Genomic DNA, 70446 nt, shown 5'->3' on the forward strand with positions numbered 1-70446 from the left:
ATATTAATTGCGGTCCTTAAATTACTACCGTGACTTTACCTCCGAACAGAAAGGTTCCAAAGATGAAGAGAATGACGTGCGGCAGATTGTTATCGAGGATGTTGAAGCGGGATCTTCTAAAATGCCAGGACTTGCTGTTTTCAGATGGTCCAAAGTCCAAGCTGGTCCTATTCGCCAGGTCGCCGCCTCTGCCAACAGTGTGCCACGGCAGGCCACGCGTTAGGTTGAACAACATGGCCATGATTGCCTCTCTTTTTTAATGGCTCCCTGTCCGGCAGTTCACGAAGAGCCTCGCGCTCCGAATGCCACGCACGTTTGAACGGGAGACAAAACTGCGCATGCGGCTTGGGACGCGAACGCGCGCCAATTTCGTTCTCACGTGATCTCGAACCCCACACGCGACTTCATCAGAGGCGTCTCCTTACTTGTTATCTGTGGTGTTCACCCTTTCTCCCTCCCTTCCTTGTGTAAATCGGTGGTTCTCTTCCTCACTCCCCTCTGTATTCGTCGTTTTCTCCCTCTCTGTTCCTGTGTCTATGGTTCACTGTCTGTGATTCTCCCTTTCTGTCCTCGTCTTAATCCTGTCACTGTGGGTATGGTTTGCCCTCTGTATCTGAGCGTGTCTCTCTCTCTGCTCCTGAACAACAGAGTTCTTCCAGTGCCCTGGCCAACATTATTCCTAAATCAGTACCACCAAAGTCATTTACCTCATTTGCAGTTCATGGGACCCTGCTGTACACAATTTACTTGACACTTTACCTAAAAACAACAGTACCCTTCGAAAAAAGGCAATTCACTGGATTTGAAATGCTTTGAGACATTCTGAGGATATGAAAGACTATAAAAATGCAAATTCTTACTGTAACATAGAAGAATTGTTTACAGCTATTTCAAACTTCATACACTGCACGTTGTTACATCCCTACTGCATTGAAACCAAGATTCATTACACTTTTTCCTACTATAATCATTTTCCCCAGATCCTTAAAAGTGGAGCCCCACATCTCCCTCGGTATTCCCTTCCTCCTATAATCTACCGGCTTTTAAATCCCAAATTTGGCATCATCTAAATACTACTGCCTGATTTACTTCATCAGATGTTTCGCGTGAACTGTGAGTTTAGATGTTTAATAATTTAAAAATACACAATCCCAGGAACGAGAGAAAAGATAATTGTGAGGTTTGTAAACCTTGATTTGCTTCAGAAATTGATGGTTTGTGCTTCAGCTCTGGAAGTAACTAGTGACAGGAAACAAAGTGGTTTTAAATCCAATCTATTACCATGGTTAAAAGTATTGAAATCGCAGGCGTTTCGATCTGTAAGACCGTTCACTCGTCATAAAGGAGGGAGTAAAGATATATTTTTGATACCTAATTTTGAAAAAGGTATGAATGTTCGCATTTTACTAATTATATAATTTAGAAATTAATCCTGTCATGCACGGAAAATCTAAAATAAAGTTCTTAAAAGGATTTTTAAAATGTTTTCTAAATATATGTACCTATAGACACAGCGTGTTTGATTTGAGCTGAGAGATGTCAGTTGGTCGCCAGTGTACAGCAGGCAATTTACGCTTTGTGCAGCCATCCTTTGGGACAGTGTACTCATCAAATGTAATTATGTGCTTCGTGTCTATCTGCAGACAAATTACCTAAAAGTATACTTTATTTAATTGGTGCAATTTTGGTTCTAATGGGGTGACATACAGAGGAAATGGAGCTCGTGACGCGGGAGGGAGATTGGTGATGCGACTGGCTTCCCATATAAAAGTACACAGCCCACTCGGTTCTCTCCAACAACTTCTGTGCTATGGCAGCTGTTGCTCCAGTCAATAGGCAAACGTATTAGTTCAGCAACTCTCGGGGCTTCCGTCACATAACAAAAAAAATTATATCAAACCATCGCTTTCAAAAGAAAGCATACTACGACCAAAACAAGGTAAGATCACAATAGTCTTAAAAAAATTATTTACTCTTATTACATTAAAATGTTACGTTTTTTTTCTCTGTAATGTTTCTTCAGGAATTCTGTTATTTTATTCTCTTTCCCCCTCCCCTCCACTTTCAGATGCCGAGCTCTGCCAGCCTCCTGTGTGCGTTTCTAATCTTGAGTGCCGCCGTCTCCCACTCTTTTGGGCTAGTCCTCTCGGTGAGTTCTTTCTGAAGTTTCTCGTCTCCTTTTTTTTAAGATGCTCCTTCTTTTTATTTCATTGAATTCAGCGAAGGTGTCTGTAACCCTGCACCTAGCGCTGCTAATTTAGCGCCCGCTCCCTTCCCTATATGAAATGAGGATTGTTCAAAGAATACCAAGAAACCTGTCCCTAAGGAAACACTTACAGGCGGTTATTTGAATTATTAAAGAGTTAGAAAGAAACGGGATTGCTGATAATGTGAAATCAAAACCGAAAGTATTGCAAATGCTTGGCAGATTTCTCAACATCTTAAAAGGGACAGGTTAGCACCCAAAATATTAACCTATTATGGAGAGTCTGATTCAGGATCTCTACTGGAAACAGCCTGTTTATTAAATAAAGGGTTTGTTGACCCTTCACCATTCAAAATGTTAACTTGTCTTTTCTTTCTAATGCAACTGATGCTGTCTATTTATTTCTGAATTTGAGTATAGTAACTATAAATATAGGGCATAATGCAATATAATATATTTTACTATGAAATGTTAGTATTTGATATATAACTTGTATATGATAGTTATATTGGGGAAATTTTAACTGGGAATATGATTCAGGTGGGTAGGAAATGGATGAGTGCCAAATGTACCTGACATCAGCATTGAGGTTCAGGCGATTTTTAACTGCATGCTGCCGATCAGCTGCCTGCCCAAAACAGGCGAAAAGAGGCAGGAGGCCACTGGCCAGCATCAAAAGAAGGTTCACCGGCATGAAAGTAAGTCATGGGGAACAGGTTTTAAGAAGGTCTCGCAGGAGGGAAGAGAGGAGGCCCAGGCCAAGGATGGCCTAAACTTTCCATGTGGGGTCCAGAGAAGCATTCCTGTGCCTCCTGGCCCAGCAAGGAAAGTAAAAAAAAACTTATCATAAATGGCCTCTTCTGGCCCCAGATCCTCTTCTGTCTTCATCTGGCAGGAAATTCTCAGCTCAGGTTAGAGTTAAAATTACAGCCATGGCCCATGACATCATCGGACCATGATCTGCATATTTAAAGACTGACCCGTCGGCACAAAGCAGGCGGGAAATCAGTGGGTAAGTCACCAGGGTATTTTAACTGAACATCTGCCTGGTTTCTGCCAGATGCAAAGGGTTAAAATTGCCCCCTATAATTTTTTTTCTCTGCTGAAGGTAAGGACTCTTGCTGTAGTGCAGTTTAATGGTTGCTGGTTACCCTCCAGTACCTCACCTAAGTGGTTATTATTCAAATATGAACTGATCTTTTCACCAACATTATAACTGTTACTTTGTTGTTTATTTATTTGGACCCATATATATCCAAATGATGTCAGCTTGGATTTTGCACTACATCTTTTACTGTATGTTCCACAGTATCTCCTACCAATTTTTTTTCTCCTGTTCAAAATTATAGTTGGAAATTATTTGCGTTCAGTCCTCAGTTTAGAAATAAAACATTTTAAACGGCTCGCTGTTTTCTTTTATTTGTTCTGTCATTAGTTATAAATGAGATCCAGCAAACAATGGAAGCTTTATGGATATTTGAACTTTGTGATGAATAGCATGTCATCAAAACATTATACATTTTGGTCCTGTGCTGTGCCCTGTTTTACATTCAACCTTTTTAAAGAGGTTAAGTAGTTTTCTTGAAGCTTCCCTGCTTGCAGTAGCTGCTGTTTGTGTTTTGAAATCATGATAGATTTGGTGTTTATTATTTGGATACACTGCATTTTTCCTCCCACCAAGCTACCTAAAAAGGTAATATTCAGATATCTCTCCAACAGGCAAAAGAGAAAAGAGGCTGGACACTAAACAGTGCAGGATACCTACTAGGACCACGTGAGTACTGTTTGTGCAAATGGTAAATTATGTTTGTTTGTGAAATTTTCAATCCTTCATCCCCACTCCTGAGCTGTAATGTGTCCTATCAATGAAATATTTCAGCAATTTTTCAAACTGAGACACATGTGGCCTGTCTACACTGGAACTTGATGACGAATAGATCAAAATGTGCTTGACTCCTAACCTGCTGTTGCCTCCTGCCCAACTCCAAACCTGCTGATGCTTCCTACTGATTCCCTCCTGCCTGACTCTCCCAGACTGTTGCTAGCTCCTGCAGGTTTGAACCAATTTCTAAACCAGCAGGAACATCCAGATACAAAGGAAGAATCTGTAGCCCATAAACCTGTTTTAATGTTGAAACATTATTGAATATGATAAAAATGCAGGGTAATAGGAAAGGAAAGAAGAAACCAGATTGAGAAAGTCCTCTATGATCTCATATATTCCACTTGTTAGTGTTTTTTAATCCTTGAAAATTTTATTGTGCATTTCCTGATCCCAATTGTCATACCATAATTAAAAGGCAACTCTAAGTACACAAAGTCTGTAGACGACTTGAGGGTTTATGCAAGATTAGTCTGTCTCCACAACTCTGTCTTTCCCAGTCTGAAATGGAACACAATTTATCTATTTTCAAGCAAACATTGTAGACCAACATTGTCCAATTTTTGGGCTGGAGGGGGAATGTCTTCTGTTTATGTATATTTTATCTTGTGTAATATGTGCAGATATCTGTATGTCATGGAAATAATACATGCATTGCAATTACTGTGTAATAGAGATTTCAAATGTACAAACTTAGGTAGAGTTTGCATTTGCAATGAGAAGGAAAAACCATTAATTAGGTGTCTGTCTGAGTTGTGTCAAACAGAATTTCATAGGCCTTGTCTTTAGCATGGATTCTTCTGAAGTAGATTATGAACTGACAATTTATGGAAGTGGCAGCATTATGGGAGTGGGAAGAATAGGAGAAGATTATGGTCAGCACAGAAATAATGATCGTCAAAGAGGACAAGAAGATAGGAATCTGAAGGGAGAAAAGCACAAAGGGTTGGTGTGCAAGTAAGCCAGAACAGGAATCGTTAGCACAAAGAATGTGACTGGGTCAGTAACTAACAGAAATAAAGCAAATTAGATTCATGTAGGAGAAAAATAATAAATGAAATGGGACATTTGGGATAACAGACCAGAGGTAAGAATTGACTTAAAATGAGAGTCAAGAAACACGTATAGTATCATTCACTATTTTAGTTTTCTGTTCAGATCAGTGGAGTACTCTCTTACATTAAACCTGACCTGTCACCAGGCCTGTATGAAGTAGTACACACCATAAAATATGAGTGTAAACTTTTATATACAAAAATGTTGGAAAATCCACAGATTAAACAGTCAAAATTCCATTTTTTTCTGGGGGACAACACCTAGAAATGGTCCTGTCACTCCTAGAAATAAATCTTGTATCATCATGTCACACATGTGCCAGGCAATAATCATCTCCAACAAGAGAGCCTAACCACTTCCCCTTGACATTCAATAGCATTACCATCGCTGAATCTACCACCATCAACATCCTGGGGTCACCATTGACCAGGAACCCAACTGGACCAGCCACATAAATGCCGTGGCTAATAGAGCAGGTCAGAGGCTGGGTATTCTGCGGCAAATTGCTCACTTCCTGACTCCCCAAAGCCCCTCCACCACCTACAAGGCACGAGTCAGGAGCATGATGGAATACTCTTCACTTGCCTGGATGGGTGCAGCTACAACAACACTCTGGAGGCTCAACTCTATCCAGGACAAAACAGTCCACTTGATCGTAATTCCATCCACCAGCTTAAACATCCCCTGACATACCATAGCAGCAGTGTGTACTATCTACAGGAGGCACTGCAGCAAATAACCAAGGATTCTTTGGCAAATCCACCACCGACAAGGGCAGCAGGTTCATGGGAACACTATCCCCTCCAAGTCACACATATCCCAATCCAGAGGAATATTGCTGAACCTTCGTCGTTGGGTCAAAATCCAGGAACTGTCTACTTAACGGCATTGTGGGAGTACCTTCACCACATGAACAGAGTGGTTCAAGAAAAAGGCCCAACACCACCTTCTCGAGGGCAGCTGGAGATGGGCAATAAATGCTGGCCATCGCAGTAATGCCCATATCCTGAGAATTATTATTTTTTTAAATCAGTGCTGTCTAGATACAGTATCCATAACTAGTGTGACACAAGAGGCTACGACTATTTTAATGGGGTCCTGCCTGGAAAAAAAAACTCATCTCAATTTTAACCCCCTCCTTTTTACTGCTGCCTTTGTTAAAACTATCCTCCTCTTCTGAAAGCTTTCAGGTGGCATCCTCTAGTACCTTCCCCAAAATCCACATTTGTGCACTTTCCAGCAGGAGGCACTAGATAATGGTCAGGAGCGGGAACCTCAAACATTTTTCTCTCTGTGACCGAGGTCACTGAAGATAATTGTAGCGCCCCTACATCTGCCCTGGCTGTCATCGGCTCGTTCAGCTGATCCAACCTGCGACCTTCCTGCTTTTGTACGGCTCAGTTCCATCTTGGTAGCAACCTACCAACTGAGCCGTTGAGGCAGTTAGACTTATGATTTTTAATAAGAATGTAGCAGTGGTTATACTGTTGGAATCAGAGACTGCAATCTGAATCGTTACTAGCTGTCTCAAAGTCGACAACAAAGCACTCCCTCAATATCTCACTGCAGTTTACAAACAAACACTTTTTTCAGTATGTTATTGAGATTATATTTTAAGTGAATGGCTATTCTTTCACAGTAGTTATTCAAACTAGTTGACACACCTATCACCAACCTGTTCCAGAATGTGTACCGATTAGAAAAAAGCTGATGGTTACCTCTGTACCGCTGGGTTAGGGAACAGACAAAATGGCTAGAATTCTTGCTACTGATTTCTATCCAGACTCCTGCTGGAAACTGTGCATTGGTAGATGTCTGATGAAGGCCTGGCTGTGATGTCCTCCATAATCGAACAACCTACCAAAATGCATTGTCTATGTTCAGCCATAAAAAAAATGGACATTTGGACGTGGTAAAGGAGGGCTTCTGATGCTTGAGGAACCATATTCCAGCAGGAGTCACTGCCTTAAAGAAATGAAAGCAGGAAAGATTGGCAAAAAAACTCTACATGTTCTATTATCCTAATGACCTAAATGCAGCTGGTACACAGGCTGAATGGAGACGATGGATATCAAGCAGTTAACTATAGTAACTGATTTAATCTGGCTTACTTGATCTGGAATTAAAGCACTAATTCTCTAGGAAAATTTAATAGCCCCAAACATTTGGAATTCTTAACTTTGTTGACCAGTTTTGGTGTTGCAGATGTACTAAAAGATTTTACATGAATATAAGTTCTCAATGTTGCATTTGGTAACTGTCCTCCTCACAGATGCCATGGACAATCATCAATCCTTAAGCGAAAAACATGGTCTTGCTGGTAAACGTGAACTGCAGTTTGAAGATGAAATTAAACCTGGTAAGAAAAATTGTTCCTCTTTGACCAATTCTACTTCCCTAGGAAGTCCTAACAAATACATTTTGGAGCAAGAGAGAAACAGAACAGACCCAAATATCCTATTTCACACTTGGATGGAAGTAATCAAACAGATGGGGAGGAACAGGAAGTAGTAAATAAAGTAGATTCATCCATGAAAATGTTTGTGTGCTGAATGATACCCCAATCCAAATAAACCAAATAATCTGTTCCCTTTGTGAAAAGAGCTGCCTGTAGGAAGTGTTAGATTGGATAAAGTGTCTAACACATCTGATAATTGAGTATTGCAGGAATGATTAGAGTGGTGAATTGATACTGACACAGCAATGCTGCTCTTTTAAGATACAATATTGAATGTGTAGGGGGTTGTCTACACTGAAACTGACACATCAACCTAACTTAGGAACATTTGTTGTGATGGAATATAAATTGCAAACCTTTTCTATGCTCTATTATTGCACTTTACTGAACAAAAAAATTCCAGACAAAACATTTCTGGACTAACCATAAATCTTAATGTGCATTTTCTAGCTAACTGGTTACAAACCCTCGCTGATGAAAGTGCTGCTCGTATAGCCATCGAATTTCTTACGTACTTGCACCTAAAAGGTAAGAACTTTTGATATTGGAAGCACATTACTACAGATGTGCATGATATCACAGCAAACCATGCTGTTGCTTATTTGCTGTTTTATTTTTCCTTTTTAACCTGGTCGTTGACCTGATGGATGGTATGTACAGATTGTCATTATTATACAGACTATTAAAGCTGTTCCTAGTATGTCATGTTAAATATGCTCCTGGTTCAGTTAACACTTCACAGATGCTTTTTGCCTTCCTGTAATTTTGTAAACAAATGGTATTCAAATGAGTGTATGTGTATAAGAGTGTGATGGAAATTTTAAAAAACTGATTGGGGTATTTAACAGGAGGTATGTGGATTCCATAGAAGATGGGCAAGATTGGCAGTTCCATTAATTGTTTGAGCTGGGGGAATTGGTGAATGATTAGGTCGTAGTTGGCATTGAAGACTAGATTAGATACTGGATGAGTAAGATAATTATGGCAATGGATTGCATATGAGGTAAAAGCAAGATTAATGGCTGGCTACCAAAATGTGCTAAATTGGTTAGAGTTGGCTAAGGTCTAGATGAGAGGCTCCCAATAGGCAAGTGGCTGGATGACTGCATTGGATCTAAATGGAACTAACTGGGATTGGTGACTTGGTAAGGAGTGTCGATCTAATTGATTGTGGATATAAGTAGGTGAGATGGGTTTCAGAATAGATACAAATTGGTTGGTTGAAATTGACTGGGTGTAAAATGATGATACTAGTGATTCATTGGTGCTGATCACGTCATTAGAATCATGAATTTTAAAAAATAGTATTTTGGTTGGATGTGAGATTTGTGATTAGATGCAAAGTGGGTGATATTAGATCTACAAGATAAGTAAGATTGACTAGATTGGATATAAAATGAGTAAGATTGAGTACTTGAGTTGGGTAAGATTAGCGGATGAGACCATTTGGCCCATTTGAGGGTGAGGCCTTTTGTACTGTAATTCACTCATCTTAGTATCTAACTGTATTTAGAATGTGTCCAATGTCTAACTTTATTACCTTGCCTGGCAGATTATTCCAAACATTCATCACCTTTGGACCAAAGAATGTTTTTCTAATACCTGTTCTAAATTTACTCTTTTCTATTTTTGTCTTGTGGTCCTGCTGGTCTGCTCTATACCTTCTGCAATATATGTTTATGCCTTTTGCATATATCAATGCATTAAATACAAAGTGGCATCTGATGCCTTAAGCAATCGCATCCACTTAAGTAATTTCTACAATCACCACAGCTGCAAACTGCATTTCCTGTGTTTTAAGGATTTGTTTTCCGTGCAATAAAAATGATTGAATGTTGGACATGTTTGTCGGTTAGGTTATGTCAAGCTAATGGATTAGATTGAATGTATTGAAAGCAACGACTGTGACATAGTTGATGTGAGACTGATAAATGGATATGTTGTAAAATAAAATTGGTGTTAGACTAGACCTATGGTGACTCGGTATCTATTAGAATTGATTGTATTGGGTATTTGGTAGATGAAATTAGTGTCTATCGGTCAGGATACAATGTAGGCAAGATTGATGACTAAACTTATTACAAAATGTATAATATGGGGATTGAATGAGATGGGTTTAAGGCTGGATATGAGGTGGGTGAAGTGAGACTGGTATCTGACTATGTATTGAGAAAAAATGGTATCAGATTAGAAGTGTGTTGGGTGAGATTGGTGACCTGAGTTAATGTGAAAAATCAGTGACTAGATATGAATTAGATAAGATTAACATCTGGATTGCATACAATTCTAAAAGATTGTGACAGATTGAATTGGACGTAGTGTGGCTGGGATTAGTCTTTGGCTTGGATATGGGATGTGTAATTTTTTTATTATGGAATGGATTTGGAGCCAGTGAGAGTGGTAATTTTAGTGACATTAGGAGCTGAATTGGTTGAGAAGTGCAATGATGCTGCCTTATTGCTACAGGTAAGCATTATTTTCTCTCCCTTTTTCCTCTTTCTCATGAAGGAAATCTTTATTTTCCTGGATTCTGAGGGTAATCTCTCATCTCTTCGGGATTGTGCATGAATGTCAGGTGGGGGAGGAAGGACTTAAAAAATGTTTGTTTGGGTGGGGTTTGTCTGCTATCCAAAAGATTGCGTCTGGAGATATTAAGTCCCCAGGAGAATATTGACACCTTTTCGATAGTTGTGGCCACCAAGTTATACCACAGATTTTTTTTTATGAAAGTTGACCTGAGAAAAATATTTGAATAGTAGAAATTGGAGAACTGATTGACAGTGAGTTAATCCTTTTGAGCTTTCACCTCTGAGATCAGTTTGAATCCAGTTCCATTTTCTTTGTCTGTTAGTTGTTAGGGTCCTTTTGTGAAATGTGTTAAGATAGCCTCAAACCAGTTGCTTGTGGGCATAGGTCAACAATTTAAAAAAATCTCCACAATTCAGTACTAACTCACAATAACTTTAAGCTCACTCAGAAGAAAAATAACTGGTACAGGTGATGCTGTAGAGATTGCTTTTTAAATATTGGGCAGAGTAAAGGTAGTATTGTTCTAAATCGAACTACAGAAATACTCGTTCAAACTACAACAAGCCTTACCAGGGTACTTGATGCTGATTCTGGGTGTTGGAAATGGAAAATGTTCAATTTCCCACCATTAACCACTCAGAGTGCAAAAACACCACACAAAAATAAGACCCTTAAAGTGGAAACTGCTCTCTCTTTGCTGCATCTATAAAACATTGGCCCATGTTCCCTGAGCTTGACCCTAATGAACACTATTCTTTGTTTCAGAGATTGGTGCATTTGACAACCTGCCATCATTGTTATCGTCTGAAGTTGGCCAACCATAACTTGTTAGAGTAACCTTTCTGGAATGCGAACAGCACAGGATTAGCGACTGCAACCTCCATGGTGAACAAATTAAAGATTATTGATGACAGGATAAATTGCAATTAGATGGTTGAATATTTCAATCAATTTCCAACACTTTTGTTGACTTAGTATTGAGATCAATACTTCTTGTGAAATTCTTCAAATTTCCACACTGAAGAAAATGTGTTAACAAATAAAATTAGCAGCTGCAACAAGTGCATTTCACAGCTTGGTATTTCTTTCATGTGTGAGTCTAATCTTCCTCTGCAACTACAATACTGAAGTAACTATCAGGAGTCCATCAGGAACAAGCTATTACCCTGATGACTCTAGTGATTCCATATGTACCTCCAGCCCTGAGAAGAGCTACCAACTGGCTCTTTCCATACCTCGAGACATCAAGGATTTGTCGTAATACTCTATACAACTAATTTATCCTAAATGGGCCTTCCAATACAGTAGTTATATAATTGTTATTAGCATAACTAAGATCAAAGTGCCACGTATAGAGTAGCACAACAAAAACACAACAATTAGATGAAACTAAATGACATTGCATAAAGAGGCATGTGATCTCTTTAAATTGACACATTGATTAATCTGTCTGAGAGTGACAAAAAAATTTATCTATCTTGCTGAAGGGCTAATCAAATGTCTCCACCAATAGTGTACAGACAAAATTTGTAGCTGATGATCTTAATGGAGATGTGGTCTCTGATCTGCTTCTCCAAACAGCCTTTCTTTGTTATCCCTACCCCCGCCCCCCCCCCCCTACCCAGAACCAATCAAGACGAAATGAATGTTCAGTTGTGAGAGTGAAGAATATGTCTGAAAACAAGTCAACAACTTGCATTTATATAGTGCCTTTTAATGTAGTAAAACATCCTAAAACACCAAGCTTCATAGAAATATTAGGATTAGGACAGATGACAAGGAGGTAGGTTTTAAGGAATGTCTTAAAGGAGGAGAGAGATAGAGTGGTGGAAAGGTTTACGGAGGGAATTCCAGAGCTTGGGGCCTTGGCAGCTGAAGGCATAGCCGCCAATGGTGGAGCGAAGAAAATCAGGGATACGCAAAAGGCAAGAATTAGAGGCGCGCAGAGATCTGAGGGTTGTAGGGCTGGAGGAGGTTACAGAAATAGGGAAGGGCGAACAAATGCAGTGTTAAATTGCCTTAAGCACACTCTTAAGTACCTGCAATAATTAGATCTAATGATCAACAATGTCCCTTGCTCTAAGCACAGCAGGTGCACTGAAATATTTTTTAAATCCATCTTCCCCTCACCCCACACCCCCCCCCACCACCTCCAGCTGCATATTTCTCATTTTAAAGACCGCTTCAGTTTTTTATCGCACAAAAATAAATCTAGTTTCTTAATCCCCTGAAACCTGAAATTATTCTGACTACTCTTCTCTGAACCTATTCTAATGTATTTATATACTTTTTTTGAGTAGGGTGACCAAATTGCTTGCCTCCTGGCAACTGATAGCAGGGGGGAGGGAGGCCTCTTGGAATGTAGCAGCACTGCAGTAGCAGTAAGAGGAGGTAGTAGTGACACTGGATAGGATAAAAATAGATAAAGAGGAGGTACTTAAAAGATTGGCAGTACTCAAAATAGAAAAGTCACCTGCACCAAAGGGGATGCATCCTAGGTGACTGAGGGAAGTAAGGGCGGAAATTGTGGAAGCTCTGGCCACAATCTTCCTTTATAGATATGGGGATGGTATCGGAGGATTGTAGATGTCACATCCCTGCTCAAAAAAAAAGGAGAGGGATAAACCCAGCAATTACAGCCTAATGTCGGTGGTGGGGAAACTTTTAGACACAATAATCCAGGACAAAATTAATTGGCACTTGGAAAACTATGGGCTAATAAATGAAAGTCAGCATGGATTTGTGAAAGAAAAATTGTGTTTAACTAACTTGATTGAGTTTTTTGATGAAGGAACACAGAGGATTGATGTGTATATGGATTTTCAAAAGGCATTTGATAAAGTGCCACATAATAGACTTGTTAGCAAAATTAAAGGCCATGGGATTAAAGGGACAGTAGCAGTCTGGACACAAAATTGGCTAAGGGACAGAAAGCAGAGTGTAGTGATGGTTGCTTTTCAGACTGGAGAGAAGTATACAGTGGTGTTCCCCAGGGGCCAGTATTAGGACTGCTGCTCTTTATAATATATATTAATGATCTGGACTTGGGTATAGAGGGTATAATTTCAAAGTTTGCAGGTGACACGAAACTCCAGAATGTAGCAAACAATGCAGAGGATAGTAACAGACTTCAGGAGGACATAGACAGACTGGTGAAATGGACAGACACATGGCAGATGAAATTTAACACAGAGAAGTATGAAGTGATACATTTTGGTAGGAAGAATGAGGAGAGGTAATATAAACTAAATGGTACAATTTTAAAGGGGGTGCATGAACAGAGAGACCTGGGGGTGTACATACACAAATCTTTGAAGGTGGCAGGACAAGTTGAGAATGCTATTGAAAAAGCATATGGGGTCCTGTGCTTTATTAATAGTGGCATAGAGTACAAAAGCAAGGAAGTTATGCTAAAACTTTATGAAATACTGGTTAGGCCTCAGCTGGAGTATTGTGTTCAATTCTAGGCACCACACTTTAGGAAGGATGTCAAGGCCTTGCAACGGTGCAAAAGAGATTTACTAGAAGATACCAGGAATGAGGGACTTCAGTTATGTGAAGAGATTAAAGAAGCTGGGATTGTTCTCCTTAGAACAGAGCAGGTTAAGGGGGGATTTGATAGAAGTGTTCAAAATCATGAAGGGATTTGATAGAGTAAATGAGGAGAAACTGTTTCCAATGGCAGAAGGGTCGGTAACCAGAGGACACAGATTTAAGGTGGTAGGTAAAAGGCCTGAGGCGACATGAGGAAACATGTTTTTTAACTTTTAAAAGGAAACTGGATAAATACTTAAGGGGAAAAATTTACAGGACTATGGGGAAAGAGCAGGAGAATGGGACTAATTAGATTGCTCTTTCAAAGAGCCGGGCACAGGCACGATGGCCTGAATGGCCTCTTCCAGTGTTGTACCTACTATGATACTAAGAGGGAGAGCTCACGTCTGGCAGCATGGGTGGCTACCAGGGTCAGGCAGAATTTCAGAGGGCGTCCTGGGGTCCGGCAGCACTGGGGAGAGGTCCATGGTCTGCCAGAAAGGGAGGAGGACATTTCTCACAGTAAATTAAATGATGTGCTGTTTAATAATGAGTGGAATATTCTACTAATGCATTATTCAGCTGCTAAGATGGAGCTGTGTTTAAGTTAGCCTCCTCTTGTAAGTCTGGGTTGTTCAAGCTTTTGGTCCTCATGAGCCACTTAGGTGTTTGCAAAGGTGCCTCAAATAAAGTTTATTTCAATATCTCCATTGATTTGCATATATCTCAAGTTGATGATACTAATAGATCTTGCAGTTCTGGTTTAGGATTCATCCATAGGCAACTGCACTTCCCAAAGGGAGCTTGGCAGTGTTTAAAGGTATATACCTCAATGCAAAGAGTATAGTGACTAAGGCAGATGAGCATAGGGCACAGATAGACACATGGAAGTACGATATCTTAGCTATTACTGAAACATGGCTTAAACAGGGGCAGGAATGGCAGCTCAATGCTCCTGGTTACAGGGTTTTCAGACAAGATAGAGAAGGGGATTAAAAAAGGAGGGGGTGGCAATTTTGGTTAAAGAAACAATTACAGCTGTGAGAAGAGATGATGTGTTAGAAGGATAATCAATTGAGGCCATATGGGTTGAGCTAAGGAACAAAAAAAGGGGCAGTCACACTACTGGGAGTGTACTATAGTTCCCCAAACAGTCAGGGGTAGATAGAAGAGCAAATAAGTTGGCAAATTTCTGAGAAATGCAAAAACAGTGATTATAATTCAGTTAGTTTTAGCATTGTTATGGAAAAGGACAAAGATAGAACAGGAGTTAAAGTTCTCAATTGGGAAAAGCCAATTTTACTAAGCTAAGAAGTGATTTAGCAAAAGTGGAATGGAAATAGCTGCAATGTCAGAGCAGTGGGAGGCATTCATGGGGAAGATTCAAGGGGTGCAGAGTAAACATGTTCCCACAAAGAAAAAGGGTGAGGCTGCTAAATCTAGAGCCCCCTGGATGTCAAGGAGCATACAGGGTATGATAAGGCAGAAAAGGAAAGCTTATGTCAGATACTGAGAACTCAATACTACAGAAAGCCTAGAGGAGTATAAAAAGAGCAGGGGTGAAATTAAAAAGGAAATTAGGAAAGCAAAGAGAGGGCATGAAAAAATATTGGTAAGTAAAATCAAGGAAAACCCAAAGATGTTTTATAAATACATTAAGAGCAAGAGGATAACTAAGGAAAGAGTAGAGCCTATTAGAGACCAAAAAGGTAACCTATGTGTGGAGGTGGAAGATGCTGTTATGGTTCTTAATGAATACTTTGCGTTTGTCCTCACAAACGAGAGGGACGATGCAGACATTGTAGTTAAGGAGGAGGAGTGTGAAATATTGGATGGGATAAACTTAGGAAGAGAGGAAGTATTAAGGGGAATAGCATCTTTGAAAATAGATAAATCACCAGGACCAGATGAAATGTATCTCAGGCTGTTAAAAGAAGCAAGGAAGGAAATAGTGGAGGTTCTGACCATCATTTTCCAATCCTCACTGGATACAGGCATGGTGCCGGAGGATTGGAGGACTGCTAACATTGTACCATTGTTTGAAAAGGGAGCGAGGGATAGACCGAGTAATTACAGGCCTGTCAGTCTAACCTCGGTGGTAGGCAATTTATTGGAATCAATTCTGAGGGACAGGATAAACCCTCACTTAAAAAGGCACGGAGTAATCAAGGACTGGATTTGTTAAGGGAAGGTTGTGTCTGACTAACTTGATTGAAATTTTTGAGGAGGTAACAAGGAGGATCGATGAGGGTGGTGCATTCGATGTAGTCTACATAGATTTTATCAAGGCTTTTGACAAGGTTCCACATGGCAGACTGGTCAAAAAAATACAAGCTCATGGGATCCAAGAGCAAGTGGCAAGTTGGATCCAAAATTGGCTCAGTGGCAGGAAGCAAAGGGTAATAGTCGACGAGTGCTTTTGTGACTGGAAGGCTGTTTCCAGTGGGGTTCCGCAGGGCTCAGTACTAGGTCCCTTGCTTTTTGTGATATATATTAATGATTTGGACTTAAATGTAGGGAGCATGATTAAGAAGTTTGCAGATGATACAAAAATTGGCCATGTGGTTGATCGTGAGGAGGAAAGCTGTAGACTGCAGGAAGATATCAATAGACTGGTCAGGTGGGCAGAAAAGTGGCAAATGGAATTCAATCTGGAGAAGTGTGAGGTAATACATTTGGGGAGGGCAAACAAGGCAAGGGAGTACACGATAAATGGGAGGATACTGAAAAGTGTAGAGGAAGTGAAGGACCTTGGAGTGCATGTCCACAGATCCCTAAAGGTAGCAGGACAGGTAGATAAAGTGGTTAAGAAGGCATATGGAATACTTTCCTTTAATAGCCGAGGCATAGGATATAAGAGCAGGGAAGTTATGCTGGAACTGTATAAAACACTAGTTAGGCCACAGCTTGAGTACTGTGTACAGTTCTGGTCACCACATTACAGGAAGGATGTAATTGCACTAGAGAGGGCACAGAGGAGATTTACAGAGGATATTGCCATGACTGGAGAATTTTAGCTATGAGGAAAGATTGGATAGGCTGGGGTTGTTCTCTTTGGAACAGAGGAGGCTGAGGGGTGATTTAATTGAGGTCTATAAAATTATGAGGGGCCTAGATCGAGTGGATAGGAAGGACCTATTTCCCTTAGCAGAGAGGTCAATAACCAGGGGGCATAGATTTAAAGCGATTGGTAGAAGGATTAGAGGGGAGCTGAGGAAATTTTTTTTTCATCCAGAGGGTGGTAGGGGTCTAGAATTCACTGTCTGAAAGGGTGGTAGAGGCAGAAACCCTCAACTCATTTAAAAAGTACCTGGTTGTGCACCTGAAGTGCCATGACCTACAGACCAAGTGCTGGAAAGTGGGATTAGGCTGGGAGGCTCATTTTCAGCCTTCGTGGACACGATGGGCCGAATGGCCTCCTGCAGTGCTGTAAATTTTCTATGATTCTATGATTTCCAGGCCCACAAAATTCAAACAGAACAAATCATCAAATAAAAAATCTAAGCACAAATAGGACTATGTGTCTGGACTTCGAGGACAGGATTATTAGGAATCAGGGCCATTGTTTGGAAACTCTGTTTTAAGCCACAAAGTCTAATTGCTATAAATAAACACAGTCTGAGGTCATTCAGAGTTAAATGGTTGTATGATGAGGGAACTTTGCAGTTTGGAATAAGGTGGTCAGTTTTGGGTTGTAACGCAGAAGCACCCAGCATTTTAAGATTGCTTTCATCTGTAACATCGTGTGATTGGGTGTACCAAATGCACTATTTAAATATATTAAAAGATCAATGGATGCGTAAATGTAGATAGATACAGGAGTGTTATAATAGATGCTGCTGTAAAACATTCCCTGATATCAGCCAGTAAAATAGATCCAGATATTCCTCCTAGGTCAGCTACATAACATAATATCCAGGGCCAGCTCAAGGCGAATCCTGCAGTTGCACGGGTCTTAAAACACCAAGTTGATCTTTTTAATCTAGTTAAGTTGCTAAGTGAACACTGACCAACTATTCAGAAGCCTGGGGAATGACAAAGCAAGCTATACAGTACATAGATCCTCTATTCATGAGCACAGGGAGCAAAAGGACAACTTATCAATCAGTTGTTCAGGAGTTGGAGAGATAAAGGAGCATTTTATCCACATGTATGCTGACGACACCCAGCTCTATCCTCTTTAAAATTGTACCATTTAGTGTATATTGCCTCTCTTCTTTCTTCCTACCAAAATGAATCACTTCACACTTCTCGGTGTTAAATTTCATCTGCCATGTGTCTGCCCATTTCTAATTTTTTTTGCTAATGGTCATGAAAATAGGAATTTCCATCCTAGGGGGCAGTAAATAGAGAGAAAGAAGAGTAACAGAGGCAGAGGTAGAAAATAAGTGAGTGATACTTCTATTGACCTCATCAAAACCTAGATTCAGATAATGCACCATTCAGAACTTGGCGAGATTGATGAATGGGGTGAGTAGTTCTTGTTTGCATAAAACTAGGAATGCCTGAAGAACAGTAATTAATTGAATAGGAAAATGTACCAGATAGTAATATTTTACATAAATTTCTGAAATTTCCAAAGGGACATAGTGGGGGTCATTTTAACCTAAATCGCTGGGCAAGAAACAGGTGGGTTTCCACCGGATGGTTTATATTAACATTATCCCTATATGCCCTGGAAACACTTCAATGACAGTCCACCTCTTCAGTACTTAACCAGCACAAACGGGGGAGGGGGGGAAGGGTAGGGAAAAAGAGGGACTCAGAACAACCCTTGCAGTGGACCTCGTAAATCAGCCCTGGCAGTATGACTTCTGGCTAAGCATTTGGTACACAAGCAGGAGGCAACTGTCACTATGGGACATGACAGCTCACTGACAATTTTTTTTTAAATTGTCTTCTCATCACCATCTTTTCCTTATTCTTTCTCTTTCCTACTTCAATCACTTCCCCATATCTATCCCCTCTTCCCTTCTCCTTTCTTCTTCCATCTGTCCCCTTATTTCTATTCCACCTCTATTCAATTCTGGCTTCTCAACTTCATCTCTTTACTCAATCTTTGCCCTTGACTCATGCATGTTCTGGTCCATCCTGTCGTTTCCTCTCCCTATTTTCCTCCATCTTATGTCTCTTTTTCATTCTTTCCTTTTCTCTCTATTTCATCCTCACTGTCTACCTCTCCACTCTCTTCCTCTCTCTTCTAACTTTTCTCCCGTTGACCTTCTCCACGCCAATCGGCCAAACCCCCTTGGATTGACCATAGGACGTAGCATTGTGACGACATCAGCGATGAGGTCGACCGCGTTGTCAAGAGTCACTCCGTTGAAGATGGCACAAAGATTGGGAGCAAGAGTGATGAGCGTCGGCAGGACTTTGGCCACAGCCAGCAAGGCGCATGGACACAAGGGAGCAGGTAAAAAAAAACCCAGCACCAAGCGATCAATAATCACCGCAGTAAAACTGAAATTATATCAAATACGTATATTCACAAACGCACGGAGAGAAGGGAACGGACACTGACCATCGCAGAGCGTGAGCCAGACACGAGCTGCAGTTATATTTGAAAAAAGTAACCGTTAGCGGGAGCGGGTCGTGCTGCAATCAGCGCGCCAAGATTTGTTTAGAGAACCGTGATAGGGAGAGGGGAAAGAGAGATACAGACTGTAACTGGAGTGACATCTGAGATCACTAAAATGACCTGCCAACTCATTTATATACTTGGCGCTGTATCTGAGTGATGTACATTTTAATCAAAATGATTTTTTTACCCATTTCATATAAGTGACATTTGGTAGGTCTGCTCATTGAAACAACATTGTAAAATGTAATCATCTGCATGATCTTGACACTGACCGTCATGAAGAAAGACCAGATACACAAGAGGTGAAGATATACATGGGATGCAGGGACATAAGAGAAAGTGAACACAAATGCAGACTTAGGAAGAGATTACGGTAGTCTACCTGATATGTCACACAATTTCCCTTTTCGTTTCTCTCTTTCAACTTGAATTCCTGATATGTGCTATAGATAACATCTTCCATACAATAACTGATCTTTGTTCTGCCTCTGAGTCAAAAGGTTGTGGGTTCAAGACCCATTCCAGAGACTGGAGCACAAAATCTATGCTGACATTCTAGTGCAGTACTGAGGGAGTGCTGCACACTCTGAGGTGCCGTCTTTCGGATGAGACGTTTCAGATGAGGCACCGTCGGTCCTCTCAGGTGGACGTAAATGATCCCATGGCACTATTCGAAGAAAAGCAGGGGCGTTCTCCCCAATGTCTTGACCAATATTTATCCCTCAACCAACATCACTAAAACAGATTATCTGGCCATTACCACATTGCTGTTTGTGGGAGCTTACTGTACACAAATTGGCTGCTGTGTTTCCATGTTGTTCCATGTGGGAGTTTGCTGCACATTTCCTACATTACAACAGTGGCTACACTTCAAAAGTACAGTACTTCATTGGCTGTAAAGCACTTTGTGACTTCCTGAGCTCATGAAAGGTGCTATATAAATGCAAGTTCTTTCTTTCTTTTGCTAGGTGGCTGACAAAGCAGCTGATTTTTTTCAACACTCCTGTGGTCAAAGAAAGACTTGCATTTAAGTATCTCAAAGGACTTCACATACAATGAACTTAGCCCCCTCACAAAGATACCACCCCTTCAAATTTAGAGTTTAATTTTAAATAGAGTGACCAGAAGTTTGTAATGTTTAAACGAGGCATCAAGCATCTGTTTTTATACTTGTGGCTTAGAATGTGAAAGCTTAGTTATTAATCAATATCAATGGAGATACCAGAATTCCTGCCCTCCTCTATTAACTCCTAGATTTTGCAAATGGTCAGCCCTAATAATAGTTCTTTCCAGAGGGTAAACCAGCCAGAGTTTGGATCTTAGGGTTGGAAAGTGCTGCTTTGCCATTAAGAGGGGCATGTCTGAATTTGTGTGGATTCTGCTGGTGTCTTTCGCGATTACATAGAATCCATATGCTGCCAGGTGATTCTAAATAGCACCCGCTATTATCCAGTCCGACCCATTGAGCTGCTTGTGTGGTTTCTCTTCTGTTACTCTGCTGAAGAAAATAACATTGCATTATTCTGCTTCACCTAGGAAACAAAGTGGCATTTTTACCCTATTTGTAACAGCAGCTCGGATTATCAAAATAATACCTTTTTTTCAGCATCACCCCACACTGGCCAGGTAAAACAAAACATGGCTACCAACAACAGTAGCGTTTCCCTTTTCTCGGGTTGCCATCTCAAATAGCTCATCCAATGCAGTGGCTAGCTTTGTAATAGAATACTGTGCCAATTTGATCTTGAATGAAATACATCAGCTGATTCTTAGCATTTCGGGATTTGACATAGAAACACTATCACAATTTTTAAGCCCCTCGAGCAACAAGAATTTTAATGTTTGTTTAAAAATTAGGTAACATGCTCAATGATAAACAAACCTGTTCAGAGGCTTTTTTAACTGCTTCTTTGTGAAAGTACTTAGGATATAAGGCTCTTAACTTTTATGCGTTCTTCCATCCCTCTTTGTTTTGTGCAGAACTATAAAGGGGGTCAATTATCTTTCAGTTGCAGCAGAATCCACATCTGAAATGTTAATATTTCTCTTTCCGTATTGTTACCGATCTATGTATTTCCAACTTTTTCTGTTTTTAATTTAAGGATTTTGATGTCCCTCAATTTGATCAATTTTAAATTAGTGTGCTGCATCTTCTTCCAGAATATGACCTTCTCTGCCATTTATTTTTCTCTCTGTTTTGTCCTGTCCTTTGAGCCAATCTCATTTCTACATCTCCTCCTACTGTAGACTTGTCTCCATTTCTCTTCTGCAGTCCCCCAGATCTGATCTCGCCTCTGTTTCCCTCTACTAATCCTGAGTTAATCTACAGCACTCAGATAATGCTTTCAACATTAAGGGATCTGATACAGAAACTCAGCTGCTTACCCAATGGTTGCTTTGCTTGTTTTTTTCTTAAAGATCTTGTTCTCGCTACAGAAATAGGTAATTGAGAATATTTGCAGAAAAGGATCTTATCCAGTCGTGAGGGGCTTCACTTTATGCGAGGTGCATTTAGCAGAGAAGGCCTTTACTGCAGATATTACCAGTCCTGTAGAGGAGAGGTCTTAATATGGACTGTTGCCAATCTGGCAGAGATGAACCTCACTGTGAGCAAGCATCAATCCTGCAGTGTGGGCTCTTGGGAGGGAAGAGTGCTTGTTTTATTATTTCTACAATAGTGGGTCAGTAAAATATCCATGAAAAATCATAATGTTCTCTGTGTTGCTATTTGCTTTTCAGTTTTACCTGGCAAGATCACCATGTTTCCTATGTTAATGAGATTTTAGCTTGATTTTGGTCAATAATGCTGTTTAATAAGTATGAGGCTTAGCATTTCCAGCTACAGATTATTGCGAAGAGAATATCTGGTGCCTAGATTGCAAATTACTTTTAATTTTTTTTAAGCAAAGTGTATTATCGCAAGTAAAAAAAGGCACCTAGATGAAAGGTGGTTAACATACTAAATGGAAGTTGTTTTCTTCATAAACTAAACAATAAACAACAAAGGTATTAAGGGATATGGGCCAAAGGCAGGTATATGGAGTTAGATCACAGATCAGCCAAGATCTTATCAAATGGCGGAGCAGGCACGAGGGGCTGAATGGCCTACTCCTGTTCCTATGTTCCTAATAAGCAATTTGTTAGCTTGACTAGGTAATCAAAAAGCATCTCACACCCATTGTATTGTTAAAGTCCTGTGTTCCCTGTCTATCTGATTAGAAGAGAAAGGGACATAAGCAGAAGGTCTTTTTGAAACAGGAAGGCTGCAAGGCAGTCAGGCCTTTAAGCAGAGAGTTGGAAAAAGTTTTAGGTAGGCTAGGAAAGTCAGAAATGCCAGGGGAACAGTTAGAAGATCAGTCAAGTAAGATGATCCACTGATGTGAGGAAGTGTGGTGTGTTCTGTATTTTGCATTATTACATGAAGATAAGTTACTGATTGAACTAAGTGAAGCTGATCATAACTCATGCTGTGTTTGTTCACTTGCTGTGAAATAAAGCATCTTAATGACTCATGTCAGATCTCGCCTCACAATTGTTTGCTTGGTCCACCTTTGGAGAGATTGATGAAGGGTTTCATTGTTACATCCCCAGGTCATGCTATTAAAGAAGCAAATATAATGGCAGTATGTGTCAGCACCCACAAATGTAAGAAACTCAAATTGCTTAAGCAAACCAATCACTCCACTATACCTGAGAAGGTACCTAAGGCAGACCCAAGTTCATAAGTCATTTTTGTAGTTGGTACTGTGGGGACACATTGCATTTGAGAGAACGTGCTGTGCAAGTACTGAAATGTGACCTAGTTTGAATCAACTGTGCTTCTAGTTTTTCATCACATGGTGGCAGTAGAAGCTTGAGAATCTATGACACTGAACGTGGAAATGGTTATGCTGGAAGTGGTAGACTAACCTGTCAAAGTTGGGACTTCCTCTAGGTATTTTATATCAATCTCTGCCAAGAATCCTTGTCCCTGTCGGTCCATGTCTACGTAGCCTATTGAGCATAGAATATCCTTTTCATCATTCAATTAAAGAATTCTTTCAATGATCTGTAATATAATAACATTTACTCATTGTATCAGAATAAAATTCAGTATTTGATTCTTGTCTGTGCAGCTGGCATATTCAAATGTGAAATCCCTGAAAATCAATATCTTTGGACTTGCTCATTTCCAAGCAGCAATGGAATTGAGATTTTAAATGAAATATCACCTTTTGGAGACTCCAGATAAAATTTTGGAATGAGCATTATACATGCTTTAGTGATGAAATCTCTTCCTCCATCTAATAAAAACAAATATAGAAGATATCCCTCATTTTTCTTTGACAACTGGGTGATTTGTTTTAAAAATCCATTTTTGTCTAATTACACCTCTTTGAAGCAGCTTGGAATGTTTTTCTATGTTAAATATGCTATATAAATGCAAGTTGTTATAAAGTAGTTTAGTTAGTTCTGCTTTTAAACAATGATTCCCATGTGCATTAATGTCTTACATATACCTGAATGATGCTGAAGATGAGCAGAAGATTGTTAAAATACTAAACAATTACTTCCTTGAGTATTCACTGGGGAAGACTCGCAGAACATGTCTTCCCTAAATAGTTATAGTCCAAGCAGAATTGACTTCAAAATAAATGCAATGCAAGTCCTAAACAGGCTGAAAGGGGCTCAAAACAAATAAATCACATGGGTTAGATGGTACTTATACTTAAGTACTGAGAGGGAGAGAGTCGAGATTTGTGAGACTTTGACAATTATTATGAGGGAGTCGAATACTGGATAGGTCCCAATAGGTTAGAAACAGGCTCACATGCTGACAAAACAGACCCAAGCAACTACGGACCCATTAGTATTATATCAATACTATGTAAAATAATGGAATTAATTGGGAGTAAATTGAAGATTATCTGTATAATCCAGTAAACTGCAGTCAACACTGATTCAGAAGGTGAAGATACTGCCTGACCAACCTCCTTGACTTTTTTTGAGGAAGCAACATTCCAAGTAGGTTGTGGGAAGCCCTACAACATAGTGTGTCTTTGACAAAAAGTATTTAACAAAGTTTTGCACAAAAGGTAATTATTTTAATGAGATTCAAGGTAAAACTTGGAAACGGATGAGAAATTGGCTCAAGGATAGGAAGCAGTGGGCACTTATTAGAAGAATTATGTGAGGTGGAAGAGAGGTGCTGAGTGTTTTGCCTGGCAATTGATGTTGAGGCCCCTATTGTTTCTAATTTACATAAACCTTTTATCCAAAAGCTAAATGCAAACTGTTCAAATTCACAGACAAAAATAGAGAGAGCAGTTGAATCTGAAGAGGCAATTTGAAAAGTACAAAATTAGACAGACAAAATTTGTAAGTGAGCAGCATAATTTCAGATGGACAAGTGGAAAGTACTGTAAATAAGAAAATATTAGCGATATAATTACTCTGGAAGTTGAAAGGGAAATTTGGTAGCCGTGTGGTGTTGCACCACTGGACACAGATCAAAAGGAATAGAAAGTCCAGCCACTTCTGGGGCCATGTGACAAACAGATTGATTTCTCTACATTGCAGTGTTTATGGAAGCTTGAATATAATGTCGGATGCTCCTGCTCCTCCTGGTTCTACAAGGGAAGTTTTTAAAAAACAACTTTGCTTTATGTGCCTCTTCTGGCCCCGATCCTCTTCCCCACTAGGTTGGCCTGGCGGGAAATTCACTGCGGATTACTAGAACATGTTGCCGCCTTCCAAATCTGTGCCCATTCCCCCTCAACTCCAAATTTGAATCTCACCAATCAGATTCCTGCTGCACTGTTGGAGGTGCTGTCTTTTGGAGGAAACATTAAATCAAGGCCCCATCTGCCCTCTCAGGTAGACGTAAAAGATCCTACTACACTATTTGAAGATGAGCAAGGGAGTTCTCCCGGTGTAATAGAATCATAGATTCTTACTGCACAGAAGGAAGCTGATCGGCCCATCGTGCCTGTGCCGGCTCTTTGAAAGAGCTATCCAATTAGTCCCACTCTCCATCTTTTTTGCCAGAGCCCTGCAATTTTCTCCCGAAGTATTTATTCAATTCCTTTTTTAAAGTTGCTATTGAATCTGCTCCCACCGCCCTTTCAGCCAGTTCATTCCAGATCATAACAACTCATTGCGTAAAAATATGTCTCCTTATCTCCCCTCTGGTTCTTTTGCCAATTATCTTAAATATGTGTCATCTGGTTACCGACTCTCCTGCCAGTGGAAGCAGTTTCCCCCTATTTACTCTATCGAAACACCTCATAATTTTGAACAGCTCTATTAAATCTCCCCTTAACCTTCTCTGCTCTAAGAAGAACAATTCCAGCTTCTCTAGTCTCTCTACATAAAAGAAGTCCCTCATCCCTGGTACCATTCTAGTAAATCTCTTCTGCACCCTCACCAAGGTCTTGACATTCTTCCTAAAGTGTGGTGCCCAGAATTGGACACAATACTCCAGCTGAGGCCTAACCAGTGATTTATAAAAGTTTAGCATAACTTCCTTGCTTCTGTTCTCTATGCCTCTATAAAGCCAAAGATCCCATATGCTTTCATCAACCCTCTCCGTTACTTCATCAAAGAACTCAATCAAGTTAGTCAAACAAGATTTTCCTTTAACAAATCTGTGCTGACTTTCATTTATTAGCCCATACTTTTCCAAGTGCCAATTAATTTTGTCCGGGATTATTATCTCAAAGTTTCCCCACCACCGATGTTGGGTTGACTGGCCTGTAATTGTCGAGTTTATTCCTCCCCCTTTTTGGAACAGGGATGTGATATTTGCAATCCTCCAGTCCTCTGGCACCACCCCATATCTAAGGAGGAATAGAAGATTGTGGCCAGACCCTCCGCAATTTCTACCCTTACTTCCCTCAGTAACCTACGATGCATCCCAACTGGACCGGGTGACTTTTCTACTTTGAGTAGTGCCAACCTTTTAAGTACCTCTTTAACTATTTTTAGTTAATACCTGGTAGCCAGAAATATTAAGTACCCAATCCTCTCCTTCTTTGAGCCTGGTCTCTGTTATTGCCACTATATCATAGTCCCATGAGGAGACTTGCGACTGCAGCTCACCAACCCTATTTATCTCTCAGCATCTACCCTGTTAAGCCCTCTTTGAATCTTATATTGATAAGATTACATGTAAGATTCTGAGAGGGTGACAGGGTAGATGCGGAGAAACTGTTTTCCCCTGCTGGAGAGTCTAGAACTAGGGGGCATACTCTCAGGATATGGTGTCAGCCATTTAGGATTGAGATGAGGAGAAATTTCTTCACTCAAAAGGTTCTGAATCTTTTGAATTCTCTACCCCAGAGGGCTGTGGATGCTCAATCGTTGTGTATATTCAAAGCTGAGATCGATAGATTTTTGGACACTAAGGGAATCAAGGGATATGGGGATCGAGCGGGAAAGTGGAGTTGAGGTCGAAGATCAGCCATGATCTTATTGAATGGTGAAGCAGGCTCTAGGGGCCATATGGTCTATTCCTGCTCCTATTTCTTACGTTCTTATGCTATGTGCATTCATGCACATGCACTCCAAACTCACTTTAGATTGCCTCGCATTTGACCCCTGTTTGATCCTGTTTCTGAACTATTCTTTACTCTAGTGCTATTTGTCTCTCCCAGTCCTCTGTTAATCTTGTTTCTCCTTTCTGATGTTTCATTCTGATGCCCATCCCCTGCCAAATTAGTTTAAACTCTCCCCCCACTGCGCTAGTTAACCTCTTTGCTAGGACTTTGGTCCCAGCTCTGTTGAGGTGCAACTTGTCCGGCTTGTACAGGTCCCTCCTGCCCCAGAACTGGTCCCAATGCCCCAGGAATCTGTAGCCATCCCTCCTGCACCATTTCTCCAGCCACGCATTAACCTCTCTTATTCTACTATTTCTATACTCATTAGCACGTGGCACTGGGAGTGTTCCAAAGATTACCATCTTTGAGGTTTTCTTTTTAACTTCCTCCCTAACTCCTGAAACTCTGACCACAGGACCTCAACTCTTTTCCTTCCAATGTCATTGGTTCCCACATGGACCATGACTTCTGGCTGTTCCCCTCCCACCCACCACCCCCCCCCCCCCCCCAAAAAAATGTCCTGCATCCTCCCAGTGATATCCTTTACCCTGGCACCAGGGAGGCAACACACCATACGGCACTCATGTTGGTGGTTGCAAAAACGCCTGTCTATCCCCCTGACTATCGAATCATCTACTCCAACTGCATTTCTACACTTTCTTGAGCCTCTCTGTGTAGTTCAGTCTCCCATGGGTGCCATGGATTTGCTTCCAGCTGCACTCACGTGAGGTGTCATCACCCTCACTGGTAATCAACACTGAGTGCCATATTCCCAGGGGATTCCTGCAGTACCTGCCTGTTCCTCCTAGTCTGCCTGGTAGTCACCGACACCCTCTCCTCCTGAACTCTTCATAGTGCGGGGTGACCACTTCTTGAAACGTGCTAGCCATGAAACTTTCAGCTTCCCGTATGTACTGTAGTGAGGCCAGCTGCCCCTCAAGCTCAAAAATTCTGAGCTCAAGCAGTTGGTGGCACTTACTGCACACAAGGTGTTCTGGAGTTCCCACATGGGACAGGATATGCATGCGATGGACCCCAGCTATCCTGCCATGTTAGCTAACAGATATTTAAAACTGTTCTTTTAGCTTTAAGACTATTTAACTGTTTAGCTAACAATAAAACACCGAAAGTCTAACTACTAAAAAAAACACTAACCAATCAACAAAATACTTATCTGTACTTTACCCCCGCCGCTCCTGCTTGTGTTGTTAAATCACTTTTTGATTTTTTTTTCTGTCTGTTTCAGACTCACCACTCATGCCACTTAATGGTCTCTCTCAGGTCCCATTCTTCTGCTGCTTTATGGTCTCTTTCAGGTCCTGTTCTCACGCCGCTTTATGGTCTCTTTCAGGTCCCGCTCTCGTCCTGCTTTATAGTGTCTTTCAGGTCCTGCTCTCGTCCTGCTTTATAGTGTCTTTCAGGTCCCGCTCTCGTCCTACTTTATAGTGTCTTTCAGGTCCCGCTCTCGTCCTACTTTATAGTGTCTTTCAGGTCCCGCTCTCGTCCTACTTTATAGTGTCTTTCAGGTCCCGCTCTCGTCCTGCTTTATAGTGTCTTTCAGGTCCCGCTCTCGTCCTGCTTTATAGTGTCTTTCAGGTCCCGCTCTCGTCCTACTTTATAGTGTCTTTCAGGTCCCGCTCTCGTCCTGCTTTATAGTGTCTTTCAGGTCCCGCTCTCGTCCTACTTTATGGTCTCTATGTCCTGATCAATATTTATCCCTCAACCAACAACTAAAAACAGATATGAACATTTATTTAATTGTTTTTGTAGGACCTTGCTTATTCTCATGCTCTGCCTAGGTGCTTGAGGACCAGGGATGCCGAGATACTTGGGTGCACTCTGGGAACTTGAGCCTATGGGATCTGACATGCTGCTGCTGATCCTGTTGCAAGCTGCATCTCCATTTTTGGCCTGTTTCTGACTCCATGGTCAGACAGCTGAGGAGACTAACAGGAAGGCATTTGAAGTGAAAGCAGCATCTTGAGGTCAGACACCTATCTCTACCCCTTGAATTATCCACTCAACTTTTGTAACTTCCACCCACCTCGCTCCACTGTCACTCACTTTACCCTAGACCCTCCACCCAATCAGTCCCTCCCTCCAAAACCAAGTGGCCAGAAGCTACTTCACTCAGTTTCTCTCCTACCATAACCCTCATCCATTTCCCTCAAAGGATTTTGTTTGCTTTCAAAATTGAACTTTAAAAAAAATGAAATTAGGACATGGGAAGATAGTCCGAGTGTTGCTCTCTTTCTCTTCTGTCTCAGATGTGTCAGTAATTGGAATGCCAACAAAACAAGTGATAATTAAAAGCTTTCCATTTGCATCAAAATCTAAAATTAAAAAAAAAACAAATGAACTGAAATTAGGGTGAGAAAAGACATTTTTTCTCTTTCTCCGCTTAATACACTTTTTGAAGTTTATTTAACACAAAACAAAAGCTTTTTGTCACTTCCACCCAAAAAATCAGTCTAAGAAAACACTTTACCTGCATAAACATTTTGAAATGATTCTTCTAGTTTCAAATAATTTTGAAAGATAACTGAGCTAGAAGCTGACTAAATGATATTGGGAAATCGGATAGACAGCACATTCTCAGACCGAACAATCTGCTTTCAGCTAACAGAGTAACCAGTCTGGGCAAAAATATCAAGTCCAAACCAGGCTTCAGCTAAGGGTTTACATTTTAACACTGAATCTCTTGAGTATTATGTTGATAAAGCAGGTTTCAATGCACTGTTGAGCTATGTAAGAATTTTAATATGTTATAGATTATTAGCTGATTTCTTGTTGGGTTATTTGTGGTAAGGTAGATTGTACTCTGTCTCCTAAGGACAGGAATGGTATACCTTGTAATGCATCTGTTAAAAAAAAAAGTGATGTCCACGTGTTGAAGTTCCATTTTTCATATATTAAGTATATATAAATATATGGAATAAAAGTTAATAGAAAATAGTCACTGACTTTAGATTTAAAAATGTAGCTTATTTTGATGTATATCACTCTTCAAAAAAATAAACACTGTTCTGTCTGTTTGTGAGTGGTTTTATGATCAACACTTATGTTGATCATGTCATTTCCGATTCAATAACTACACTTTCTGTTCATTTCTTTATGTCACACTTGATAATATTTGCTGCCCAGTGATAGTAGCCGCTCCCACTCCCACTGTGGTTGTATTAAGCTAAGTGATGCAGTTCCAACTGCATTTGTGCAGTGATGTGAATGTAGAGCTATAGTTATATTGGATGTTTGTATAACGAAGTGCTGGAAGTTAGAGCTTTACGTACACAAGCAAACACAGTTGAGCACCAGTTACTTCAAGATTTTTAGTGATCAAGAAGAATTGATGGAAAATTGATGTTACAGCAGATAGCCAGAATTGTTTTTTTTAAAGTTTAAAAAGCCGGCTCCCCAACTGGTCTGAAGGACTCTGAGAATATCAACACCAAGCATACAGTATATAATTGGTTCATCCTGTGCTGCAATAAACTCTAGATGGTTTTAGCTGTATTGTCACTATTGCACACCACCAACATTACACATGTATTCTCTTTGGTCTACACCTGATGGTTTCTCTGTCTCTATTCTTCAGGTCGTTTGTGGAAGTCAGTGAGTTTAGTAATTGCTCTACCAGGAGTTGCTGTCTGCATGCTGAATGTTTATCTAAAGAAACCGCAAGAACCTGCTGAGTTTGTGCCTTATACCCATCTCCGCATCCGCTCCAAGGTATAAGGCTAAGTAAGTGAGCTGTAACAGATATTTCAATACTAAAAGAATATTCTGATCACTGAATTTAGCAATCAGAAATAATAAAAGTACACCAGAGCTTTGTATTCTAGCACGGACAAGGGTAAAAATAAAACACATTATGTATGCTCATCAACACTCGGAAGAATAAAAGCATCACACTCTGCCAACTTTCAAAATTTGCATCAATGGTAGAAATATAACCCTTGCCCATTCAGCAGATTGACTTCTAGAATAAAAAATATTATACTGGGTCCTCTTTAACTATGCTATAATTACCATACTGTGCGCAGTCTCCACAGGTAGAAATATTGCATTATTAGTGTTTTAAGCCATACGGACTAGGTGGTCTCAGCTACAAATCCTGGCCTGTGCTAAATTAATTGATTTTATTTGTTCTTGGGATGTAGATGACACTGGCTAGCCAGTATTTATTACCAATCCCTAGTTGCCCTGAGGGCATTAAGAGTCAACACCAGTCTGAAACAGGAGTCACACATTACCAGATTTATTAAATTCAATTCACAATTTTTCATGGTGGGATTTGGTCTCATGATCTTGGGTTGCCTTAGTCCGGTACCATAATCACTAGGCTACCATACCCATCTGAGCTTGGGCAGTGTTACATTTGGCCCCAGTGACCTGGGCTAGGGAGGGAAGAAATCAGCTGATAACTGAAATCTGATGTTTCCTGTAAGAAGGTGACCATTTGACGAAGGTAGGATTGAGCTTGCTGTGATGCCTTTTTTTGTTTCTTCCACAAGTCAGCATCACTAGGAGTAGAGGAGGGTGTTGCACAAGGTTACACGGTCTAATGGCTAGAATGAGCATGGATCCACCTGATGAACCTTTTTCATATATGTGTATGGTCAAGTAGACTATCAACACTCACGGTCTAGATTCACACACATAGTGAGGCACCAGAAGGCTGCTGGCATTCATGGAATTGTACTCCAGCAACAGTCAGTGCCTTCAGGAGAGGTGAAAACTGGCTTTAAAAGGAAAAAAATCACACTGGGCACAAAAACTACCTGTGCTATATTGGAGGTATGAACATCACACTGTATGCATTCTCCATATTCACACCTACACAGATTGAATTGTCATACCGTAATCACTCCAGAGATGCTGCCAGGATGCACTTGGCATTACAACGACTTACATTTATACATCATCATTAACATAGTCAACATCCCAGGAGTCTTCACAGAGGCAGAACAGATGCCATGCAGTAGTAGAAGAATTAGTAACTGAGACCAAAGGCATAGTCAAAAAGGTAGATTTTGAGGAGACTTTCGAAGGCAGGGAGAGAGGTAACAGGATATATGGGAAGAGTTCCAGAGTGTAGGGCCCAGATATTTGAAGGCTTTGTGACTAATGGTGGGGAGGTGAAGGAGAGACAAGGCAAGCATCAGATGAACAGAGAGCATATGATGGAACATAGAGATGGAGGAGATTAGAAAAATAAGGTGGGGTTGCATTTGAGTTAACCTAATCTTTTTTGTAATGCAAGCATGTTACTGTTCTTTTTCAAGTGGAGAGGAGAATAAATATGGTTTGAAAACAATAGATATGATTTGAAAGGTTTTGAAAATGATAATAGGCGAATAGCATAATTTCTGCTGGGATCAGTTAATAGGTAATAACTTCTGATGAGGATACCAGCAACAATGTTTAATTGGAGGAAATTTCAGCTCATCCAGGACTGGATGTCGGATAAGCAACCTGACAACAGAGTGGAGGGGTTCAGAGAAATGGTGGTGAGGTACAGCTGGTGTCATCAGTTTACATGTGGAACTTGACAATGTGATTGACGTATGCATTTCTAAATGCTTACCATAGAATCATAGAAAGGTTACAGCATGGAAGGAAGCCACTTGGCCCATTGAATCTGTGCCGGCTCTATGCATGAGCAATCCAGCTGGTCCCACTCCCCTGCCCTATCCCTGTAGCCCTGAGATTTTTTCCCTTCAAGTACTTATCCAATTCCCTTTTGAAAGCCATGATTGAATCTGCCATCATCACCCCCTCTGGCAGTGCATTCCAGATACTAACCACTCGCTGTGTAAAAAAGTTTTTCCTCATGTCACCTTTGGTTCTTTTGCCAATCACCATCAATCTATGTTCTCTGGTTCTTGACCCTTCCGCCAATGGGAACAGTTTCTCTCTATCTACTCTGTCTAGACCCTTCATGATTTTGAATACCTCTATCAAATCTCCTTTCAACCTTCTCTGTTCCAAGGAGAACAACCCCAGCTTCTCCACTCTATCCCCATAACTCAAGTCCCTCATCCCTGGAATCATTCTAGTAAATCTCTTTTGCACCTTCTCAGAGGCCTTCACATCTTTCCTAAAGTCCATTGCCCAGAATTGGACACAATACTCCAGTTGTGGCCGAACCAGTGTTTTATAAAGGTTCATCATGACTTCCTTGCTTTTGTACTCCATTGCCCCATTTATAAAGCCCAGGATCTCGTATGCTTTTTTAACAACTTTCTCAACCCTGCCACCTTCATGGATTTGTGCACATATCCCCAGATTTCTCTGCTCCTGCATCTTTTTAGAATTGTGCCCTTTTGTTTATATTGTCTCTCCTCGTTCTTCCTACCAAAGTGTATCATTCGCATTTTTCTGCATTAAATGTCATCTGCCACGTGTCCGCCCATTCCATATCCTCTTGAAGTCTATCACTATCCTCCTCACTGTTCACTACACTTCCCAGTTTTAGACTAACTGGTCTATAGTTACCTGGTTTAACTTTCTCTTCCTTCATGAACAAGTTTGTTATGTTAACTACTCCCCAGTCCTATGGTACTATTTTCAAATTTGAGGATTGAAAAATTGTGGCCAGAACCTCTGCTATCTCCTCTCTGACTTATTTCAACAGTCTAGGGTGCATGGCATCATGGTCCAGTGACTTACCAGCTTGAGTTCTGCTATTTTTTTTTCAGAACCAATTCCTTTTCTACAGTTAGCTCTTGAAGGATATCAAGGCCTTAGAGAGGGTGCAGAAGAGATTTACTTGAATGGAACCAAGGATGACAGAAATCAATTATGTGGAGAGATTGGAAAAGTTCAGGTTGTTCTCCTTAGAACAGAGAAGGTTAAGGGGAGACTTGATAGAAGTATTCAAAATCATGAATGGTTTTGATAGAGTAAATAAGGAGACACCATTTCCAGTGCAGAGGGGTCAGTAACCAGAGGACACAGATTTAAGGCGATCAGCAAAAGAGCCAGAAGCAATGTGAGAAAACATTTTTTTTTAAATGCAGGGTGTTGTAATGATCTGGAATACACTACCTAAAAGGGTGGTGGAAGCAACTTCAGTAGTAACTTTCAAAAGGGAATTGGATAAATACTTGAAGGGGAAAAAATACAGGGCTATGGGGAAAGAGCAGCACAGTGGGACTAATTGGATAGCTCTTTCAAAGAGCATGCACAGGCACGATGGGTTGAATAGCCTCCTGATGTGCTGTATCTATGATACTATGAATTGTTCCATATCCTCCTCTAGCACATCTAATTTCTTACTGCCACCACCATTTGTAAAAACCATATGGTATGGTTCTGTACATGTCAGCTGTCCTCTGGTATTTTGCCCAAATAGCCATTATTTATGTGGAAGCCTTGATAACAATTGTTGACAGGCCATTTGACTGATGCCTCGATTTTAAAATTCTCATCCTTATTTTCAAATCCCTCCATGGCTTCGCCCCTTCCTATCTCTGTAACCTCCTCCAGCTCTACAATCCTCTGAGATCTCTGCACTCCTCCAATTCTTGCCTCTTGCACATCCCCGATTTAATCGCTCCACCATTGGCAGCCATGCCTTCAGCTGCCTAAGCACCAAGCTCTGGAATTCCCTCCCTAAACCTCTCTGCCTCGCTATCCTCCTTTAAGATACTCCTTAAAACCTACCTCTTTGACCAAGCTTTTGGTCACCTGTCCTAATATCTCGTGGCTAGGTGTCAAATCTTGTTTGAAAATCAGTCCTGTGAAATGCCTTAGGATGTTTTATTACGTTGAAGGCAAGTTGTTGTGGGGACATCCCAGGTAAGCCCTATTCTGGAACTGCCCAACATACAGACACATGTACTTCCAGCAGGAGTTGGTGGATAAACTCATTGAGCCATCATTCTTTTAACTAAACACCAAACTGGAGCAATACTCTGGAAATTTTGCAGCAGTCTGATTGGACATTGTACAATTGACAACATTCTTAGAAGAAATGAAATGTTTAATCTTGCTGTGCTTTTGCCCACTCATGATTCCCTCACAAGGTTATTTTACAACCTTACATGGAGAGTGTGCCAGGACTTGAAGTACAATGCTGAGTTGCACAGATATAGTAGCCTTTACCTTTCATGTTTTTACAATTTTCTGCCCTCTTTGATGTTGACTCATGCTATGGTACAATTCTGTGAGGCCTTGCACAAGGGATGTGTGAACCTAGACTGAGTGCCATAATGTTGGGGTAAAAGGATCCTAACTTGGAAATATATCACCGTTCCTTCATCGTCACTGGGTCAAAATCCTGGAACTCCCTTCCTAACAGCACTGTGGGAGAACCGTCACCACACGGACTGCAGCGGTTCAAGAAGGCGGCTCACCACCACCTTCTGAAGGGCAATTAGGGATGGGCAATAAATGCCAGCCTCGCCAGCGACGCCAACATCCCATGAACGAATAAAAAAAAGGAACTGAATGATTTTTCACAACTGCAGGAGAGGCCACTGCTTCTTGAACTAAAATTCACAGATATCAAATACTTTGTCAATTTTGGGCTTATCAAGGGGAGGGGTGAAAGCATTAGCAAATAGAGTATTTTCCATTTTGAGTGTTCAATGTCAGCTTGAAGCACTCCCAGGTCAGGTACAGCACAATTAGATACAGAGTAAAGCTCCGGTTACATTTTTAGGATTTCACAGTGCAAAGCACCAAAGACTAATCCCATAAGCGAGCCCATTTTATTGATTAACCAGAGTGTGACTTTACCATCACCACATAACTTATGTATAATGTTGCCCAAAGGTTGAACAGAAACCCTTATTACTATGATTGTCTCAGTGAATTGACACAGTTCTCTTGTATTCGCCCAGTCTTCACATATACTCTTATTTATGCAATTTAGACTATAAACTACAAATTAGGATTCTTAAAAGTAAAAAGTAGACAGCAGTGAAAAAATTAATACAGCGGAATTCACCTGATTACAAAACATTTAACTTACAGCTCATAATGAAGGGTTTTGATAAAGTAAATAAGGAGAAACTGTTTCCAGTGGCAGAAGGGGCGGTAACCAGACACAGATTTAAGGTAATTGGCAAAAGAACCAGAGGCGACATGAGGAAAACTAATTTTACGCAGCAAGTTGTTATGATCTGGAATGCACTGCCTGAAAGGGTGGTGGAAGCAGATTCAGTAGTAAATTTCAAAAGGGAATTGGATAAATATTTGAAGGGGAAAAGTTTGCAGGGTTATGGGGAAAAAGCAGTAGAGTGGGACTAATTGGATAGCTTTTTCAAAGAGCCAGCACAGGCACGATGGGCTGAATGGCCTCCTGTGCTGTATCATTCTATGAGCTCCTAGGATATATAAAGATAATAAAATATGCAACTTCACTAATTCTCTCACTAATACTAATCCTGGATCAGCATCCATAACTTAAAGCCTATACGTGAATTTTTTTCTTATGAAGCCTCCAGCCTCTATCCAATTAGGCTCAGAAAAACTAAAGAGCTGGTTATTGAAATATATCCCAATGCTTGAGCCAAGCGTTGTTCTTGTGGACCATCTGCCATTCCATGTTAGTTCTAACAGGCATCTGGATTTTTAATCTATATCCTATAGATGAAATGATCAAATGCTTAGCCTAAGCAACATATTGGATGTGAGATACATATCCAATTGCATGTTACCAAACCCTTTACCTTAAATTGATTGCTTGCTTTGCCTTAAACTATCTGTGTCAAGTGATTTCTACTTGCTTTACAATCAAAATATATTGACATATAATAACCACAAGACTGTTGGCTCTCTTCCCTTCTCCCCATTCCAAGCAATCAGGGCTGCTTTCAATTTCTAAAATGCATTTTTGATGGAGGAGTAGGGTGGACAGAGGGATGATAGCCTTAAGCTACATATGAAAAGTTTGATATTGGGGAATAGATCTTGAATATAAATTAAATTAACTTTATAATCAGGGTCGGATAAATGAAAATCTACAAACCAGGTCAATAAAGGAAGGAGAGGAATTCTTTAAATAACATCTTTTGGTCAAAGTCCTATCAAAATGCAGTGTTTGCTGATATAGCTTTACCTATTGGAGTAACTGGAGTATTGTGTCCAGTTCTGGGCACTGCACTTTAGGAAGAATGTGAAGGCCTTAGAGAGGGTGCAGAAGAGATTTACTAGAATGGTTCCAGGGATGAGGGACTTCAGTTACATGCATAAGACTGGAGAAGCTGGGGTTGTTCTCCTTAGAACAGAGAAGGTTAAGGGGAGATTTGATAGAGGTGTTCAAAATCATGAAGGGTCTGGACAGAGTAGATAGAGAGAAACTGTTCCCATTGGTGGAGGGGTCAAGAACCAAAGGACATAGATTTAAGGTGATTGATTGGCAAAAGAACCAAAGGCGACATAAGGAAAATCTTTTTTTTTACCCAGTGAGTGGTTATGATCTGGAATGCACTCCCCCCGGGGGAGGGGGGGATGGAGGCAGATTCAGTCGTGGCTTTCAAAAGGGAATTGGATAAGTACTTGAAGGGAAAAAATATACAGGGCTTCGAGGATAGGGCGGGGAAGTGGGACTAGCTGGATTACGCTTGCATAGAGCCGGCACGGACTCGACGGCCTCCTTCCTGTAACCATTCTATGATTCTATATGAAAAATGTAACGTATCTGTAAACAGTTCTTCACAATGGCAGTTTTCAGATACTGAGAAGGAATATGGATTCTACCCTTAACACAGAGCAACTAAGTCTGCAGTAAAACAATTTAAAGTTACAAGCCACATTTCAGGTAAAATGTGACAGAACTTCCTATGCGTCATAGCTCCCTCTACTGTACCCCAGACTCCCTCCATTTACCTACAGTGCAATACTGAGGGATTGGAGGTGCAGTCCTTCAGATGAGGTGTTAAAACTGAGGCCTTATGTACTGATTAAATCGTTTATGTCTCTGTTAAATATCCCATGGCACAATTCAAAGATCAGAGAATTCTTTGTGTCCCAGCCAACATGCCTCCCTCAATGAACATCACCAAAAACACAGATTAACTGGCTATTTGTTTCATTGCTGTTCGTGGGATTTTGCTTGGTGCAAATTGGTTGCCACGTTTGCCTACATAACAGTCATTCTATTTCAATAGTAATTTATAGCATATGAAATACTTTGGGATGTGTTTGAGAGGTGTGATAAGGCCCTATATAAAAGCAGGTCTTTTTTCTTAAGTCAATGTGACATTTTTCCATTTCCTATACCATCATCTCCAAATGAAATGACCAATTTAGTGCCAACGAATGGAGATTAAGGGTATTTTTTTTGTGTTAGCCCTATGCTCAGAAGGGATTGGATTGAGACTGTCCCAAACTTGTTTCACACAGGATTCTTACAGCTAGCAGACAAATGAGAAAAATTCAGTTTCTATAGTAGTTTTGAATTATTTTTCTGTCTCTCAACAGTACTGATGCAACTTTTTTTCTCTTTTACAGCCTTTTCCTTGGAGTGATGGAGATCATTCGCTTTTCCACAACTCGCACACCAACCCATTACCCAATGGCTATGAGAAATAAAGTATTAAATTCATTGGTGGTAATTCCAACCCCACAGTGCGTTCATCATCATAGTGCATAATTCATATGTACTATTATAATCCATATGTAACATTCAAAATATATAATAAAAATCTTTACAGGACCTATAGTCTCTCAGTATTGAGCTGTCTCTGTGATCCTTGAAAAAGTATCTTCTTGAACAGTAAAGCAAAACTTCACGTGAAGTTCAGTTATCATGCAAGTCAGTGGCTTTCCGCAGTTGAGTAACATTTCAGAATAGGTGCGAGATCGGAAAATCCCACAATCCTGCATTTTCTTTGATTCATGACTTCAAAAAATTTGAAAATATAACTACAATGACGACATCTACGCAGTCAAATATCAAACGATGTACAGAAATGACCTTGCACTATGTGTTGGATATGCAGCAGTGATCCTGTGCCACATATTAGTTACACAATAATGTACTTGGATTTTGTATTGAGGTAAATACACCAATGATCCTATGCCATGTATTGAGGTATACATAGTAATAACCCTGTACTTCGTGTTGAGGAGTATAAGCAATAACCCTGTAGCAGTTAGATATAGAGCAATGATCCTGTGCCACATGTTGAAGGGTACATAGTAATGACCATGCACTTTATGTTGCATATACAGCTGGACAGAAGCAAATTTGCATAACCTACTCTTGTACCAATCACAAACATGCTCAACCTCACAGTTAAGTCATGATGTGGAGATGCCGGTGATGGACTGGGGTTGACAATTGTAAACAATTTTACAACACCAAGTTATAGTCCAGCAATTTTATTTTAAATTCACAAGCTTTCGGAGATTTTCTCCTTCCTCAGGTAAATGACACTGATTTTCTCCTTCCACAGTTAAGTGACACTGTTTCAGCTTTTTTTTTATTCGTTCACGGGATGTGGGCGTCGCTGGCAAGGCCGGCATTTATTGCCCATCCCTAATTGCCCTCGAGAAGGTGGTGGTGAGCCGCCTTCTTGAACCGCTGCAGTCCGTGTGGTGACGGTTCTCCCACAGTGCTGTTAGGAAGGGAGTTCCAGGATTTTGACCCAGCGACAATGAAGGAACGGCGATATATTTCCAAGTCGGGATGGTGTGTGACTTGGAGGGGAACGTGCAGGTGGTGTTGTTCCCATGCGCCTGCTGCCCTTGTCCTTCTAGGTGGTAGAGGTCGCGGGTTTGGGAGGTGCTGTTGAAGAAGCCTTGGCGAGTTGCTGCAGTGCATCCTGTGGATGGTGCACACTGCAGCAACTCGCTGCATGATTGTGGTGTCATGTTAGAACTGCTTGAACAAAGATATTAATAGATGTTCAAACAATCCTAATATTTCCTTTAGCATTGTCTGAAACATACACTTCACACTCGACAGCAGGTTCCATCATGACTGGTAGAGAAAATGACTCCACCTTCTAAATCCACTCACTGACAATTCTCTCATTAAAGAAAGCATAAATCATCAATTGAAGAACCGTTTAGATTTTCTGAAAGAGTCCTGCAGTACAATGCATTCTGCCACAGAAAGCCCCTTAATACATTTGTCTGGTTTTGTTAAAGTGAACATTATAGCATTATCAGCAGCTGTAGCACTGACTCTCATGACAGCTGCCCATAAAGCATCAATTTCAACGCTAATATTGATGAAAACTAGAAGTGTGTCTGCAATGTCCGAGAATGTATTTTGAATGATGATTTCCCCGGAGCTGCTATTACATGTTCCGAGGTGGAGAGGAGGAGGAAGTTGGAGGACTAAACCTTCCATTGGTCTTTCAGGCACAGAAAATGAGATTCTTAGCACGCCAATCGTCACCCACTTCTCCTTTTGATGAATAAAATGCTTAGGTTGCTTCCCAGCTTTTCCAGGGTTTCAGTCTTTCTTCAGATGTGGGCAGCTACAAAAGTTCTGTGGATGAAGTTAAGGTAAGCAGCCTGGTGGTCTCTCACCCAGATATGGGAACCTTGTAGACCAAAGGCACTTGTGTCTATTGAGCTTCTTGTTGACTCACCTATTATTTTTCATGGCATGGGAAATCTTCTGTACAATTTCTATTCCCTCTGAAAAAGAATTCAAAGGATGCCTGAAGGTAAAGTTGTAAGCAAAGGGCACTCTATTAATGCATAGTGAAATTATCAGGCAGATTGAGAAGTTTATACCAGATCATACTATAACCTGCTCTTCCTTATACTCAGGGAAAAATCCAAGCTAACATAAATACGTATTCAGATGGACAAGCTGCTTTAATCCACTACAGATAACCATCATAATATAGTTAGGACAACGGCTCTGCACCTTAAAGTGGTTCTTACAGATACCTTTCAAATTGTGGGATTCTTTGGTGAGTAAGTTAAAGCTATAATATTTCAAAATGGATCAGCAGTACTCGAGTGCCATTCCGGGGTATGGTAGGGTTGTGGTTATGTTACTGGGCTAGTAATCCAGAGGCCATTAATTAAGTACCACCAAGGCAGTTTGAGAATTTGAAATTGGTTTATAACAAATCTGGAAATAAAAAGCTGGTATCAGTAAAAGTGACCATGAAGCTGTTGGTTTGTTGTAAAAACTCAACTGGTTCAATAATGTTCTTTAGGGAAGAAAACCTGCTGTCCTTACTGGGAATGGCCTATAAGTGACTCCAGTCCCACACCAATGTGGTTTTTCTTTATTCGTTCATGGGATGTGGGTGTCGCTGGCGAGGCCGGCATTTATTGCCCATCCCGAATTGCCCTTGAGAAGGTGGTGATGAGCTGCCTTCTTGAACCGCTGCAGTCCGTGTGGTGAAGGTTCTCCCACAGTGCTGTTAGGAAGGGAGTTCCAGGATTTTGACCCAGCAACGATGAAGGAACGGCGATATATTTCCAAGTCGGGATGGTGTGTGACTTGGAGGGGAACTTGCAGGTGGTGTTGCTCCCATGTACCTGCTGCTCTTGTCCTTCAAGGTGGTAGAGGTCGGGGGTTTGGGAGGTGCTGTCGAAGAAGCCTTGGCGAGTTGCTGCAGTGCATCCTGTGGATGGTACACACTGCAGCCACTGTGCGCCGGTGGTGAAGGGAGTGAATGTTTAGGGTGGTGGATGGGGTGCCAATCAAGCGGGCTGCTTTGTCCTGGATGGTATCGAGCTTCTTGAGTGTTGTTGGAGCTGCACTCATCCAGGCAAGTGGAGAGTATTCCATCACACTCCTGACTTGTGCCTTGTAAATGGTAGAAAGGCTTTGGGGAGTCAGGGGGTGAGTCACTCGCCGCAGAATACCCAGCTTCTGACCTGCTCTTGTAGCCACAGTATTTATATGGCTGGTCCAGTGAAGTTTCTGGTCAATGGTGACCCCCAGCATGTTGATGGTGGGGGATTCGGCGATGGTCATGCCGTTGAATGTCAAGGGGAGGTGGTTAGACTCTCTTTTGTTGGAGATGGTCATTGCCTGGCACTTATCTGGCATGAATGTCACTTGCCACTTACGAACCCAAGCCTGGATGTTGTTCAGGTCTTGCTGCATGCGGGCTCGGACTGCTTCATTATTTGAGGGGTTGTGAATGGAACTGAACACTGTGCAATCATCAGCGAACATCCCCATTTCTGACCTTATGATGGAGGGAAGGTCATTGATGAAGCAGCTGAAGATGGTTGGGCCGAGGACACTGCCCTGAGGAACTCCTGCAGCAATGCCCTGGGGCTGAGATGATTGGTCTCCAACAACCACTACCATTTTCCTTTGTGCTAGGTATGACTCCAGCCACTGGAGAGTTTTCCCCCTGATTCCCATTGACTTCAATTTTACTAGGGCTCCTTGGTGCCACACTCGGTCAAATGCTGCCTTGGTGACAAGGGCAGTCACTCTCACCTCACCTCTGGAATTCAGCTCTTTTGTCCATGTTTGGACCAAGGCTGTAATGAGGTCTGGAGCCGAGTGGTCCTGGCGGAACCCAACCTGAGCATCGGTGAGCAGGTTATTGGTGAGTAAGTGCCGCTTGATAGCACTGTCGACGGCACCTTCCATCACTTTGACTTAACTGCCATCTGAAGTGGCTTAGCAAGCCACTTAGTTGTATCAAAACTGCTACCAGTGGTTCAAGAAGGCAGCCTGTCCTTATCAGGGCATCCAAGGATAGGCATTAAATGCTGGCCTTGCCAGCGATACCCACATTCCAAGATTTTTTTAAAAACTGAATCTTCGCATGGTGCATACTTCTGCCCAATGGAGTTCTATCTCACTGCTGTGCTGTGGAAATGAATGAGCTACAGAACAGAGAATTAGCTGCAAATATAAGCCTCCAAGTGGACTTTTGGCATCTCAGATCAAAACGAATCTCTCATGTTAGATGTTTACCTTTAGATATTGTCTACCCTTCTTTCAGGATATACCCTGATGGGTCAGCTATTACAGATAATGACATCGTTATAGTGGAAAACTTGCATTACTACTTCACAAACCTGAGACCTGATGAGGGTCTATTTCCAGGCAACAACATAAGCAGAGGTAAACTCCAGACAGCATTGTGTATTGCTTACATACAGGTCCTTAAAATTTAATGACAAAAGAGTTACTTTCAGAAGCAGCTAACAGGACTTCATTTTAAATTTGCAGCACTTGGTTTAGCTAAAAATTCATATGAAAAGGTATATTATAAAATGTTATAATATGAAACAGGACAGAGCTCTGCTTCCAGGACACCTGCTGCCCTTCAGGTGTATATAGTTGTACTCCTGCTTAGCATATGCAGTGATTGTAACTTAGGGTCCCATGAAATGCGAGCTTGCTTGCTGACACTTGCTGTTCCTTTACTCTGTTCCAGTGGAAAAGAAAAAAGAGTAAAATGTCAAAATGCTGTCTTCCTTAACCACAATGAAGCACTACCATTGCATGACACTCTTATGTCACTCAAGTTTAGTGTGACAGTTGCTCCAAAGGAGAACATTGCATGTCACAAGCATTATGGGTACCAATGAGGAGCTCAGTGAAAGCCTCTGGTTTCACATCCTTCATTCATAGAATCATAGAATCATAGAAGTTTACAACATGGAAACAGGCCCTTCGGCCCAACATGTCCATGTCACCCAGTTTATACCACTAAGCTAGTCCCAGTTGCCTGCACTTGGCCCATATCCCTCTATACCCATCTTACCCATGTAACTGTCCAAATGCTTTTTAAAAGACAAAATTGTACCCGCCTCTACTACTGCCTCTGGCAGCTCGTTCCAGACACTCACCACCCTTTGAGTGAAAAAATTGCCCCTCTGGACCCTTTTGTATCTCTCCCCTCTCACCTTAAATCTATGCCCCCTCGTTATAGACTCCCCTACCTTTGGGAAGAGATTTTGACTATCTACCTTATCTATGCCCCTCATTATTTTATAGACTTCTATAAGATCACCCCGAAACCTCCTACTCTCCAGGGAAAAAAGTCTCAGTCTATCCAACCTCTCCCTGTAAGTCAAACCATCAAGTCCCGGTAGCATCCTAGTAAATCTTTTCTGCACTCTTTCTAGTTTAATAATATCCTTTCTATAATAGGGTGACCAGAACTGTACACAATATTCCAAGTGTGGTCTTACTAATGTCTTGTACAACTTCAACAAGACATCCCAACTCCTGTATTCAATGTTCTGACCAATGAAACCAAGCATGCTGAATGCCTTCTTCACCACCCTATCCACCTGTGACTCCACTTTCAAGGAGCTATGAACCTGTACTCCTAGATCTCTTTGTTCTATAACTCTCCCCAACGCCCTACCATTAACGGAGTAGGTCCTGGCCCGATTCGATCTACCAAAATGCATCACCTCACATTTATCTAAATTAAACTCCATCTGCCATTCATCGGCCCACTGGCCCAATTTATCAAGATCCCGTTGCAATCCTAGATAACCTTCTTCACTGTCCACAATGCCACCAATCTTGGTGTCATCTGCAAACTTACTAACCATGCCTCCTAAATTCTCATCCAAATCATTAATATGAATAACAAATAACAGCGGACCCAGCACCGATCCCTGAGGCACACCGCTGGTCACAGGCCTCCAGTTTGAAAAACAACCCTCTACAACCACCCTCTGTCTTCTGTCGTCAAGCCAATTTTGTATCCAATTGGCTACCTCACCTTGGATCCCGTGAGATTTAACCTTATGTAACAACCTACCATGCGGTACCTTGTCAAAGGCTTTGCTGAAGTCCATGTAGACCACGTCTACTGCACAGCCTTCATCTATCTTCTTGGTTACCCCTTCAAAAAACTCAATCAAATTCGTGAGACATGATTTTCCTCTCACGAAACCATGCTGACTGTTCCTAATCAGTCCCTGCCTCTCCAAATGCCTGTAGATCCTGTCTCTCAGAATACCCTCTAACAACTTACCCACTACAGATGTCAGGCTCACCGGTCTGTAGTTCCCAGGCTTTTCCCTGCCGCCCTTCTTAAACAAAGGCACAACATTTGCTACCCTCCAATCTTCAGGCACCTCACCTGTAGCTGTCGATGATTCAAATATCTCTGCTAGGGGACCCGCAATTTCCTCCCTAACCTCCCATAACGTCCTGGGATACATTTCATCAGGTCCCGGAGATTTATCTACCTTGATGCGCGTTAAGACTTCCAGCACCTCCCTCTCTGTAATATGTACACTCCTCAAGACATCACTATTTATTTCCCCAAGTTCCCTAACATCCATGCCTTTCTCAACCGTAAATACCGATGTGAAATATTCATTCAGGATCTCACCCATCCCTTGTGGTTCCGCACATAGATGACCTTGTTGATCCTTAAGAGGCCCTACTCTCTCCCTAATTACTCTTTTGCCCTTTATGTATTTGTAGAAGCTCTTTGGATTCTCCTTTGCCTTATCTGCCAAAGCAATCTCATGTCCCCTTTTTGCCCTCCTGATTTCTCTCTTAACTCTACTCCGGCAATCTCTAAACTCTTCAAGGGATCCACTTGATCCCAGCTGTCTATGCATGTCATATGCCTCCTTCTTATTTTTGACTAGGGCCTCAATCTCCCGAGTCATCCAAGGTTCCCTACTTCTACCAGCTTTGCCCTTCACTTTATAAGGAATGTGCTTACCCTGAACCCTGGTTAACACACTTTTGAAAGCCTCCCACTTACAAGACGTCCCTTTGCCTGCCAACAGACTCTCCCAATCAACTTTTGAAAGTTCCTGTCCAATACCATCAAAATTGGCCTTTCCCCAACTTAGAATTTTAACTTTTGGGCCAGACCTATCATTCTCCATAGCTATCTTAAAACTAATGGAATTATGATCACTGGTCCCAAAGTGATCCCTCACTAACACTTCTGTCACCTGCCCTTCCTTATTTCCCAAGAGGAGGTCAAGTTTTGCCCCCTCTCTAGTCGGGCCATCCACATACTGAATGAGAAATTCCTCCTGAATACACTCAACAAATTTCTCTCCATCCAAGCCCCTAATGCTATGGCTGTCCCAGTCAATGTTGGGAAAGTTAAAGACCCCTACTATTACCACCCTATTTTTCTTGCAGCTGTCTGTAATCTCCTTACATATTTGCTCCTCAATTTCCCGTTGACTATTTGGGGGTCTGTAGTACAATCCTATCAAAGTGATCTCTCCCTTCTTATTTTTCAGTTCTACCCATATAGACTCAGTTGGCGAACCCTCGGATATTTCCCCTCTCACCACTGCCGTGATGTTCTCCCTAATCAAGAACGCAACTCCCCCTCCTCTCTTACCTCCTGCTCTATCTTTCCTATAGCATCTGTACCCTGGAACATTGAGCTGCCAGTCCTGCCCCTCCCTTAGCCATGTTTCAGTAATAGCTATAACATCCCAGTCCCATGTACCCATCCATGCCCTGAGTTCATCTGCCTTGCCCATCAGACTTCTTGCATTGAAATAAATGCAGTTTAATCTAGACTTCCCTTGGTCTTTGCCCTGCTTTCTCAGACCATCTGTCCGGTCATGTTTTGTACACTCTCCCTGACTGCCTTTTGTTTCTATCACCACTTTACTTCCCACTGACGTCCTGCATCGGTTCCCATCCCCCTGCCACATTAGTTTAAACCCTCCCCAACAGCACGAGCAAACACTCCCCCGAGGACATTGGTTCCAGTCCTGCCCAGATGCAGACCGTCCAATTTGTACTGGTCCTACCTCCCCCAGAACCGGTTCCAATGGCCCAGGAATTTGAATCCCTCCCTCTTGCACCATCTCTCAAGCCACGTATTCATCCTAGCTATCCTGTCATTCCTACTCTGACCAGCCCGTGGCACTGGTAGCAATCCTGAGATTACTACCTTTGAGGTCCTACTTTTTAGTTTAACTCCTAACTCCCTAAATTCAGCTCGTAGGACCTCATCCCGTTTTTTACCTATATCGTTGGGACCTATATGCACCACGACAACTGGCTGTTCACCCTCCCCCTCCAGAATGTCCTGTAGCCGCTCCAAGACATCCCTGACCCTTGCACCAGGGAGGCAACATACCATCCTGTAGTCTCGGTTGCGTCCGCAGAAACGCCTGTCTATTCCCCTTACAATCGAGTCCCCTATCACTATAGCTCTGCCACTCTTTTTCCTGCCCTCCTGTGCAGCAGAGCCAGCCACGGCGCCATGAACCTGGCCGCTGTCTCCTTCCCCTGGTGAGCCATTTTCCCCAACAGCATCCAAAACGGTATACCTGTTTGAGAGGGGGATGGCCACAGGGGACCCCTGCACTACCTGCCTGCACCTCATACTCTGCCTGGTGGTCACCCATTCACTTCCTGCCTGTCGTCCCTTTACCTGCGGTGTGACCAACTCGCTAAACGTGCTATCCACGAGTTTCTCTGCATCGCGGATGCTCCACAGTGAATCCACCCGCAGCTCCAGCTCCGAGATACGATCGGTCAGTAGCTGCAGGTGGACACACTTCCTGCACACATGGTCGGCAGGGACACTGGTAGTGTCCATGACTTCCCACATCTTGCAGGAGGGGCATATCACGGGTGCGAGGTCTGCTGCCATGACTTGCCTTAGCTCAGTTACCCCTTTTAAATTACGTTGAAATTAGAAAATGTTAACTATACGAGGGACCGAGGTTCACTAAAAAAAAACACTACCTGCCATAAAACCTGCAGACCTTCCCTTTCTTAATACTTTACTTACAGGAAAATGGTAGAAATACTCACTGAACCTACTCACCAATCAGCTCCAGTCTCACCAATCACTAACCCGCTTCACCTGTGACGTCACTCTTTGATTTTTATCGGAAGACGGTCGTTCCACTCGCGATCTCGCTGTGCGCTGTTTCTAACCTCGCTCCGCTCTCGCTGTGCGCTGTTTCTATCCTCGCTCCGCTCTCGCTGTTTCCCACCGCTCCGGTGAACTCCTGCTCTCGCTGTGCGCTGTTTCTAACCTCGCTCCGCTCTCGCTGTTTCCCACCGCTCCGGTGAACTCCTGCTCTCGCTGTGCGCTGTTTTTAACCTCGCTCCGCTCTCGCTGTTTCCCACCGCTCCGGTGAACTCCCGCTCTCGCTGTGCGCTGTTTCTAACCTCGCTCCGCTCTCGCTGTTTCCCACCGCTCCGGTGAACTCCCGCTCTCGCTGTGCGCTGTTTTTAACCTCGCTCCGCTCTCGCTGTTTCCCGCCGCTCCGGTGAACTCCCGCTCTCGCTGTGCGCTGTTTCTAACCTCGCTCCGCTCTCGCTGTTTCCCACCGCTCCGGTGAACTCCCGCTCTCGCTGTGCGCTGTTTTTAACCTCGCTCCGCTCTCGCTGTTTCCCGCCGCTCCGGTGAACTCCCGCTCTCGCTGTGCGCTGTTTTTAACCTCGCTCCGCTCTCGCTGTTTCCCGCCGCTCCGGTGAACTCCCGCTCTCGCTGTGCGCTGTTTCTATCCTCGCTCCGCTCTCGCTGTTTCCCACCGCTCCGGTGAACTCCCGCTCTCGCTGTGCGCTGTTTCTAACCTCGCTCCGCTCTCGCTGTTTCCCGCCGCTCCGGTGAACTCCCGCTCTCGCTGTGCGCTGTTTCTATCCTCGCTCCGCTCTCGTTGTTTCCCGCCGCTCCGGTGAACTCCCACTCTCGCTGTGAGCTGTTTCTAACCTCGCTCCGCTCTCGCTGTTTCCCTCCGCTCCGGTGAACTCCCGCTCTCGCTGTGCGCTGTTTCTATCCTCGCTCCGCTCTCGCTGTTTCCCACCGCTCCGGTGAACTCCCGCTCTCGCTGTGCGCTGTTTCTATCCTCGCTCCGCTCTCGCTGTTTCCCACCGCTCCGGTGAACTCCCGCTCTTGCTGTGCGCTGTTTCTATCCTCGCTCCGCTCTCGCTGTTTTCCACCGCTCCGGTGAACTCCCGCTCTTGCTGTGCGCTGTTTCTATCCTCGCTCCGCTCTCGCTGTTTTCCACCGCTCCGGTGAACTCCCGCTCTCGCTGTGCGCTGTTTCTAACCTCGCTCCGCTCTCGCTGTTTCCCACCGCTCCGGTGAACTCCCGCTCTCGCTGTGCGCTGTTTCTAACCTCGCTCCGCTCTCGCTGTTTCCCACCGCTCCGGTGAACTCCCGCTCTCGCTGTGCGCTGTTTCTAACCTCGCTCCGCTCTCGCTGTTTCCCTCCGCTCCGGTGAACTCCCGCTCTCGCTGTGCGCTGTTTCTAACCTCGCTCCGCTCTCGCTGTTTCCCACCGCTCCGGTGAACTCCCGCTCTCGCTGTGCGCTGTTTCTATCCTCGCTCCGCTCTCGCTGTTTTCCACCGCTCCGGTGAATTCCCGCTCTTGCTGTGCGCTGTTTCTAACCTCGCTCCGCTCTCGCTGTTTCCCACCGCTCCGGTGAACTCCCGCTCTCGCTGTGCGCTGTTTCTAACCTCGCTCCGCTCTCGCTGTTTCCCACCGCTCCGGTGAACTCCCGCTCTCGCTGTGCGCTGTTTCTAACCTCGCTCCGCTCTCGCTGTTTCCCACCGCTCCGGTGAACTCCCGCTCTCGCTGTGCGCTGTTTCTATCCTCGCTCCGCTCTCGCTGTTTCCCACCGCTCCGGTGAACTCCCGCTCTCGCTGTGCGCTGTTTTTATCCTCGCTCCGCTCTCGCTGTTTCCCACCGCTCCGGTGAACTCCCGCTCTCGCTGTGCGCTGTTTCTAACCTCGCTCCGCTCTCGCTGTTTCCCACCGCTCCGGTGAACTCCCGCTCTCGCTGTGCGCTGTTTCTAACCTCGCTCCGCTCTCGCTGTTTCCCTCCGCTCCGGTGAACTCCCGCTCTCGCTGTGCGCTGTTTCTAACCTCGCTCCGCTCTCGCTGTTTCCCACCGCTCCGGTGAACTCCCGCTCTTGCTGTGCGCTGTTTCTATCCTCGCTCCGCTCTCGCTGTTTTCCACCGCTCCGGTGAATTCCCGCTCTTGCTGTGCGCTGTTTCTAACCTCGCTCCGCTCTCGCTGTTTCCCATCGCTCCGGTGAACTCCCGCTCTCGCTGTGCGCTGTTTCTAACCTCGCTCCGCTCTCGCTGTTTCCCACCGCTCCGGTGAACTCCCGCTCTCGCTGTGCGCTGTTTCTAACCTCGCTCCGCTCTCGCTGTTTCCCACCGCTCCGGTGAACTCCCGCTCTCGCTGTGCGCTGTTTCTATCCTCGCTCCGCTCTCGCTGTTTCCCGCCGCTCCGGTGAACTCCCGCTCTCGCTGTGCGCTGTTTTTAACCTCGCTCCGCTCTCGCTGTTTCCCGCCGCTCCGGTGAACTCCCGCTCTCGCTGTGCGCTGTTTCTAACCTCGCTCCGCTCTCGCTGTTTCCCACCGCTCCGGTGAACTCCCGCTCTTGCTGTGCGCTGTTTCTATCCTCGCTCCGCTCTCGCTGTTTTCCACCGCTCCGGTGAATTCCCGCTCTTGCTGTGCGCTGTTTCTAACCTCGCTCCGCTCTCGCTGTTTCCCACCGCTCCGGTGAACTCCCGCTCTCGCTGTGCGCTGTTTCTAACCTCGCTCCGCTCTCGCTGTTTCCCACCGCTCCGGTGAACTCCCGCTCTCGCTGTGCGCTGTTTCTAACCTCGCTCCGCTCTCGCTGTTTCCCATCGCTCCGGTGAACTCCCGCTCTCGCTGTGCGCTGTTTCTAACCTCGCTCCGCTCTCGCTGTTTCCCACCGCTCCGGTGAACTCCCGCTCTCGCTGTGCGCTGTTTTTATCCTCACTCCGCTCTCACTGTTTCCCTCCGCTCCGGTGAACTCCCGCTCTCGCTGTGCGCTGTTTCTATCCTCGCTCCGCTCTCGCTGTTTTCCACCGCTCCGGTGAACTCCCGCTCTCGCTGTGCGCTGTTTCTAACCTCGCTCCACTCTCGCTGTTTTCCACCGCTCCGGTGAATTCCCGCTCTTGCTGTGCGCTGTTTCTAACCTCGCTCCGCTCTCGCTGTTTCCCACCGCTCCGGTGAACTCCCGCTCTTGCTGTGCGCTGTTTCTAACCTCGCTCCACTCTCGCTGTTTTCCACCGCTCCGGTGAATTCCCGCTCTTGCTGTGCGCTGTTTCTAACCTCGCTCCGCTCTCGCTGTTTCCCACCGCTCCGGTGAACTCCCGCTCTCGCTGTGCGCTGTTTCTAACCTCGCTCCGCTCTCGCTGTTTCCCACCGCTCCGGTGAACTCCCGCTCTCGCTGTGCGCTGTTTCTATCCTCGCTCCGCTCTCGCTGTTTCCCACCGCTCCGGTGAACTCCCGCTCTCGCTGTGCGCTGTTTTTATCCTCACTCCGCTCTCGCTGTTTCCCTCCGCTCCGGTGAACTCCCGCTCTCGCTGTGCGCTGTTTCTATCCTCGCTCCGCTCTCGCTGTTTTCCACCGCTCCGGTGAACTCCCGCTCTTGCTGTGCGCTGTTTCTAACCTCGCTCCACTCTCGCTGTTTTCCACCGCTCCGGTGAATTCCCGCTCTTGCTGTGCGCTGTTTCTAACCTCGCTCCGCTCTCGCTGTTTCCCACCGCTCCGGTGAACTCCCGCTCTCGCTGTGCGCTGTTTCTAACCTCGCTCCGCTCTCGCTGTTTCCCACCGCTCCGGTGAACTCCCGCTCTCGCTGTGCGCTGTTTCTATCCTCGCTCCGCTCTCGCTGTTTCCCACCGCTCCGGTGAACTCCCGCTCTCGCTGTGCGCTGTTTTTATCCTCACTCCGCTCTCGCTGTTTCCCTCCGCTCCGGTGAACTCCCGCTCTCGCTGTGCGCTGTTTCTATCCTCGCTCCGCTCTCGCTGTTTCCCACCGCTCCGGTGAACTCCCGCTCTCGCTGTGCGCTGTTTCTAATCTCGCTCCGCTCTCGCTGTTTCCCGCCGCTCCGGTGAACTCCCGCTCTCGCTGTGCGCTGTTTCTAATCTCGCTCCGCTCTCGCTGTTTCCCTCCGCTCCGGTGAACTCCCGCTCTCGCTGTGCGCTGTTTCTAACCTCGCTCCGCTCTCGCTGTTTCCCACCGCTCCGGTGAACTCCCGCTCTCGCTGTGCGCTGTTTCTATCCTCGCTCCGCTCTCACTGTTTCCCACCGCTCCGGTGAACTCCCGCTCTCGCTGTGCGCTGTTTCTATCCTCGCTCCGCTCTCACTGTTTCCCACCGCTCCGGTGAACTCCCGCTCTCGCTGTGCGCTGTTTTTAACCTCGCTCCGCTCTCACTGTTTCCCACCGCTCCGGTGAACTCCCGCTCTCGCTGTGCGCTGTTTCTATCCTCGCTCCGCTCTCGCTGTTTCCCACCGCTCCGGTGAACTCCCGCTCTCGCTGTGCGCTGTTTCTATCCTCGCTCCGCTCTCACTGTTTCCCACCGCTCCGGTGAACTCCCGCTCTCGCTGTGCGCTGTTTCTATCCTCGCTCCGCTCTCACTGTTTCCCACCGCTCCGGTGAACTCCCGCTCTCGCTGTGCGCTGTTTTTAACCTCGCTCCGCTCTCACTGTTTCCCACCGCTCCGGTGAACTCCCGCTCTCGCTGTGCGCTGTTTCTATCCTCGCTCCGCTCTCACTGTTTCCCACCGCTCCGGTGAACTCCCGCTCTCGCTGTGCGCTGTTTCTAACCTCGCTCCGCTCTCGCTGTTTCCCACCGCTCCGGTGAACTCCCGCTCTCGCTGTGCGCTGTTTTTATCCTCGCTCCGCTCTCACTGTTTCCCACCGCTCCGGTGAACTCCCGCTCTCGCTGTGCGCTGTTTCTAACCTCGCTCCGCTCTCGCTGTTTCCCGCCGCTCCGGTGAACTCCCGCTCTCGCTGTGCGCTGTTTTTATCCTCGCTCCGCTCTCGCTGTTTCCCGCCGCTCCGGTGAACTCCCGCTCTCGCTGTGCGCTGTTTTTATCCTCGCTCCGCTCTCGCTGTTTCCCGCCGCTCCGGTGAACTCCCGCTCTCGCTGTGCGCTGTTTCTAACCTCGCTCCGCTCTCACTGTTTCCCGCCGCTCCGGTGAACTCCCGCTCTCGCTGTGCGCTGTTTCTAACCTCGCTCCGCTCTCACTGTTTCCCGCCGCTCCGGTGAACTCCCGCTCTCGCTGTGCGCTGTTTCTAACCTCGCTCCGCTCTCACTGTTTCCCGCCGCTCCGGTGAACTCCCGCTCTCGCTGTGCGCTGTTTCTCACCTCGCTCCGCTCTCACTGTTTCCCGCCGCTCCGGTGAACTCCCGCTCTCGCTGTGCGCTGTTTCTAACCTGGCTCCGCTCTCACTGTTTCCCGCCGCTCCGGTGAACTCCCGCTCTCGCTGTGCGCTGTTTCTAACCTCGCTCCGCTCTCGCTGTTTCCCACCGCTCCGGTGAACTCCCGCTCTCGCTGTGCGCTGTTTCTAACCTCGCTCCGCTCTCGCTGTTTCCCGCCGCTCCGGTGAACTCCCGCTCTCGCTGTGCGCTGTTTTTATCTTCGCTCCGCTCTCGCTGTTTCCCGCCGCTCCGGTGAACTCCCGCTCTCGCTGTGCGCTGTTTCTATCCTCGCTCCGCTCTCGCTGTTTCCCGCCGCTCCGGTGAACTCCCGCTCTCGCTGTGCGCTGTTTCTAACCTCGCTCCGCTCTCGCTGTTTCCCGCCGCTCCGGTGAACTCCCGCTCTCGCTGTGCGCTGTTTCTAACCTCGCTCCGCTCTCGCTGTTTCCCTCCGCTCCGGTGAACTCCCGCTCTCGCTGTGCGCTGTTTTTATCTTCGCTCCGCTCTCGCTGTTTCCCGCCGCTCCGGTGAACTCCCGCTCTCGCTGTGTGCTGTTTCTAACCTCGCTCCGCTCTCGCTGTTTCCCGCCGCTCCGGTGAACTCCCGCTCTCGCTGTGCGCTGTTTCGATCTTCGCTCCGCTCTCGCTGTTTCCCGCCGCTCCGGTGAACTCCCGCTCTCGCTGTGCACTGTTTCTAACCTCGCTCCGCTCTCGCTGTTTCCCGCCGCTCCGGTGAACTCCCGCTCTCGCTGTGCGCTGTTTCGAACCTCGCTCCGCTCTCGCTGTTTCCCGCCGCTCCGGTGAACTCCCGCTCTCGCTGTGCGCTGTTTCGATCTTCGCTCCGCTCTCGCTGTTTCCCGCCGCTCCGGTGAACTCCCGCTCGCGCTGTGCGCTGTTTCTAACCTCGCTCCGCTCTCGCTGTTTCCCGCCGCTCCGGTGAACTCCCGCTCTCGCTGTGTGCTGTTTCTAACCTCGCTCCGCTCTCGCTGTTTCCCGCCGCTCCGGTGAACTCCCGCTCTCGCTGTGCGCTGTTTCGATCTTTGCTCCGCTCTCGCTGTTTCCCGCCGCTCCGTGAACTCCCGCTCTCGCTGTGCGCTGTTTTTAACCTCGCTCTTGCTCTCGCTGTTTCCCACCGCTCCGGTGAACTCCCGCTCTCGCTGTGCGCTGTTTTTAACCTCGCTCCGCTCTCGCTGTTTCCCGCCGCTCCGGTGAACTCCCGCTCTCGCTGTGCGCTGTTTCTAACCTCGCTCCGCTCTCACTGTTTCCCACCGCTCCGGTGAACTCCCGCTCTCGCTGTGCGCTGTTTCTAACCTCGCGCCGCTCTCACTGTTTCCCACCGCTCCGGTGAACTCCCGCTCTCGCTGTGCGCTGTTTCTATCCTCGCTCCGCTCTCACTGTTTCCCACCGCTCCGGTGAACTCCCGCTCTCGCTGTGCGCTGTTTTTAACCTCGCTCTTGCTCTCGCTGTTTCCCACCGCTCCGGTGAACTCCCGCTCTCGCTGTGCGCTGTTTCTATCCTCGCTCCGATCTCACTGTTTCCCACCGCTCCGGTGAACTCCCGCTCTCGCTATGCGCTGTTTTGATCCTCGCTCCGCTCTCGCTGTTTCCTGCCGCTCCGGTGAACTCCCGCTCTCGCTGTGCGCTGTTTCTAACCTCGCTCCGCTCTCGCTGTTTCCCGCCGCTCCGGTGAACTCCCGCTCTCGCTGTGCGCTGTTTCGATCCTCGCTCCGCTCTCGCTGTTTCCCGCCGCTCCGGTGAACTCCCGCTCTCGCTGTGCGCTGTTTCTAACCTTCGCTCCGCTCTCGCTGTTTCACGCCGCTCCGGTGAACTCCCGCTCTCGCTGTGCGCTGTTTCTAACCTCGCTCCGCTGTCACTGTTTCCCGCCGCTCCGGTGAACTCCCGCTCTCGCTGTGCGCTGTTTCTAACCTCGCTCCGCTCTCGCTGTTTCCCACCGCTCCGGTGAACTCCCGCTCTCGCTGTGCGCTGTTTTTATCCTCGCTCCGCTCTCGCTGCTTCCCGCCGCTCCGGTGAACTCCCGCTCTCGCTGTGCGCTGTTTCTAACCTCGCTCCGCTCTCGCTGTTTCCCGCCGCTCCGGTGAACTCCCGCTCTCGCTGTGCGCTGTTTTTATGCTCGCTCCGCTCTCGCTGTTTCCCGCCGCTGCGGTGAACTCCCGCTCTCGCTGTGCGCTGTTTTTATCCTCGCTCCGCTCTCGCTGTTTCCCGCCGCTCCGGTGAACTCCTGCTCTCGCTGTGCGCTGTTTTTATCCTCGCTCCGCTCTCGCTGTTTCCCGCCGCTCCGGTGAACTCCTGCTCTCGCTGTGCGCTGTTTTTATCCTCGCTCCGCTCTCGCTGTTTCCCGCCGCTCCGGTGAACTCCCGCTCTCGCTGTGCGCTGTTTCTAACCTCGCTCCGCTCTCGCTGTTTCCCGCCGCTCCGGTGAACTCCCGCTCTCGCTGTGCGCTGTTTTTATGCTCGCTCCGCTCTTGCTGTTTCCCGCCGCTCCGGTGAACTCCCGCTCTCGCTGTGCGCTGTTTCTAACCTCGCTCCGCTCTCGCTGTTTCCCACCGCTCCGGTGAACTCCCGCTCTCGCTGGGCACTGTTTCTAACCTCGTTCCGCTCTCGCTGCTTCCCGCCGCTCCGGTGAACTCCCGCTCTCGCTGTGCGCTGTTTTTATCCTCGCTCCGCTCTCACTGTTTCCCGCCGCTCCGGTGAACTCCCGCTCTCGCTGTGCGCTGTTTCTAACCTCGCTCCGCTCTCACTGTTTCCCACCGCTCCGGTGAACTCCCGCTCTCGCTGTGCGCTGTTTCTAACCTCGCTCCGCTCTCACTGTTTCCCGCCGCTCCGGTGAACTCCCGCTCTCGCTGTGCGCTGTTTCTAACCTCGCTCCGCTCTCGCTGTTTCCCGCCGCTCCGGTGAACTCCCGCTCTCGCTGTGCGCTGTTTTTATCTTCGCTCCGCTCTCGCTGTTTCCCGCCGCTCCGGTGAACTCCCGCTCTCGCTGTGCGCTGTTTCTATCCTCGCTCCGCTCTCGCTGTTTCCCGCCGCTCCGGTGAACTCCCGCTCTCGCTGTGCGCTGTTTCTAACCTCGCTCCGCTCTCGCTGTTTCCCGCCGCTCCGGTGAACTCCCGCTCTCGCTGTGCGCTGTTTCTAACCTCGCTCCGCTCTCGCTGTTTCCCTCCGCTCCGGTGAACTCCCGCTCTCGCTGTGCGCTGTTTTTATCTTCGCTCCGCTCTCGCTGTTTCCCGCCGCTCCGGTGAACTCCCGCTCTCGCTGTGCGCTGTTTCTATCCTCGCTCCGCTCTCCCTGTTTCCCGCCGCTCCGGTGAACTCCTGCTCTCGCTGTGTGCTGTTTCTAACCTCGCTCCGCTCTCGTTGTTTCCCGCCGCTCCGGTGAACTCCCGCTCTCGCTGTGCGCTGTTTCGATCTTCGCTCCGCTCTCGCTGTTTCCCGCCGCTCCGGTGAACTCCCGCTCTCGCTGTGCACTGTTTCTAACCTCGCTCCGCTCTCGCTGTTTCCCGCCGCTCCGGTGAACTCCCGCTCTCGCTGTGCGCTGTTTCGAACCTCGCTCCGCTCTCGCTGTTTCCCGCCGCTCCGGTGAACTCCCGCTCTCGCTGTGCGCTGTTTCGATCTTCGCTCCGCTCTCGCTGTTTCCCGCCGCTCCGGTGAACTCCCGCTCGCGCTGTGCGCTGTTTCTAACCTCGCTCCGCTCTCGCTGTTTCCCGCCGCTCCGGTGAACTCCCGCTCTCGCTGTGTGCTGTTTCTAACCTCGCTCCGCTCTCGCTGTTTCCCGCCGCTCCGGTGAACTCCCGCTCTCGCTGTGCGCTGTTTCGATCTTTGCTCCGCTCTCGCTGTTTCCCGCCGCTCCGGTGAACTCCCGCTCTCGCTGTGCGCTGTTTCGAACCTCGCTCCGCTCTCGCTGTTTCCCACCGCTCCGGTGAACTCCCGCTCTTGCTGTGCGCTGTTTTTAACCTCGCTCTTGCTCTCGCTGTTTCCCACCGCTCCGGTGAACTCCCGCTCTCGCTGTGCGCTGTTTTTAACCTCGCTCCGCTCTCGCTGTTTCCCGCCGCTCCGGTGAACTCCCGCTCTCGCTGTGCGCTGTTTCTAACCTCGCTCCGCTCTCACTGTTTCCCACCGCTCCGGTGAACTCCCGCTCTCGCTGTGCGCTGTTTCTAACCTCGCTCCGCTCTCACTGTTTCCCACCGCTCCGGTGAACTCCCGCTCTCGCTGTGCGCTGTTTTTATCCTCGCTCCGCTCTCACTGTTTCCCGCCGCTCCGGTGAACTCCCGCTCTCGCTGTTCGCTGTTTTTATCCTCGCTCCGCTCTCGCTGTTTCCCGCCGCTCCGGTGAACTCCCGTTCTCGCTGTGCGCTGTTTCTAACCTCGCTCCGCTCTCGCTGTTTCCCACCGCTCCGGTGAACTCCCGCTCTCGCTGTGCGCTGTTTCTAACCTCGCTCCGCTCTCGCTGTTTCCCTCCGCTCCGGTGAACTCCCGCTCTCGCTGTGCGCTGTTTCTAACCTCGCTCCGCTCTCGCTGTTTCCCACCGCTCCGGCGAACTCCCGCTCTCGCTGTGCGCTGTTTCTATCCTCGCTCCGCTCTCGCTGTTTCCCACCGCTCCGGTGAACTCCCGCTCTCGCTGTGCGCTGTTTTTAACCTCGCTCCGCTCTCGCTGTTTCCCACCGCTCCGGTGAACTCCCGCTCTCGCTGTGCGCTGTCTCTAACCTCGCTCCGCTCTCGCTGTTTCCCACCGCTCCGGTGAACTCCCGCTCTCGCTGTGCGCTGTTTTTAACCTCGCTCCGCTCTCGCTGTTTCCCGCCGCTCCGGTGAACTCCCGCTCTCGCTGTGCGCTGTTTCTATCCTCGCTCCGCTCTCGCTGTTTCCCACCGCTCCGGTGAACTCCCGCTCTCGCTGTGCGCTGTTTTTAACCTCGCTCAGCTCTCGCTGTTTCCCACCGCTCCGGTGAACTCCCGCTCTCGCTGTGCGCTGTTTTTAACCTCGCTCCGCTCTCGCTGTTTCCCTCCGCTCCGGTGAACTCCCACTCTCGCTGTGCGCTGTTTTTAACCTCGCTCCGATCTCACTGTTTCCCGCCGCTCCGGTGAACTCCCGCTCTCGCTGTGCGCTGTTTCTATCCTCGCTCCGCTCTCGCTGTTTCCCACCGCTCCGGTGAACTCCCGCTCTCGCTGTGCGCTGTTTCTATCCTCGCTCCGCTCTCGCTGTTTCCCGCCGCTCCGGTGAACTCCCGCTCTCGCTGTGCGCTGTTTCTATCCTCGCTCCGCTCTCGCTGTTTCCCACCGCTCCGGTGAACTCCCGCTCTCGCTGTGCGCTGTTTTTAACCTCGCTCCGCTCTCGCTGTTTCCCACCGCTCCGGTGAACTCCCGCTCTCGCTGTGCGCTGTTTTTATCCTCGCTCTCGCTCTCACTGTTTCCCGCCGCTCCGGTGAACTCCCGCTCTCGCTGTGCGCTGTTTCTAACCTCGCTCCGCTCTCGCTGTTTCTCGCCGCTCCGGTGAACTCCCGCTCTCGCTGTGCGCTGTTTTTATGCTCGCTCCGCTCTTGCTGTTTCCCGCCGCTCCGGTGAACTCCCGCTCTCGCTGTGCGCTGTTTCTAACCTCGCTCCTCTCTCGCTGTTTCCCTCCGCTCCGGTGAACTCCCGCTCTCGCTGTGCGCTGTTTTTATCCTCGCTCCGCTCTCGCTGTTTCCCACCGCTCCGGTGAACTCCCGCTCTCGCTGTGCACTGTTTCTAACCTCGTTCCGCTCTCGCTGCTTCCCGCCGCTCCGGTGAACTCCCGCTCTCGCTGTGCGCTGTTTTTATCCTCGCTCCGCTCTCACTGTTTCCCGCCGCTCCGGTGAACTCCCGCTCTCGCTGTTCGCTGTTTTTATCCTCGCTCCGCTCTCGCTGTTTCCCGCCGCTCCGGTGAACTCCCGTTCTCGCTGTGCGCTGTTTCTAACCTCGCTCCGCTCTCGCTGTTTCCCACCGCTCCGGTGAACTCCCGCTCTCGCTGTGCGCTGTTTCTAACCTCGCTCCGCTCTCGCTGTTTCCCACCGCTCCGGTGAACTCCCGCTCTCGCTGTGCGCTGTTTCTAACCTCGCTCCGCTCTCGCTGTTTCCCTCCGCTCCGGTGAACTCCCGCTCTCGCTGTGCGCTGTTTCTAACCTCGCTCCGCTCTCACTGTTTCCCACCGCTCCGGCGAACTCCCGCTCTCGCTGTGCGCTGTTTCTATCCTCGCTCCGCTCTCGCTGTTTCCCACCGCTCCGGTGAACTCCCGCTCTCGCTGTGCGCTGTTTCCAACCTCGCTCCACTCTCACTGTTTCCCACCGCTCCGGCGAACTCCCGCTCTCGCTGTGCGCTGTTTCTATCCTCGCTCCGCTCTCGCTGTTTCCCGCCGCTCCGGTGAACTCCCGCTCTCGCTGTGCGCTGTTTTTAACCTCGCTCCGCTCTCGCTGTTTCCCACCGCTCCGGTGAACTCCCGCTCTCGCTGTGCGCTGTCTCTAACCTCGCTCCGCTCTCGCTGTTTCCCACCGCTCCGGTGAACTCCCGCTCTCGCTGTGCGCTGTTTCTATCCTCGCTCCGCTCTCGCTGTTTCCCGCCGCTCCGGTGAACTCCCGCTCTCGCTGTGCGCTGTTTCTATCCTCGCTCCGCTCTCGCTGTTTCCCACCGCTCCGGTGAACTCCCGCTCTCGCTGTGCGCTGTTTCTATCCTCGCTCCGCTCTCGCTGTTTCCCGCCGCTCCGGTGAACTCCCGCTCTCGCTGTGCGCTGTTTCTATCCTCGCTCCGCTCTCGCTGTTTCCCACCGCTCCGGTGAACTCCCGCTCTCGCTGTGCGCTGTTTTTAACCTCGCTCCGCTCTCGCTGTTTCCCACCGCTCCGGTGAACTCCCGCTCTCGCTGTGCGCTGTTTTTATCCTCGCTCTCGCTCTCACTGTTTCCCGCCGCTCCGGTGAACTCCCGCTCTCGCTGTGCGCTGTTTCTATCCTCGCTCCGCTCTCGCTTTTTCCCGCCGCTCCGGTGAACTCCCGCTCTCGCTGTGCGCTGTTTCTATCCTCGCTCCGCTCTCACTGTTTCCCACCGCTCCGGTGAACTCCCGCTCTCGCTGTGCGCTGTTTCTAACCTCGCTCCGCTCTCGCTGTTTCCCTCCGCTCCGGTGAACTCCCGCTCTCGCTGTGCGCTGTTTCTAACCTCGCTCCGCTCTCGCTGTTTCCCACCGCTCCGGTGAACTCCCGCTCTCGCTGTGCGCTGTTTCTATCCTCGCTCCGCTCTCGCTGTTTCCCGCCGCTCCGGTGAACTCCCGCTCTCGCTGTGCGCTGTTTTTATCCTCGTTCCGCTCTCGCTGTTTCCCTCCGCTCCGGTGAACTCCCGCTCTCGCTGTGCGATGTTTCTATCCTCGCTCCGCTCTCGCTGTTTCCCGCCGCTCCGGTGAACTCCCGCTCTCGCTGTGCGCTGTTTTTATCCTCGTTCCGCTCTCGCTGTTTCCCGCCGCTCCGGTGAACTCCCGCTCTCGCTGTGCGCTGTTTCTATCCTCGCTCCGCTCTCGCTGTTTCCCACCGCTCCGGTGAACTCCCGCTCTCGCTGTGCGCTGTTTCTAACCTCGCTCCACTCTCGCTGTTTCCCGCCGCTCCGGTGAACTCCCGCTCTCGCTGTGCGCTGTTTTTAACCTCGCTCCGCTCTCACTGTTTCCCGCCGCTCCGGTGAACTCCCGCTCTCGCTGTGCGCTGTTTTTAACCTCGCTCAGCTCTCGCTGTTTCCCACCGCTCCGGTGAACTCCCGCTCTCGCTGTGCGCTGTTTTTAACCTCGCTCCGCTCTCGCTGTTTCCCTCCGCTCCGGTGAACTCCCACTCTCGCTGTGCGCTGTTTTTAACCTCGCTCCGATCTCACTGTTTCCCGCCGCTCCGGTGAACTCCCGCTCTCGCTGTGCGCTGTTTCTATCCTCGCTCCGCTCTCGCTGTTTCCCACCGCTCCGGTGAACTCCCGCTCTCGCTGTGAGCTGTTTCTCACCTCGCTCCGCTCTCGCTGTTTCCCACCGCTCCGGTGAACTCCCGCTCTCGCTGTGCGCTGTTTCTATCCTCGCTCCGCTCTCGCTGTTTCCCACCGCTCCGGTGAACTCCCGCTCTCGCTGTGCGCTGTTTCTATCCTCGCTCCGCTCTCGCTGTTTCCCACCGCTCCGGTGAACTCCCGCTCTCGCTGTGCGCTGTTTCTATCCTCGCTCCGCTCTCGCTGTTTCCCGCCGCTCCGGTGAACTCCCGCTCTCGCTGTGCGCTGTTTCTATCCTCGCTCCGCTCTCGCTGTTTCCCGCCGCTCCGGTGAACTCCCGCTCTCGCTGTGCGCTGTTTTTAACCTCGCTCCGCTCTCGCTGTTTCCCACCGCTCCGGTGAACTCCCGCTCTCGCTGTGCGCTGTTTTTATCCTCGCTCTCGCTCTCACTGTTTCCCGCCGCTCCGGTGAACTCCCGCTCTCGCTGTGCGCTGTTTCTAACCTCGCTCCGCTCTCGCTGTTTCCCGCCGCTCCGGTGAACTCCCGCTCTCGCTGTGCGCTGTTTTTATGCTCGCTCCGCTCTTGCTGTTTCCCGCCGCTCCGGTGAACTCCCGCTCTCGCTGTGCGCTGTTTCTAACCTCGCTCCTCTCTCGCTGTTTCCCTCCGCTCCGGTGAACTCCCGCTCTCGCTGTGCGCTGTTTTTATCCTCGCTCCGCTCTCGCTGTTTCCCACCGCTCCGGTGAACTCCCGCTCTCGCTGTGCACTGTTTCTAACCTCGTTCCGCTCTCGCTGCTTCCCGCCGCTCCGGTGAACTCCCGCTCTCGCTGTGCGCTGTTTTTATCCTCGCTCCGCTCTCACTGTTTCCCGCCGCTCCGGTGAACTCCCGCTCTCGCTGTTCGCTGTTTTTATCCTCGCTCCGCTCTCGCTGTTTCCCGCCGCTCCGGTGAACTCCCGTTCTCGCTGTGCGCTGTTTCTAACCTCGCTCCGCTCTCGCTGTTTCCCACCGCTCCGGTGAACTCCCGCTCTCGCTGTGCGCTGTTTCTAACCTCGCTCCGCTCTCGCTGTTTCCCTCCGCTCCGGTGAACTCCCGCTCTCGCTGTGCGCTGTTTCTAACCTCGCTCCGCTCTCACTGTTTCCCACCGCTCCGGCGAACTCCCGCTCTCGCTGTGCGCTGTTTCTATCCTCGCTCCGCTCTCGCTGTTTCCCACCGCTCCGGTGAACTCCCGCTCTCGCTGTGCGCTGTTTCCAACCTCGCTCCGCTCTCACTGATTCCCACCGCTCCGGCGAACTCCCGCTCTCGCTGTGCGCTGTTTCTATCCTCGCTCCGCTCTCGCTGTTTCCCGCCGCTCCGGTGAACTCCCGCTCTCGCTGTGCGCTGTTTTTAACCTCGCTCCGCTCTCGCTGTTTCCCACCGCTCCGGTGAACTCCCGCTCTCGCTGTGCGCTGTCTCTAACCTCGCTCCGCTCTCGCTGTTTCCCACCGCTCCGGTGAACTCCCGCTCTCGCTGTGCGCTGTTTTTAACCTCGCTCCGCTCTCGCTGTTTCCCGCCGCTCCGGTGAACTCCCGCTCTCGCTGTGCGCTGTTTCTATCCTCGCTCCGCTCTCGCTGTTTCCCACCGCTCCGGTGAACTCCCGCTCTCGCTGTGCGCTGTTTTTAACCTCGCTCAGCTCTCGCTGTTTCCCACCGCTCCGGTGAACTCCCACTCTCGCTGTGCGCTGTTTTTAACCTCGCTCCGATCTCACTGTTTCCCGCCGCTCCGGTGAACTCCCGCTCTCGCTGTGCGCTGTTTCTATCCTCGCTCCGCTCTCACTGTTTCCCACCGCTCCGGTGAACTCCCGCTCTCGCTGTGCGCTGTTTCTATCCTCGCTCCGCTCTCGCTGTTTCCCACCGCTCCGGTGAACTCCCGCTCTCGCTGTGCGCTGTTTCTATCCTCGCTCCGCTCTCGCTGTTTCCCACCGCTCCGGTGAACTCCCGCTCTCGCTGTGCGCTGTTTCTATCCTCGCTCCGCTCTCGCTGTTTCCCGCCGCTCCGGTGAACTCCCGCTCTCGCTGTGCGCTGTTTCTATCCTCGCTCCGCTCTCGCTGTTTCCCACCGCTCCGGTGAACTCCCGCTCTCGCTGTGCGCTGTTTTTAACCTCGCTCCGCTCTCGCTGTTTCCCACCGCTCCGGTGAACTCCCGCTCTCGCTGTGCGCTGTTTTTATCCTCGCTCTCGCTCTCACTGTTTCCCGCCGCTCCGGTGAACTCCCGCTCTCGCTGTGCGCTGTTTCTATCCTCGCTCCGCTCTCGCTTTTTCCCGCCGCTCCGGTGAACTCCCGCTCTCGCTGTGCGCTGTTTCTATCCTCGCTCCGCTCTCACTGTTTCCCACCGCTCCGGTGAACTCCCGCTCTCGCAGTGCGCTGTTTCTAACCTCGCTCCGCTCTCGCTGTTTCCCTCCGCTCCGGTGAACTCCCGCTCTCGCTGTGCGCTGTTTCTAACCTCGCTCCGCTCTCGCTGTTTCCCACCGCTCCGGTGAACTCCCGCTCTCGCTGTGCGCTGTTTCCATCCTCGCTCCGCTCTCGCTGTTTCCCGCCGCTCCGGTGAACTCCCGCTCTCGCTGTGCGCTGTTTTTATCCTCGTTCCGCTCTCGCTGTTTCCCTCCGCTCCGGTGAACTCCCGCTCTCGCTGTGCGCTGTTTCTATCCTCGCTCCGCTCTCGCTGTTTCCCACCGCTCCGGTGAACTCCCGCTCTCGCTGTGCGATGTTTCTATCCTCGCTCCGCTCTCGCTGTTTCCCGCCGCTCCGGTGAACTCCCGCTCTCGCTGTGCGCTGTTTTTATCCTCGTTCCGCTCTCGCTGTTTCCCGCCGCTCCGGTGAACTCCCGCTCTCGCTGTGCGCTGTTTTTAACCTCGCTCCGCTCTCACTGTTTCCCGCCGCTCCGGTGAACTCCCGCTCTCGCTGTGCGCTGTTTCTATCCTCGCTCCGCTCTCGCTGTTTCCCACCGCTCCGGTGAACTCCCGCTCTCGCTGTGCGCTGTTTCTATCCTCGCTCCGCTCTCGCTGTTTCCCACCGCTCCGGTGAACTCCCGCTCTCGCTGTGCGCTGTTTCTATCCTCGCTCCGCTCTCACTGTTTCCCGCCGCTCCGGTGAACTCCCGCTCTCGCTGTGCGCTGTTTTTATCCTCGCTCCGCTCTCGCTGTTTCCCACCGCTCCGGTGAACTCGCGCTCTCGCTGTGCGCTGTTTCTATCCTCGCTCCGCTCTCGCTGTTTCCCACCGCTCCGGTGAACTCCCGCTCTCGCTGTGCGCTGTTTCTATCCTCGCTCCGCTCTCGCTGTTTCCCACCGCTCCGGTGAACTCCCGCTCTCGCTGTGCGCTGTTTCTATCCTCGCTCCGCTCTCGCTGTTTCCCACCGCTCCGGTGAACTCCCGCTCTCGCTGTGCGCTGTTTCTATCCTCGCTCCGCTCTCACTGTTTCCCGCCGCTCCGGTGAACTCCCGCTCTCGCTGTGCGCTGTTTCTATCCTCGCTCCGCTCTCGCTGTTTCCCGCCGCTCCGGTGAACTCCCGCTCTCGCTGTGCGCTGTTTCTATCCTCGCTCCGCTCTCGCTGTTTCCCGCCGCTCCGGTGAACTCCCGCTCTCGCTGTGCGCTGTTTCTATCCTCGCTCCGCTCTCACTGTTTCCCTCCGCTCCGGTGAACTCCCGCTCTCGCTGTGCGCTGTTTCTATCCTCGCTCCGCTCTCACTGTTTCCCGCCGCTCCGGTGAACTCCCGCTCTCGCTGTGCGCTGTTTCTATCCTCGCTCCGCTCTCGCTGTTTCCCGCCGCTCCGGTGAACTCCCGCTCTCGCTGTGCGCTGTTTTTAACCTCGCTCCGCTCTCGCTGTTTCCCGCCGCTCCGGTGAACTCCCGCTCTCGCTGTGCGCTGTTTCTAACCTCGCTCCGCTCTCGCTGTTTCCCGCCGCTCCGGTGAACTCCCGCTCTCGCTGTGCGCTGTTTCTAACCTCGCTCCGCTCTCGCTGTTTCCCACCGCTCCGGTGAACTCCCGCTCTCGCTGTGCGCTGTTTCTATCCTCGCTCCGCTCTCGCTGTTTCCCACCGCTCCGGTGAACTCCCGCTCTCGCTGTGCGCTGTTTCTAACCTCGCTCCGCTCTCGCTGTTTCCCACCGCTCCGGTGAACTCCCGCTCTCGCTGTGCGCTGTTTTTAACCTCGCTCCGCTCTCGCTGTTTCCCACCGCTCCGGTGAACTCCCGCTCTCGCTGTGCGCTGTTTTTAACCTCGCTCCGCTCTCGCTGTTTCCCACCGCTCCGGTGAACTCCCGCTCTCGCTGTGCGCTGTTTTTAACCTCGCTCCGCTCTCACTGTTTCCCGCCGCTCCGGTGTACTCCCGCTCTCGCTGTGCGCTGTTTCTATCCTCGCTCCGCTCTCGCTGTTTCCCACCGCTCCGGTGAACTCCCGCTCTCGCTGCTTCCCGCCGCTCCGGTGAACTCCCGCTCTCGCTGTGCGCTGTTTCTATCCTCGCTCCGCTCTCGCTGTTTCCCACCGCTCCGGTGAACTCCCGCTCTCGCTGTGCGCTGTTTCTAACCTCGCTCCGCTCTCGCTGTTTTCCGCCGCTCCGGTGAACTCCCGCTCTCGCTGTGCGCTGTTTTTATCCTCGCTCCGCTCTCACTGTTTCCCACCGCTCCGGTGAACGCCCGCTCTCGCTGTGCGCTGTTTCTAACCTCGCTCCGCTCTCGCTGTTTCCCGCCGCTCCGGTGAACGCCCGCTCTCGCTGTGCGCTGTTTCTAACCTCGCTCCGCTCTCGATGTTTCCCACCGCTCCGGTGAACTCCCGCTCTCGCTGTGCGCTGTTTTTATCCTCGCTCCGCTCTCGCTGTTTCCCGCCGCTCCGGTGAACTCCCGCTCTCGCTGTGCGCTGTTTCTATCCTCGCTCCGCTCTCGCTGTTTCCCGCCGCTCCGGTGAACTCCCGCTCTCGCTGTGCGATGTTTCTATCCTCGCTCCGCTCTCGCTGTTTCCCACCGCTCCGGTGAACTCCCGCTCTCGCTGTGCGCTGTTTTTAACCTCGCTCCGCTCTCACTGTTTCCCACCGCTCCGGTGAACTCCCGCTCTCGCTGTGCGCTGTTTTTATCCTCGCTCCGCTCTCGCTTTTTCCCGCCGCTCCGGTGAACTCCCGCTCTCGCTGTGCGCTGTTTTTAACCTCGCTCCGCTCTCGCTGTTTCCCTCCGCTCCGGTGAACTACCGCTCTCGCTGTGCGCTGTATCTAACCTCGCTCCGCTCTCGATGTTTCCCACCGCTCCGGTGAACTCCCGCTCTCGCTGTGCGCTGTTTTTATCCTCGCTCCGCTCTCGCTGTTTCCCGCCGCTCCGGTGAACTCCCGCTCTCGCTGTGCGCTGTTTCTATCCTCGCTCCGCTCTCGCTGTTTCCCGCCGCTCCGGTGAACTCCCGCTCTCGCTGTGCGCTGTTTTTATCCTCGCTCCGCTCTCGCTGTTTCCCGCCGCTCCGGTGAACTCCCGCTCTCGCTGTGCGCTGTTTCTATCCTCGCTCCGCTCTCGCTGTTTCCCTCCGCTCCGGTGAACTCCCGCTCTCGCTGTGCGCTCTTTGTATCCTCGCTCCGCTCTCGCTGTTTCCCACCGCTCCGGTGAACTCGCGCTCTCGCTGTGCGCTGTTTCTATCCTCGCTCCGCTCTCGCTGTTTCCCACCGCTCCGGTGAACTCCCGCTCTCGCTGTGCGCTGTTTTTATCCTCGCTCCGCTCTCGCTGTTTCCCGCCGCTCCGGTGAACTCCCGCTCTCGCTGTGCGCTGTTTCTAACCTTGCTCCGCTCTCGCTGTTTCCCGCCTCTCCGGTGAACGCCCGCTCTCGCTGTGCGCTGTTTCTAACCTCGCTCCGCTCTCGCTGTTTCCCACCGCTCCGGTGAACTCCCGCTCTCGCTGTGCGCTGTTTCTATCCTCGCTCCGCTCTCGCTGTTTCCCACCGCTCCGGTGAACTCCCGCTCTCGCTGTGCGCTGTTTCTAACCTCGCTCCGCTCTCGCTGTTTCCCGCCGCTCCGGTGAACTCCCGCTCTCGCTGTGCGCTGTTTCTAACCTCGCTCCGCTCTCGCTGTTTCCCGCCGCTCCAGTGAACTCCCGCTCTCGCTGTGCGCTGTTTCTATCCTCGCTCCGCTCTCGCTGTTTCCCGCCGCTCCGGTGAACTCCCGCTCTCGCTGTGCGCTGTTTTTAACCTCGCTCCGCTCTCACTGTTTCCCGCCGCTCCGGTGAACTCCCGCTCTCGCTGTGCGCTGTTTCTATCCTCGCTCCGCTCTCGCTGTTTCCCGCCGCTCCGGTGAACTCCCGCTCTCGCTGTGCGCTGTTTCTAACCTCGCTCCGCTCTCGCTGTTTCCCGCCGCTCCGGTGAACTCCCGCTCTCGCTGTGCGCTGTTTCTAACCTCGCTCCGCTCTCGCTGTTTCCCACCGCTCCGGTGAACTCCCGCTCTCGCTGTGCGCTGTTTCTATCCTCGCTCCGCTCTCGCTGTTTCCCACCGCTCCGGTGAACTCCCGCTCTCGCTGTGCGCTGTTTCTAACCTCGCTCCGCTCTCGCTGTTTCCCACCGCTCCGGTGAACTCCCGCTCTCGCTGTGCGCTGTTTTTAACCTCGCTCCGCTCTCGCTGTTTCCCACCGCTCCGGTGAACTCCCGCTCTCGCTGTGCGCTGTTTTTAACCTCGCTCCGCTCTCGCTGTTTCCCACCGCTCCGGTGAACTCCCGCTCTCGCTGTGCGCTGTTTTTAACCTCGCTCCGCTCTCACTGTTTCCCGCCGCTCCGGTGTACTCCCGCTCTCGCTGTGCGCTGTTTCTATCCTCGCTCCGCTCTCGCTGTTTCCCACCGCTCCGGTGAACTCCCGCTCTCGCTGCTTCCCGCCGCTCCGGTGAACTCCCGCTCTCGCTGTGCGCTGTTTCTATCCTCGCTCCGCTCTCGCTGTTTCCCACCGCTCCGGTGAACTCCCGCTCTCGCTGTGCGCTGTTTCTAACCTCGCTCCGCTCTCGCTGTTTTCCGCCGCTCCGGTGAACTCCCGCTCTCGCTGTGCGCTGTTTTTATCCTCGCTCCGCTCTCACTGTTTCCCACCGCTCCGGTGAACGCCCGCTCTCGCTGTGCGCTGTTTCTAACCTCGCTCCGCTCTCGCTGTTTCCCGCCGCTCCGGTGAACGCCCGCTCTCGCTGTGCGCTGTTTCTAACCTCGCTCCGCTCTCGATGTTTCCCACCGCTCCGGTGAACTCCCGCTCTCGCTGTGCGCTGTTTTTATCCTCGCTCCGCTCTCGCTGTTTCCCGCCGCTCCGGTGAACTCCCGCTCTCGCTGTGCGCTGTTTCTATCCTCGCTCCGCTCTCGCTGTTTCCCGCCGCTCCGGTGAACTCCCGCTCTCGCTGTGCGATGTTTCTATCCTCGCTCCGCTCTCGCTGTTTCCCACCGCTCCGGTGAACTCCCGCTCTCGCTGTGCGCTGTTTTTAACCTCGCTCCGCTCTCACTGTTTCCCACCGCTCCGGTGAACTCCCGCTCTCGCTGTGCGCTGTTTTTATCCTCGCTCCGCTCTCGCTTTTTCCCGCCGCTCCGGTGAACTCCCGCTCTCGCTGTGCGCTGTTTTTAACCTCGCTCCGCTCTCGCTGTTTCCCTCCGCTCCGGTGAACTCCCGCTCTCGCTGTGCGCTGTATCTAACCTCGCTCCGCTCTCGATGTTTCCCACCGCTCCGGTGAACTCCCGCTCTCGCTGTGCGCTGTTTTTATCCTCGCTCCGCTCTCGCTGTTTCCCGCCGCTCCGGTGAACTCCCGCTCTCGCTGTGCGCTGTTTCTATCCTCGCTCCGCTCTCGCTGTTTCCCGCCGCTCCGGTGAACTCCCGCTCTCGCTGTGCGCTGTTTTTATCCTCGCTCCGCTCTCGCTGTTTCCCGCCGCTCCGGTGAACTCCCGCTCTCGCTGTGCGCTGTTTCTATCCTCGCTCCGCTCTCGCTGTTTCCCTCCGCTCCGGTGAACTCCCGCTCTCGCTGTGCGCTCTTTGTATCCTCGCTCCGCTCTCGCTGTTTCCCACCGCTCCGGTGAACTCGCGCTCTCGCTGTGCGCTGTTTCTATCCTCGCTCCGCTCTCGCTGTTTCCCACCGCTCCGGTGAACTCCCGCTCTCGCTGTGCGCTGTTTTTATCCTCGCTCCGCTCTCGCTGTTTCCCGCCGCTCCGGTGAACTCCCGCTCTCGCTGTGCGCTGTTTCTAACCTTGCTCCGCTCTCGCTGTTTCCCGCCTCTCCGGTGAACGCCCGCTCTCGCTGTGCGCTGTTTCTAACCTCGCTCCGCTCTCGCTGTTTCCCACCGCTCCGGTGAACTCCCGCTCTCGCTGTGCGCTGTTTCTAACCTCGCTCCGCTCTCGCTGTTTCCCGCCGCTCCGGTGAACTCCCGCTCTCGCTGTGCGCTGTTTCTAACCTCGCTCCGCTCTCACTGTTTCCCACCGCTCCGGTGAACTCCCGCTCTCGCTGTGCGGTGTTTCTAACCTCGCTCCGCTCTCGCTGTTTCCCGCCGTTCCGGTGAACTCCCGCTCTCGCTGTGCGCTGTTTCTATCCTCGCTCCGCTCTCACTGTTTCCCACCGCTCCGGTGAACTCCCGCTCTCGCTGTGCGCTGTTTCTAACCTCGCTCCGCTCTCGCTGTTTCCCACTGCTCCGGTGAACTCCCGCTCTCGCTGTGCGCTGTTTCTAACCTCGCTCCGCTCTCGCTGTTTCCCGCCGCTCCGGTGAACTCTCGCTCTCGCTGTGCGCTGTTTCTATCCTCGCTCCGCTCTCGCTGTTTCCCGCCGCTCCGGTGAACTCCCGCTCTCGCTGTGCGCTGTTTCTATCCTCGCTCCGCTCTCGCTGTTTCCCACCGCTCCGGTGAACTCCCGCTCTCGCTGTGCGCTGTTTCTATCCTCGCTCCGCTCTCACTGTTTCCCGCCGCTCCGGTGAACTCCCGCTCTCGCTGTGCGCTGTTTCTATCCTCGCTCCGCTCTCGCTGTTTCCCGCCGCTCCGGTGAACTCCTGCTCTCGCTGTGCGCTGTTTTTAACCTCGCTCCGCTCTCGCTGTTTCCCGCCGCTCCGGTGAACTCCCGCTCTCGCTGTGCGCTGTTTCTATCCTCGCTCCGCTCTCGCTGTTTCCCACCGCTCCGGTGAACTCCCGCTCTCGCTGTGCGCTGTTTCTATCCTCGCTCCGCTCTCGCTGTTTCCCACCGCTCCGGTGAACTCCCGCTCTCGCTGTGCGCTGTTTTTAACCTCGCTCCGCTCTCGCTGTTTCCCTCCGCTCCGGTGAACTCCCGCTCTCGCTGTGCGCTGTTTTTAACCTCGCTCCGATCTCACTGTTTCCCGCCGCTCCGGTGAACTCCCGCTCTCACTGTTTCCCGCCGCTCCGGTGAACTCCCGCTCTCGCTGTGCGCTGTTTCTATCCTCGCTCCGCTCTCGCTGTTTCCCGCCGCTCCGGTGAACTCCCGCTCTCGCTGTGCGCTGTTTCAATCCTCGCTCCGCTCTCGCTGTTTCCCGCCGCTCCGGTGAACTCCCGCTCTCGCTGTGCGCTGTTTTTATCCTCGCTCTCGCTCTCACTGTTTCCCGCCGCTCCGGTGAACTCCCGCTCTCGCTGTGCGCTGTTTCTATCCTCGCTCCGCTCTCGCTGTTTCCCACC

At 48.4% G+C, this 70446-nt stretch overlaps 2 protein-coding genes across 2 annotated transcripts; both read left to right on the plus strand.

Annotated features, from left to right (window-relative positions):
* The first annotated feature begins 1771 nt into the window (after nucleotides 1-1771).
* gal (galanin/GMAP prepropeptide) lies at nucleotides 1772-11190 on the plus strand. The gene is made up of 6 exons (XM_067993484.1): nucleotides 1772-1939; nucleotides 2069-2149; nucleotides 3926-3980; nucleotides 7417-7503; nucleotides 8053-8130; nucleotides 10897-11190. The coding sequence occupies exons 2-6, from the start codon at nucleotides 2069-2071 to the stop codon at nucleotides 10953-10955; spliced, it is 360 nt and encodes a 119-aa protein (XP_067849585.1). The 5' UTR covers nucleotides 1772-1939; the 3' UTR covers nucleotides 10956-11190.
* A 7811-nt stretch (nucleotides 11191-19001) lies between these two features.
* Nucleotides 19002-38454, plus strand: LOC137327682 (cytochrome c oxidase subunit 6A1, mitochondrial-like). The gene is made up of 3 exons (XM_067993485.1): nucleotides 19002-19078; nucleotides 30419-30552; nucleotides 38287-38454. Exons 1-3 carry the CDS (start codon nucleotides 19021-19023, stop codon nucleotides 38365-38367), a joined length of 273 nt encoding a protein of 90 aa, XP_067849586.1. The 5' UTR covers nucleotides 19002-19020; the 3' UTR covers nucleotides 38368-38454.
* Nucleotides 38455-70446: the final 31992 nt, after the last annotated feature.

Source organism: Heptranchias perlo, chromosome 12, assembly GCF_035084215.1.
Source record: "Heptranchias perlo isolate sHepPer1 chromosome 12, sHepPer1.hap1, whole genome shotgun sequence".
NCBI lineage: Eukaryota > Metazoa > Chordata > Chondrichthyes > Hexanchiformes > Hexanchidae > Heptranchias > Heptranchias perlo.

Coding starts and splice junctions, on each gene's coding strand:
- LOC137327682 (XM_067993485.1), top strand. CDS start 19,021: ATGAGCGTCGGCAGGACTTTGGCCACAGCCAGCAAGGCGCATGGACAC. Junction 19,079..30,418: donor GCATGGACACAAGGGAGCAG/GTAAAAAAAAAC, acceptor TCTATTCTTCAG/GTCGTTTGTGGAAGTCAGTG. Junction 30,553..38,286: donor ATCTCCGCATCCGCTCCAAG/GTATAAGGCTAA, acceptor TCTCTTTTACAG/CCTTTTCCTTGGAGTGATGG.
- gal (XM_067993484.1), top strand. CDS start 2,069: ATGCCGAGCTCTGCCAGCCTCCTGTGTGCGTTTCTAATCTTGAGTGCC. Junction 3,981..7,416: donor AGGATACCTACTAGGACCAC/GTGAGTACTGTT, acceptor TCCTCCTCACAG/ATGCCATGGACAATCATCAA. Junction 8,131..10,896: donor TACGTACTTGCACCTAAAAG/GTAAGAACTTTT, acceptor TCTTTGTTTCAG/AGATTGGTGCATTTGACAAC.